Below are 71,447 nucleotides of genomic sequence, written 5' to 3'. Positions count from 1 at the left end.
GGACAGACTTTCAGTTTCTGTTTCTTTGCTGCCATCTAGTTCTTTACCAATCAAGGCAAGTTTATTTGTATAGTACCCTTTAACAACAAGGCATTCAAAGTGCTTAAATGGTAAATGGTCTGTATTTGTATAGCGCCGTTCTAGTCATTTCGACTACTCAAAGCGGGCCTCATTCACTCATTCACACATCATTCATACAGGAGGAATCTAAGTTTGAGGAGACTATTCCTTTACAAACTGAAACTTTGCTTTAGGAGCATGTTGAAGCGGATCTGCTGATTGATTGATTGATCTGAGCCACAGCCGCCCCACTTTACACAAGACATAAACAGGTGTTAAGGTGAAGTACTGTATTAAAGTAACACAGTGTGATATAAAGAGACGTGAATAGCATTTTAAAGTTAAAGATTATAATAGAATAGAAAAAGAAATTGCATAGCAAAAAGAAAGATTTAACATACAGCGGGTAAAATAAGTATTGCACACGTCACCATTTTTCTCAGTAAATATATTTCTAAAGGTGCTATTGACATGACATTTTCACCAGATGCTGGTAACAACCCATTCAATCCACACATGCAAAGAAATCAAACCATAGATGTCCATAAATTAAGTTATGTGTAATAATGTGAAATGAAACAGGGAAAAAGTATTGAACACGCTTATTGAAATTAATTTAATACTTCGTGCGAAAGCCTTTGTTGGTAATGACGGCTTCAACACGCCTCCTGTGTGGAGAAACTAGTCGCATGCATTGCTCAGGTGCTTCTATGAACTCCGATCTTTAGTTCTTTACTTAGATTTTCAATTGGATTCAAGTCAGGTGATCAGGCTGGGCCATTCTAGCAGCTTTATTTTCTTTCTATGAAACCAATTGAGAGTTTCCTTGGCTGTGTGTTTGTGCTCATTGTCTTGTTGAAATGTCCACCCTCGTTTCATCTTCATCATCCTGGTAAATGGCATCCAAAGAGTTCAATTTTGGTCTCATCTGAGCAGACTATGTTCTCCCAGTATTTCACAGGCTTGTCCAAATGTTGTGCAGCAAACTGTAAACGAGCTTCAACGTGCTTTTTCTTCAGCAATGGAGTCTTGCGTGGTGAGCGTGCATACAGGCCACGGCGGTTGAGTGCATTACTTATTGCTTTCTTTGACACAACTGTACTTTGTGCTAACTCCAGGTCTTTCTGAAGCTCTCCACAAGTGGTCCTCAGCTCTTGGACAACTCTTCTCATAATTCTTTTCACTCCTCGGTCAGAAATCATGAGAGGAGCACCTGGTCGCGGCCGGTTTAAGGTGAAATGATGTTCTTTCCACTTCTGGATCACGGCCCCAACAGTGCTCACTGGAACATTCAGAAGTTTAGAAACCCTTCTGTAACCAATGCCATCAGTGTGTTTTGCAACAATAAGGTTGCGAAGGTCTTGAGAGAGCTCTTTGTTTTTACCCTGCTTTTATCATGAGATGTTTCTTGTGTGACACCTTGGTAATGAGACACCTTTTTATAGGCCATCAGTTGGGCCTGAACCAACTGATATCAATTAGCACTGACAAGGGGCAGGATTGCTTTCTAATTACTGACTGATTTCAGCTGGTGTCTTCACTTTCCAGGCCTGGACCTCCCTTTCTTCATGTGTTCAATACTTTTTCCCTGTGTCATTTCACATTATTACACATAACTTAATTTATAGACATCTGTGTTTTTATGTCTTTGTATGTGTGGGTTGCATGGGTTGTTACCAACATCTGGTGGTAATTTCATGTCAATAGCACCTTTAGAAATATATTTACTGAGAAAAATGCTGACGGGTTCAATACTTATTTTACCCGCCGTATGTGCTTCTCTACTCTCAGCTGTAAGAAAGCCTGTCTCAGAGCACCTGAGAGGTCTGTACATGTATTTGGACCCTAAATTATTCTGCTGTGAGAAAAAAAAAGCAATATATATATATATGAAAAGCAGTTCTTTGACCCACAAGAAGGCGGTGCAAATGTCTGAGAAGAGGATTGATGTGATCCACTTTCTTGTTCACAGTGAGGAGCAGCTTTTAGAGAAACCTGTAAAGACACATTCACAGACTCATTACAGTCAAGCCTACAGCTGAGGCCTTTTACTCTTTTATATATTCTTAAGACGACAGCGAGCCAGTTTTGTCTCGGCCTGACTCCACGGCTGCGCCTGGATTTCAAGTGAGGAAGAAAAGTCAAGCTGAGCTCTGACTTTTGATCGTTCTTCTTTGGCTCAACAAACAATTATTTCTGTTTAACTGGGGGGAAATTTTAGATGTCTAGTCACTGATTTGTTCCATGCCCTTACTCGGTGACTGCATGAGACTATAGTCACTTGGAGATGTAAAATTACAAAACGCTGAAAGGGTCAACTGCAGGGTTGAAAGTGTTCCCAGGGTTGCAATGGCTCTTTTGGAATCTGAATTTAATTAACACAGGAAGAGATGTTATCCATCTAATATTCAGGCTTCTGAAACTGTGCCTTTATCCATGTTATTTCAGCGTACTTCACACAGAACACTGTGCGTCACTTCCAGAGAAAATAAAATGCCATAGCGCCGCTGCCACATTTTTAAAATACATTCATTTTCTCCGGGGGTGAAATGATAGCCTGTCAGGAAATTCAGCCACTGCTGCCTTTAAAAAGAGATTCTTTGAAAAGGCACGAAAAGAGCAGGTCTTAATTTTCTAAGCCTAAACACAGCCAAAGTACACACCCTGCGTGTGCTGTAATTCATGCTGTAATCTATTTCTGTCAAAATGTTAAATGATTTTCAAACATTAGAGACAGCGTGTGTGTCTTATGAATAATACATGTGACAGAACGTGATGCATGTCAGGGAAGTGTTAACATAATGGGGTGTTAGCAAAGTCTGACAGGAAACATGATATTTTATCTTCAGATAAAGCGGCTGCAGAGCACAAACAGAACATAAATACCAGCGGTGGAGAGTAACAAGTCTGGTAATTAATTACAGGGGTACAGTACTTGTACTTTAGTTGAATCATTCCATTTTCTGCTGCTTTGAACTTCTACTCCACTAAACATCAGAGGGAAATACATTTATTTTACAGCTTACGAGTTACTTTTCAGATTTATATTTTTCACATGAAATAATCTTCATAAAAAAACAATAAGCTGTTTAAGAATAAAACTAGTGCTTTCCAACTCTTTTGGATACTGATCCTTTACAAGACAGATGTCTGGTCGGGGCCCCTCGTCACATTTCTGGTGTCTATGAGCTGCTAGAACAAACAGACATTTCTCATCTTGACTTCTCTGGTGGTTTCATTTGAATCCCTCATTCAAAGATTTATATTTCATAAAACACAGAGATTATTATTCTTCTTAGAAAAATATCACTGACTTTTGTTGCAGAAGGCCTGGCCCCTAGAATGGGAGCCACTGGACTTAAGTAGTTTAAATTAGCTCCATCTTAACCAGGGTTTTTTTTTCTGGATGGCGGTTGCGCTTGTATTTGCAATTATGTATTTCCATTGTTTGAAAATCTTAAAAAGTGCAGTAAAATCCACAATCTACTGTGTAATATATAGTCATGCGCCAGTCAAGGAGCACTTTTCTGCAGATGCTAACTGCTCGGAGACTCAGTGAGCTGCCATGATAGAGTCCAGACTCTTCCCCGACTAACCAAACCTCCAGAATGAGTGACAGCAGCCACATGGCCAACAACCCAAACAGTCTGCTGAGTAAGATCAACCAGGTAGCAGACGCAGTGCACCTCCAAACATGGACAAAGTCTGAGCTGACAACAGACCTCTGGAGACTTCACTCCCACCGCTGTTACATCCCCGCAAAAAAATATGGAACTGCAAAGCCAGCCAACAAGACCGGATGGGACAGATCCCAAACCAAACCCCCGAGGAATTCACATCTGGGCCAGCGTGTAGCCAGAGTTTGGTCCAGACTTGTTTCTTCTCCATGGGTGCCTGGCACCAGTTGGGAAATCCTGGTTTGGTCTCAGTGAGCACCACTCCACCCACGCCTCATTGGGGTTAAAGACACAACCTCAAGAATTACACCCTATGTGAATGTTTGTCACCCAGTGTCTACTATAAGAACCACCGTGCACCCACTTCACCCTGAGCGAGCGAGAATAGACCCGAGCAGTCAGTCAAGCATTACCGTGGGAAGCCTGTAATGACTACCTCGGGCTCTATTTGGCTTTCTGTGGGGGGAGTGATGGCTCAGAGAGAAACAGAAACAGCAGGTATGAAAACAAGGTCTCCATGACTGCTGTGGGTGGGTTTTTGTTTTGTGTTCTTGATTTTCACTTCTTTTTATTTGCATCCTACAAAGTCAAAGATAGTATGACTTGGTTGTCGGTGCACTAGTTTGTCATCCAACAGCTCACAATAAGGGGTGAGTACAGGCCTAAATCATAGACTGACACACTTGCAAGGCTCGAATTAAAGGACTATACCAACGTAACAACATATTCATGTACCATAAAACAGTGGTGGCTGTTTATCAATTTCAAGCTTTAGAGTTTTAGACTTTTTAATGTATTCTTTTCTATGCACTTTTCATCAGACTTGTGAAATCGAGTTCGAGTGCTTTTATTTTTGTCAATGATTTGGATGTGTTATTTAGATGTAATGTGATTGTAAGTGCAGATCGATTTAAAACATATGCACTTCATACTGCGCAGAAACATCAGGAAAATAAAAACAAGACTAGCATTATCTTATTGGCACAAACCTCATAAAAAGACATAAAATGTTAGTCTGCATCCATGTATCCATGACAACTCAGCGCCAAGCACATTCATTCCTAATGAGCATCTTTACAGGTTACAAATACATACTAGTGATTAAGTCTATTAGATGTGTGTCATTTGAAATCACCTGTAGTCTCTGCTAACCTTTGCAAAGCTAAACTGCAAATTCAGGATAATGGCTTGATAATGGTTTCATTTCATTTCCCTTCTCAGCATCTCAGACACAAACTGATGTGTGGCCCCCCCACCCCGGGCCCCGGCATTCATTGGAGTCAGCTGCTTTAAAAAAAGACATCATCATCAGGTAACCTCATGACGCTCCAAAAGTAAGTGTGTTACATCTAGAGTTAATGCTTAAAATTGTTTTTATTTGTACAAGCAAGCTGTGTTTTTTCATCACAGTTTGTTTTTAGACATTATTCCAGAGAAATTGTATGCAATTTGGTGCCATCCATATTTGCTAATCTATGAATTGCAGAAAAGAAATCACAAAGTCCTTCCTACTACAGACGCTTAGTGGAATAGACGCATACTCTCTCTCTCTCTCTCTCTCTAACTTAGCTCATCTGCTCCATCCTGTGCTTTGATGTGTGTCGTAGAGATTAGGCCGAGCTCTGAAGTTTGACTCTTTGATTGAACAAAATATTTACAGCACACACACAGAGAAAGAGACGTGCCTCGCCCGCCCACACCAAAGCTCGCTTTTGAAGGGGCAGCGAGAGGAAATCCAAGGGCTGCTTGCCACCAACAGATACAGGATGAAGGAGTGGAAGGCTCCCGAGAAGAAGAGGAGGAGGATGTGAGAGTCAGAATTTGCTCAGCGTTTTTGGTAAATCTGCTATCTTTACCGGCATAACTATGAGCAAGCAGCTTTGCGGGTTCTTAAGTGGTGGTGGGCTTTATTTTCCTCCACGTTCTCACATGTCAGGTAAAATCGCTTGATTTCTGTAAATGTTTCAGCCGATGAACGCCCACACGACTGACACCAAAACTCGCTGTCTCTAGGAGATGTTCAGCTGACTAAGTGTTGTGATGCTGAACTGAAAGGTGCTGAAAGGAGGGAGGATAAAAGTTCAATTACAAACCCCAACGGCACAAAACAGACCTACTTTTTTTAAAGAATGAAACCTCTGTGTTCTGGTCCACAGCTGTCTGTGTCTAAATATGCCACAAATGTGAAAAAGAAGTTCAGTCAGCTGTTTTTGGACCCATTTCATTGTTTGCAAGAAATGCCCCTGAAGATATTTGGGGGTCTGACATGACATTACATTTGACAACATGTTTTCTAATGCAGACGGTGCATGACCAAAAACATGAAGTATTATAATAACAAACTTATTATGGCACCAAACTGTAGATACATCAAGACCAAATTAAACACAGTGGCGCTTTAAGCTAAATGTTAAATTTGGCATGCGCACAAAGACATAGCTAACACGTAGGTAGTGCTGATGTTTGCTGCATGTAACGTTTACCCATGTTCGTCATATTAGTTTACGGTGTTAGCATCCATTTGCTAAGTAGCATTAAACACACTGGAGGCTGGAATGTCATTAGTTTTGTAGGTATTTGGTCCATAAGCACAATCGATACCTTGAACTGATGATGGCGCAAGATGAAAAGTTTAGGGAACACCAGAGTTATTATAATAATTTGTCCAAAGGGGAACGTGAATGCATGCACCAAATTTCATGGCAATCCATCCAATGGTTTTTGAGATATTTCTGTCTGGACCAAAGCGGTGGACCGACCAAGGCAAAGTTAGCATTAGAGACACAAGAAACTTTATTTTAATATTTAAAAAAAAGGTTCGTTTTGATGGATTCTTTCAGAACCGTATATTATTCCAGTCAACCTGAACCTCTGTTTTCCCAATATAGTCTTCATGTCCATCCAAACCAAATAGAAACATCTCTCTCAGACTCGTCTGCACTTGCGGCAGCAGCTGCCATCAGGAAAGTACAGTATCTGATTTAATAATGTGTCTCTGCTGTTTATGTCTCTGTGTCTGAGGGAGAATGTGGTGCGAGCTCAAACATCATTAGACACAGAGAGGAGCAGACAGACAGCCGAGTTTTCTCAACTTTTTTCCTGCAGCTTGCAGATATCAGCAGAGCTGCGGCGCTTCTCTCTCTCTCTGCTGACTGAGCTGAGTGGGGACAGCTGCAAGAGCCGTAATCACCACCGGCGGGCAGCGGCTCTTTTCCCAAGCCAACACTCCCACTACCCACAACTGGTCAGTGTGGGATTGGCGCGAGTGTGAGTTTATTCGAGATTTTGCACATTTGCTTCAATCTGTTCTGTTCGGTCTATCTCATTATAGAAGGAAAGGCTCAGTAAAGAGAACAAAAGATATCAGACTGTGCGGCACAATAACATTTTCCTTCACAGACAGGTCCCAGCAACCAGGACATGATTCTGTTTTGGTTTTTTTTTCTGTAACCTAAAAGAATACATTATCTCATGGGCCTAGATCAGAGGACATTTCACTTACTGGTGACCCAAAGTGTTTTACTAATCACATTTACTCTCTAGCAGGAAACGTGCTAAGAAAAGCACAGACGGTGACGTCTCTTTAGATTTTTAGTTATTATAAGAGCAGCAGGCTGCTGAAGAACGAGGAAGAAGTAGAGGTGTGACGCACACTGTTGCAGAGTTGCTTTTTTTCACACACCAGTTCACACACAGGTGGCAGCGATAAATGGGCGCTGTGATAATCAGGCAACGGGAGGAATCAGGTGCGGCAAAAAAAATGACAAGATCAGAATAAATTAAAAAAAACGAGCATGTTTCCGGCATACAGGAGAGAAACCTTACAGATAACAATCCAAATCACACCCACTCCGATTCTACATAATCTTATTTTTGTTTGTTAAACTGACAGAGCATTAAAGACAATTAAACTGCCACTTCTTGAGTCAGCATGGCCAAACGTAGGGGGAACAGTGAGAGGAGAGTGTGGCCGGTTGTTCTCAACCTGGAGTTGACGGACCACTAGGAATCTTTGAAGGGGTTACAGGGGGGCCCTCAGAAAAAAAAGGGAAATATTTTAATTTCTCGAGTACTTCACTGACGCAAAGTTAGCCGAGTGAGAGGATATATAAGAATGACTACTATGTTTCACACCCTTCAGCTCTAACCTGTCTAATCTACAGCATAGACAGTTATCTTATCAGATGGGGATCTGTGAAACGACATCATAAAATATGTATCCATGGCCTGAGGTGTGTCAGGTTGGGGGTCAGTAAATAGATTCAGAACCACTGGTCTAAGGGACCAAAAGGGGGAGGGGGGAGCCGTTTTAATTTCGCCTGAGGACAGGGTACTTTTTTGGGGAGGGCAGGGAAGAGTTTGTCTTGTTGGTCAGTGCACCAGATGTGCCTTGTTGGTTAATTCATTAATTCAGGACCTTTTAAGCATCCCCCCCCCCCCACCCGTCTGTGTGGTCTGACATGCAGCATGCTGGAGAAGGGCTCTGTCTGAGACATCTTTGTACATCAGCGCATTAGTCCGAACACCTCTTCATTACACCTAAAAACACGACGTGAGAGCATTTCTCCTCTGACAGTAATCAGGCTGTGAGGTGGATCTAGTCAAGCTAAAAGAGCTTCTGTGACACAGAAAAAAAAAAACAAGTTTGTGAGTGTTAACGTTGCCTGTTGAACATCATTCCAGTATGAACGCCGTCGGTCCGCACACACACACACACACACACACCCACACATCTAAAACACACACACGCCTCCTTGTTCACCTCGCGGCGGCCTGTTCTGCTGGCGTTGACAGGGGAGACAAGGGCTCCCATTGACGGGGTCGCCCTCCTCCCTGCACGACCAGATGTTCAGAGTTAGCGGGCAGTTTGAAAATGACACACTCAGTCTTGCGCCATTTTGGATTTCCCACTTTGCTCCTGACGGTCTAGTCGAGGAGGTAGAACGAGGAGAGGGAGTTCGGCCGGGTGTGAGTTTGCTTAAGAAGAAGAGTTCAGAAACAGCATAAGAAGGGCTTTGGAAACGAAAATCCTGAAAACTGCTCAAACTTCCTTTTTTTTTTTTTTACCCTCTCTTCCCCTTGAGAGCATTGCTATTTCTAAACACCGAATAAAGCCATGTGTAGGCAAAATATGCAAAGGCCATCACGACCCTGCTGCATCACATCAAATGCAAACACGGCGAAGACCGATTACCGCGTTGTGTGTGAATGTCCCGAGATGTCATCCGAAAAGAGACAAGAAGCAGAGGTGTTTCATTCTCTCCCAGAAACAGGACCCAGAAGGTCCCAAGGAGACACAGAGCAGCTGTAAACAATCTCCTGCTGCACTCTGATGGCTTTCAGATGAATATGAGTAAGAGGGGTTATGCCCTGGGTCTGCACGAGGCTTTAGTAATAACACCCTCTGGTAGGACTCATGCCCACATCATATATCAGACAGTCGATGATAAAACAGAGAAAACGTTTCAGTCTATACTCAAGAACAAGAACAATGAAATAATAACAAGTAGAAGGGACATATGCTTCTTATCTTTCACTGTTACATCAAAATAAAACACTACCCTTATTTGCTTGCATGACGAGCTAGATGAGAAGATTGATGCCGCTTTGATGACAGAAGATTGATGCTCTCCCTCACTGAGCTTTTCCTGAGGTTTTAGATGAATGAAATGATGATGATGAGGAAGACTCCAACCAGCCCCCTCCCCTACTTGCTGGAAGTAGCTTTTTAGATTTAGCGTACAGTCAGGAGAACTGATGCTACAACGCTGAACTAATTGGATCATTTAAGTCAAACTTAGTGATTGCAGTTTATTCTTCAGGTCTGTGTAATGGTGTTTGCTTTTTTTCCAAACTGTACACATTTTCTAAGCTAAGCGCTGAGATAAAGAGCCAGTTTGTCACAGGAGAGTCGTTATTATCTGTATTAGATTTGGTCGGGATCCGGTGTAGGTCTCTGATTGCTCTGCTGTAGGGCACACCATGTGTATTACAGTGCCACAACAAAGTCTGTGCTTCTGCTGGCACCAGTCTTGCAACCACATTTAAAGAAAGTCACTGTCTGTTGCTGAATTAGGTCCTAGTCTTTGATGTGGGAAGGATTTAAGGGCTGGTGGCTTTGTTACCTCGTTTGTTTTATTGTCACAAATGAAGGTTATGATCATGTTAAGAGGCCTTCGCTGGCATAATGGAACATGAGCAACGTCACACAGCGTCACGTTAAAGAGAGCTCGGCAGCATGTGAGTGCAATCAACTGAGCTGCAAAGTAAATGAAAACGAGGATAAGACGAGGACATCTGGAAACGTGAGGTCGCAGAAACAGATACTGTCATTGCATTTTGGCTTTTTCAGATCTTCTGTTTTATCATCTGCTTTAACAACGCTCGAATATGAAGAGCAAGACTTGAAGACAAACAAGCTTAAAACGAGCCCAGAAAGCCCTTTAGCAGATGTTTTCCCTCGCTGCCCATGCACGGACCGTGTGCACATTCTGTTTTGAGGCCTGCTTCGTGGGCCATGACAGCTTGCCAGCAAAAATGAGCTTAGTTCAGCATGTCTGTAAGTGCAAATCATAATGCTGCTAATCTCATCTTGTCTTCTCCTTTATGGGCCTTAAAAGGTATCAGCTGGAAACAAATGCAAATGCTTGTTCAGTGGTCTGTGTCTTGTTCTCTCTGGTTTTAATTTAGGCGATCGTCAATCTGTGCAACGCTCCCGAGCAGGGTATCTTCGTGGTCCCCGGCCAGATTGATGCAAAATGTACTCTCAATATTCCTTGTCCCAGCAGGATGATCCCGAAAGTTTCTGATGAGCCCCAAACTTTCTCTGTAGCATCTCCGTCGGGTCAAAGTTTAACTTTCACAGAGGAAATTCTAAAGAATCTAAAGATTGCTCTTCACTCTGTGCATTCATGCTCCTCAGAGGTCAAACTCTTTACAGTACAGCTAGCCGGTCCTGCATAATCCTGTCAGGGTGTTACACATGGCCATTCATTTGTTCGTGACAGTGACATAGCTGGTTAGCTAGCTATTGTTGTTGTTTAGCATAATTATATTTAAATTACATTTACTCTTTGTTAACCGTCTGCAGTGTTATTTATCTTGAATCTTGCTAGCATGACGTTAGCTGTCAGGCTAACAGCTGTTCCAAAGGGATCTATGAGCTGAGCGTCTCCTGCTGCCAAGTCGTATGAACAATCCATCGTATTTACTGTTTGTATTGTACAACATGTCCATTGTATAAGAAGGTGGTAATGATCTTTCCACGTGTTAGTCAAACCCTCAGGCCTTACCGGGGAAACGGAGTTATGGCTTGTGAAAAACTTTAGATTTTGGTTGCAATACATATGAAAATATAAATGACTGGTCTTCATTTTTTTCCTTCCTTCGGTGTGTCCATAATCAGGAATCAGGAATCAGGAAGCGACCGTCGGCTGTGCAAGTTGTCCATTATTTCCTGATAATGGACACCTTGTGGGGCATTATCCCTTACATTATGCATACTATACGTTATCCCGCTTATTAGACCACTCCGTGCTAAAGAAATCTATACTTTGACAATAAAATACTGATTTTAAAATGACTTTATTGAATTAAAAATGATTTTATTTCTTCCACTATCAGAACTGCATCCATAGCAACCGCCTGTTGTACCGCCTGTAGAATGCTGTAACTGACCAATCAGGATCGAGAGTTCAGCAACACCGTGTTGTAATATAAAACATTAGCTGCTCATTGGGTAAGACTCTAAAATTAGCTAAATGATCACTGCTTTCTTTGGCACATCCAGGACTCTGATTTTGTGGGGTTTAATGTTCATTGCAAACCCAGAGGGCCTTCACAAATTAAATGTTATTGTCAGCGAGAGCAGGCATTCCTCTTGTCTTTGCTTATTTTCTTGATTGGGGCCATAAGAAGTGTAAACACAGAAGAGATTAGACAAAGCCGGACTCTGTATTGTCATTCTGCAGCAGAAGCACATGTCCAGAGGTGGAGCTTCCGCCAGCCGCCAACCGCTCAACTGCGTGTCATCTCATGTTTAAGGCTCAGATCATCTGATTTCATGTGGCCTCTTCACATGCAGCCGTGAGAACATTATATCTGTTGTTCAGCGATGTAAATAGTCACATGTTTCTAGTTTTTTTTTTTTCGTTTTGCTAAGATACAGCATAAACTGGGCTTTGTGTGTTTTTCTGAAGTGTCTCGTCAGGAGAAACCATAAAGCCTCCACATGCTGGACACAGCTGGAGACACATTCACAGGCTGTAGCAGACAGACGCACACACACACACACTACAAAGCAGATGCAGCTGTGCTCTTAGATCAGTTATTTCTAATACATTAAAACCAATTAAATACACAGCTACCAGTACACAAATACAGAGTTAGGACAATACTGTTACATACACACTTCTGGAAAAGTGGATCCCTGTTTGTCTTCGTCATCCACGTCCAGCTGGATAAAGCCTGCTCTTTTCCTGTGAAACTGAATATGTAATGCTCTCTGAGGTAATTAAGCAAGAGCATCGCAGATGTCTGACGTAGTCTTTCATGAACAGTCGCTTGTTTGAGACGCACTTGAATCCAGGATGGACCTCCTCAAGGCCAGCTGGTTGTAGTTTATGGGGACAAAGCATCTGTGGAACTTTGACCCCTGAGACTTTTCCACCCAGCTTGACATGTTGGGAGAGGGAGGGGGGTGAAATGATCCAGCGGAGGGACCCAATTGGGATCAAATCTGCTGTGAGGATCTCAGAAGGGTGGGAAAGGTTACTCAGAACTTTGTTATTCTTCTTTCGAGTGAGTCAGCACAGTGTTTTTGCCTGTGGTAACTACTTATTGACTGAAACTGATCTATAATGAGCAGGTCACAGGTCTGATCCCCTAATATGTCCTCCGGTGCCACAGGGATCCTGGACTGAAGATTTAATTCACTTCAGAGGGAGACACTTCTCTGCTCGGAAATCATCCTGGTAAAATATGAAGTCACAGTATTAATGTTGGTGTGTATGAAGATCCTGCAGGGTTTCATAGTGACCGTTCGTGCAGCACATGCCATCGTCACAGGTTTAATCCAGTATGTCTGTCAGGACTGCGTATGATGATTTTTCCTTCTGTACCCACGTGTATTTTTTTGGCAGGAATGATGGGATTTCTAATAGAATTAATGCCCCACTCAAGAGTGTGTGTGTTCAAAGGCCTGAGGTGAGTCTGGAGGGTGGGGGTGAGCGGGTTGGCAGGGCAGCCAACAGGGTCCTGCGGTGCTGTCAGAGTCAGCAGGAGGTTTCCTGTTCGAGCACATCTACCTCGGCCTGGTCCAAAACCAGACTCACCGCCAGACTGGGGCAGGACAGATGCACAGAGACTCAGTTATTCGATATTCTGTTCATACAGGTCTCACCCTCACAGGCCTGAGACATGGGGAAAAAAAAAAAGAAAAAACACTGAACATGTTCTTTAGCTTGTATTGTCCACATCTGGCAGAGAAACTTGTGGAAGCCAACAAAGAAGAACATTCAGTTTAATATCCCAGCATTAAACGCACAGCTCCTACTGCTGGCTGTGGTTTCATTTTCTAGAGAAAGTGCTCCACCTACTGGCAGTGAAAAGGAAGCGTCGGAATACAAAGATGACAAAGTTGGACGTTTCCATATCAAAGTTTATTGCTGACATGCATGTAGAGATCTGATGAAGTAGAAAAATATGTTTTTTATACAAACGTGTTTTTCATCTGTACAATTACGCAGTTTTCTGTATCTAGATGCCCAAGTGCGACCGAGCAGCTTGCAACACATTATCCCATTGGGTTTAAACGACACCACGTTTCATATCCTACGACAAGTTTCCAGTTGAAACAGTCAGCAATATATCGGTTATATACTGAAGACTTTAGAAGCAGGGTGAAAAAAAAAAAAAAAAGGAAGTTTTGAAAAATTTTAACCACTAAAAAGTTTGTCCAATTAAGGGTTATAAGCATTTTGCCTTGTGGTTTCCTGTGGGAGTAAATCATCTTCAAATTCTCAATCAGTTGGCACACCTCGCAAGTTTAAAATCATGCAACAGTCACATGTTTTACACGGAGTTAAACCTCACACTATTTCCATGCTTTTCAGTCCACATTGTAGTCTACCAATACAACTCTGGAAAACAAACATTGAATGTGGTACAATCCACTAGCTAGAAAGTGAAACACTTTTTGATTGTGGGGGCGGGGGGGTTGGTGGCAGAAAATAACATCTACATCAAGGGTTTATTGAGAGCCTGTGGTTACTAATCTGTAGTTGGGCGACATGGAAGATGACTTAAGACACTTTCCACAGACGATCACTTAATGTCAGCATTCAGCGATGGCTACGGTGTTCACGAAACACCCTTTTCTGATGAACAACCTAGACTACTACAATACTGCTGTTTACCCATGGAGTTCACATTGAGGTGGGAGAAGGCCGACAGCTCTCTTTACATATTATTTTAGCCTCGGATGTGGCGGCCAACGTGGCCTGTGTAATGCACGTCTGTCGGCATGTGTTGAAACAGAGTTGGTATCTCACTGGGTGGAACTACATACAATATGACTGGTGCAGTCATGATGGTACATATTTACATACTGACCAGAGAGTGCAGTCTTGTGTGGGGATTTTTTTTGGGGGGGGGGGTTAATGATAAGAGGAAAAAAGAAAAACACTAAAAAAAAAAAAAAAAAATCAAGATAATGTACGAGTATAATTTTGTTTTCTGTAAAAAATAGAACGATGCAAAAGTCAGTCTCGTTATTAGTGTAGCTTAAGTTGACCACAGATCGTGGCAAAATGGCAAGAAAATTATTCAGGAAAACAAAACAAAAACAGGTGCTACTCTTTCGTCACACTTCTTAAAGCTGAGAGCAGATTTGAGGCCTGTTTCACTGGCATAAGTCGCGCCTCGTCTTAGAAGATATTTCCATTTAAAAAAAGGACACATTTAGACGGACGAGCATCGATGTCCGTGATACAAGCCCCAGTGGTTTGTGGGGTGGGGGGGTTGAGAGGGCTACACAAGTGAATAAATAAATCAACATGAAATAACAAGAAAAAAAAGAGGAAGCAAAGACATTTGAAAATATTCCCGAGCCTATGTTCATGCAATCAGATTGAATATAAATAGGAAGAAGTCTAGATAGCCTAAAGCAGGTACCAATATGCAAAGGCAGGTAGCAGTGTACAGATGCCTAACAGTCACTGGTTAGTAGCTTTGCCATGGTTTGAAGAAACCCTTTGTTAAAACAGAAGAATGCATCAATAGCCAAGAAGACCCAGCAACTAAACTTTAACCCTACGAGTCTGTATTTTCATCTCTCTATGAAATATTACAGTATCGATTACCGGCCACCAGCTCGCCCCTCTGCACCAGCAGCCGACGCGTTTCTTATCTTGAGAGAGCATTCATGGTAATCGGTAAAACATTCAGTCAAGCCCAACCCCAGCAAAGCCTACTCTGGTTTTCACAGTGTCTGCCACAGAGGCAGGCCAGATAACAGAACACAATGATTGGAGGATAGCTTCGAGGGTCTGTGGCTGTCGGAGGTTAACGGCTCCACAGCTCTGCAGACTCTCGTTTTGCCTGGCCCGAAACACGCACGCACACACACTCGTGGATACTGCAGACGCGTCGAAGCATAGAATGACAGTTCACATTCATACTGAAAAAAAAAAACAAAAAAACACACTTGTCCCATGATCTGTAAAGATAAACAGGGAAGTTGGAATACCTGGAAGCCATTTAATTCTGAATGAGGCTGTGGGTACCAGTTTCCTTGGCTAAGAGTACTTTTAAGACATGATTTTTGGCAATAGAAACATGACAGTGCCTGATCTTAACTATAATGGCACTGAGGAAGCGTTACCATCAATATGCCTTGGCAGGGAGGATCCAACAGTCTTTCCCATTCAGTTCTTGGCATTGTGACTTCCAGGTACCTCACACTAGCTGCCTAGATGCTAAAAATAGTAATAATTTCCACAGGGATGAGCAAAAGCAGGAGACAATGCTGCAAATATCAAAGGATGCATGTACACATACTTAGATATTCAGTATCTTCAATCCAAAAGATAGGGATAAAATGCTACTTATTAAGGTTAATATGATAAAAAGCTTATTCAGATTTTTCGAAACCACTGAAAAGGTTTCAAAGCATTATCACTCTGACAGAAAACACTAATGCTTTATGTCACTGGTGGCATCTAGACTCCATTGTTACAATCCCTTGTCTCAGAACAGTGAGCATGGTTTACCAACAGAGAAGAGAGACAGAGAGGTAGATTGATTTGAAGTCAGAGTTACAGACAGGAACTGTCTGGATCATGTTTGATACAGGAAAACAGCAGAGAGGAAGAGGAAGGAGTGAGGAGGAGGAGGGTGGAATGGAGGTATAGAGAAGTGACATCTGTGATCAGGTGATCTGACTTGAGGCAATACCATTAACCACTAGGAGGGGAGGGGGTTGCTACATGATTCTGGTCCTGTGTTGCTCAGGTGATCCAGAGTTGACAGGTAAAGTGTTACAGTAGGGAGATCTCAGAGGTGGTGGTGGTGGTGGAGGAGGAGGAATATGGGGTTAATCGTCTCTTCAGCACTCCAGACAGAGGCTTGTGTTAGCCCCATGAGTGACTGTGCCATCAGGTTGGTTGCACAGTGAGATCTGACTGTGGGTGACCTGAGGGCAAGGAACCTTTGGTCCAGATCTTCCCCCCCGAGCTTTCCATGTTTCACTGGAGGGTCCAGACATGAGGAGTGAAGTTCTAAATTGGCAGTTTGTTCTGGTGCCCTCCTCGCCTGCTCCACTCAGCTTGCCCAAAGCCCACCTACGCACGGGGCCGTCTGTGCCCTGGCTCGGGCTGGGCCTCCTGTATGAGGGTTCAGTTTTGGGGCTGTTCCGCCTCAGTCCTCCGCAGGTCTCTGTAATCCCTGGGGAGATCAGAGAGGCTGAGATGGGTGGTTGGGGACTACTTCCGGAGAAAACGTTGTGCCAGGATGGCAGCGTCGAGTGGGCTGACCGGCTGGGCATCGTGGCCCAGGCGCCTTACAGGTGGGATGCTGCCAAACTGGCGCTTGGTGAGAAAGCTCTTGGCCTCATGGATAGTGTTCTTCTCTTCAGCCAACAGCAGCTGCTGGCGCATGTAGTTCTCAAACTCATACTGTGAAGACTCTTCTATCACCTTGGCCTGAGGGAAGAAAATTATTCTGTTCAATGTGCTGCAGCATCTCAGCTGACTGAAATGCTCTCTTAGTGTATCTGAGAGGTAATGTAAGGTAATGCAAAACCACAGGAAAAGTGAATTGTATCAGCCTATTTCCATTGCTGCACAAAATGCAGCCAAGTTATTCTCCATTTATCCATCAGGCTCCGTAATCAGATCTGTGTTATGTTTCTCCAATAATTTACCTCTTGCAGATGTTCTGGGTGATTGACCTGATCGTCGATATCCGGCACCACCTGCAGAGGGCCACTCAACGATGAAACAGACTGCCTGTGATTAGGAAAACACAATAAGAAGGATGATGATTAACAGCAGCAAGCTTGTCAGTTTGAAATTACCCATGTGGAATCACAATCGAACAGCGGACAACTCATGTGCCAACAAAACCGGATAAATGGGATGTCAGCCAGTGGTGCTAGTAACAGAAGTTTAACACAGATTCATCTGTAATTCAGTTATTTCTAGGCTCTTACAAATAAATTGCAGTTTGATTAGCAACACATTTGGTGTATTTTCCCCAAACATCCAGCAGGGGGCGCAATTACCATGAGGCAATGATGACACTGAGAGACTCCAGCACCTCTCCTGCAGTAAGCCGCTGCTGAGGGTCCAACACCAGCAGCTTTCGGATCAGGCACACCGTGTTCTCAGACACACGGCCGTCCCTGCGAGGAGGTGCAGAGAGCAGGAAGGGATGGTTTTATTTTCAAAATGTGACTATGAGTCATAAGTCCACAAAGCCACTACTGAATTATTACACCATATCTTCAGGCCCAAAGAGAATATGAAAATGGGATTAATTCTCAGCTGTTCTGTGCAAAAAAAATAAAAAAAATCTTAATCCAGGATGAAGTATGCATGAATCTTGGGTAAAAACATACAATGATTCATTTTGTTTAAAATCTGGCAAAGTTGATGTCAGTATAACCACAGTCAAAGTTAATTTCAGTCTGTGTTGCAGAATTATTAAAGAATGAGTAGAAAATAAGCAGTCCATGCTATATTTTATATATGCTGTGACTGTTGCAGTTCAATTCTATTGCTTTAGATGAATGCCACATGGACAGGACAAGTACTCACTCTGGGATGGAGTACTCAGCAGCCTTGATTTTACGGAAGAGCTCTTGAGGTATGCTGTCATAAAAGGGGAACTGGCCATACAGCATGGTGAACAGGACCACGCCAAGAGCCCACATGTCACTGGGCTTACCACGGTACGGCCGACCTGGAGACAGGAGGGAGAGGGGATCAGTGTTTCAGATCAGCTAACGTGCTGTCTGAGATGGTGACAGCTAAGTGCTTTGCTATGCTCCAAAATCAGATAAGCCGTAGAGCTCGAGATCAGAACATTTGTTTAGCGCAATGACAGTTTTTTTTTTTTTTTTGCCATGTGTGACTCAGGGGTGATCAACCCTTTAACAGGTTCAATCCGTGTCAAGTCGCCAGGTCTAATGATTAATGAGATGAGCAAACACAAGCAATGACTCGACAGCCATTGTATTTCCAAGAAATTTCCAGCATGCCGCTGACTTTCAAAATGGAAGAGCTGTTTTTATAATTAACCCTGAGCCATTAAATCAGCCGTGGATCTGCCATGAATAAACTGGAGCTGCTGAGGGTGGAGCATCATGGCTGTGCATGACCATAGGCAGTGTTGTTACCGTCAGGCAGGCGGCAGCAACAGCAGCAGGCAATTATGTTAAAGCTTGTGACACACACGCACACACACACACACACGTGGGGGATGGGGATGGGGGGTTGATGGGAGTAGTTTCCCTCCAGTGAGTCATCAGTGTGTGAGTCACTGGAGCTCTCTTTAATTGTGTGCCTGTCACGTTATGTTGATCTACACGCCCGGGTTTTATCTACAGTTTGAGTGGTTGGAGGTGAACGATTCTTTTTAATGTTGTAAACTGTCCAGGACGATGTTCTGGAGATCACTGTTTAAATGGAAGTGGGGTTTACCGTGGGGGCACATGCTCAAACATCAGCCTGTTGGGTGTGTGGCCCTCAGGTCTGCACATTGGGCATTGTGAAGCTAAACAATAAAAATGGATTTCTGCTTCTTTTTCTATTTTCCAGACAAAGAAAATGTTTCGCACAAAGAGGAAAGCAGCTTCCTCTGCAAACACATACCATGACAAAATGCAACATCAGTGCGATTACACAAAGACAGAAAAAAAGCTATTCCTAGCTGTTACCAATCTGAGATTGCAACATAAGCTCTTTCTTGTTGCCTAATAATCGGAAAATCAAACACAAGACTGACTGCTTAATGTTATGCAATGCAAGGATCAGGAATTCAAGGATCCCATCTGGACCTGAAAGAACAAGGGTCACTCTTCTAACCAGAACTCTGTGGTCTGGCTTTTTTTTTTTATGTTAGACAATTGTGCTCCATTTGCAGGTTATAGACTGAACAACCCTATTTCAAGAGGACAGTGAGGAGCTTTTCCAACCTGTGCATGAGGTCTTTCTCTACAAAAGAAACTGCGACTGTTGGATTCTTGGATTTGAAAGTGACAAAAACTGGGCGATGCCGACCCCCATGACGTTAGCCAAAGAAAGTACAGAAAATATCCTTCTGTCTGAAAAGCCCGTTGTTTGGTGTACACATTGTCCTTTGAAAAAGAAGACGCATGCAACATATTTGCTGCTCACTCACCACTTAATACATCGGGGCTGATGTAGGCCGGACTTCCTCTCTGGTCTTTCAGCAGGTCGTCCTCGCTCACCAGGTGCTTTCCCAGGCAGAAGTTGGTGATGGTGATTCTGTGAGTCCTGTAAGCACACAAACATAGCTAATAAATACCTTTTACACTTCGGATTTTGAATCAAATTATGACCCAAGTTATCCACCTGCTAATTAGCATCCTCCCTCAGCATTCTCCACTTTAAACTTACTGAAGCCACAGCAAATACTCAGTAGTAAACTAGTGGCAACACAGTCTCTCATTAAAACAAATGCAAGTTTAAAATTTAAAAAGCTGCACTCTCACAGCTCAAAGCATGAAGTAAATGTGGGCTGACAGAGACAGGGAGAACTTGCTAGCATGCCTTGTTGTTTTAATAATCTCACGGTTCACTGGGCCTTAAAAATACATCAGTATCTGAAGACTGCCAGATGCAAAACAGAGTATGAACACCCAGTCTCATTAGAAGAGAGTCTCCCATCTCCTCTCGTTGTGCTTGCATGCGTTTTCTTAGTCTCAAAGAATTCAACACAAGATTCTTCATCTCACATTCTTACAAGGATCATAAACTGTCTGGAGGTCTCCCTCTCCGCACAGTGTTTCCACAATTTCATCAGAAACGTCTTTGATTTAGTTGATCCTTTGTACGTTATCATATGCACCATTCCTCTGTAGCAGCTCATGCAGTCAATATTGTTAAGCATGCATATTTGACTCCAGGGGGGAGAAAAAACGTGATTTACAAATTTATAACAGAAAATCTAAGGGCTATGTTTTGAACATTAAATCCATACCAATTAATAAACTCTATGTAAGACAACCTTGTGGTTGATGCAAAAGTAATTGCAACTTGTTATCAAGAAGATGTCTTACATATTCCATATATGTTCATATTATGACATCTGCAAGTGCAGACATGATTACAATGCGAACAATCGTTATTTTATATAGACTTCTCATGCAGCCTGACATTCAAGGGGCAGAGCTCTTCCAACTGTCCATTACGGTCAACCACAGATGACCGTTTTTATCATGAACTCTAGAGCACCCTGCATTAGGGGCTTATTGTAGATAATTCTCTCTTTAATATGACGTTTTCCCTTGAATGCACTTCAACTTCTTATCTCTTCCCGGTGGTCTTGTTTTTGGCCCTCCCTGTTCAGCTTCATGCAAACTTTAATGCTCTACATAAAGTAAGTTTATCATCATCGACATCACTGTTGTGTATGTAGCCGGTGGCTACAACAAGCCCGAGACATTTTGAGAACAAGACCACTGCAGACACACTGGCGCTTCATAGTCTGAGGAGACCCACTGCTGTTACCAGCAATGTTTGATTAATTTGGTTTCTGTGGAAACAATGTGGCACTGTACGATTTTTCTCTGAGTCATCAAGGTAAATTTAGTTTGCTTGTGGTGGAGTGAAACCTAACAATATTAAAGCTGAGGGACTATGGACTGTTCTATATCTCTCTGTGTTCTTTTAGCAGAGAGAGAGAGAGAGAGAAAATAAAAAAGCCGCACTTTGACAAACATATGAGTCAACCTGTGGCTGGGGATAATTGTCTCGATGACTAAGCATGCATGGTGATGGGCTGGCAAACGAATATATAAAGCTCACGAACATTTAAAATATGTACACAAACGGCAACTTCAAAGTACACCTACACAATCACTCCCCTGGTGAACATGCACGCGCAAAATGCATTGTGAGGCATATAAGCACACACAAAAGCAGCCACCGACTACAGCCTGGGTCCTCTCTGGATCACGCTCCTCACCCACATCCGCTTTCTAAAAAGCCTGAGGTCAACAGCTTCCCCTTTTCTCTCTCACTTTCACACCCTGCTCCATCACACACACACACCAATTACAGCGTCTGGAGCCAATTCCTGTCAAACACTTAGTTTTTAACCAAATGCTCCAAAAATCTCCGTTCTCCACGAGAACATTCAGTTCACATAATTTGCAGCTACTTATGTGATCCAACCCTTCAACAGTTTCTGTGATCCACGTCTCTATAACCATACCATAGCCTTGTGATCTGCACAAGGATGGACCAGCGGAACAGAGTGCAACGCTTCAAGGACCCTCGACATGAAAGCTTCCTTTATGGAGGCGTCTGTTCTTTTGTCTGTGTGCATCACGACACAGGCTTCTATTCTTGCACCGGAGATTGGGTAAATGAAATTGCATGTTTGCCTCATGAGGCAAGGGTCCCTGAGGACTGAAAGAGAGACCACAGCATCTCTGCTTCCTGGTCATGTGACCCAGAGTAAGTCCGGAAACCAGAAACCCAAACAGCCCCCGTGACTTCTCCTCCCTGCCCGCAACATTTTGCTGAAATTACACCAGCTGACGAGAAAGGAGGTTAAATGTAGGGCAACTTCTACAGTTAACATCAGATTTCGTTTCTCAGTTAGGTACCAATGATTTGGTTACTACTATATTAGGGTCCAGGTTTTATAGCAGCAAATGTTTATGTTCATTTCTGATGTTGGCATTTTTGAATTATAGTTACTGATTGTCTTATATCGTGGCATGTTCCAAAATCAGAAATGTCATATAAAAATGTTCACGGATAATTCCAATATGAATTATTTTTTGCCATTTGGCCAGATACTCCCCAAACTTTGAATTCAATCAGGAAGGGCAACTCATCCCTGAGACAATACAGCAAATGTGGTGATGTAAACTAACAGGAGCTGTCTGGAAGAAATAAAAACAAGACAAAAATAGAAAAAAAACACCTTGCTGTGGTGCGTCTGTGAATGTCCCCTTAGAAATCCAACAAAAACTTAGGGAGTCAAAAGAGCTCTGACATGCATCGTCAACGACTCTGCAGATTGATTTATGACATCCTGCTTTCATAACAGCTGGCTCTGCGAGAGGAAATCACATCATTCTTGCATAAACTGCTGAGCTTGTTGATGGCATTGATGCATTTCCCGGAGTGACGACAAGCAGCAGCGGAGGAGAGGGGGATTTTGGGATCGATCTGCATCTAAATTGACCATCTCCTTCCTCTACTGAGTGTACATTCATGCACAACCAGGGTGGAGTGACAGAGGAAACATGCAGGCAAGCAAAGTATGATTCATAAAGAAAAAAGGTATATGACAAGAGGGGATAAAACAGCAAGACAATGAAAGCAGGAAAGGGATTAGGGTGTAAAAGATAATAGAGAAAAAGCAGAGTAGAGGGTAAATAAATGATGACTACGTGTGTGCACGAGTATGAATGTGTGTGCGTCTGACGTGCATTGCGGTGAGTCAGCTCTGAGCTATGGGGCCTTTGGCAGGCCTCTCCTTTGTCTCCAGCTGGGACAGAGTGTTCTGCTCGTCTGCTCCTCGCCCCGCCACCCTCCTCCCCTGGCCAAAACACTCTCCTGTTTCATCACCACCGCTGCTGCTGCTGCGGCTGGTGTTAGGGTGGGCTATGATGCCCAAGATGCAAAGTGTATTTGGTAAAAAGACAAGCCAGGAACATGCCAACTCCATGCACATACTCAGACATGCAGATCATGCATGAGAAAAGACAGAGTAGATTGTGAGACAGCTCAATGACCACACTCACTCGTGCGTGATGCAAGCATAGATGTAAAGGTGTGTGTAAGCAAGCGTAGGAACAGAGTGTGTGTGCTGGTGTTAGTCATGTCCTTCCAAATGTGACGATTGGCTTTGTGGGATGCTTATCAGAGTCTCCAAGAATGGGCGTGCAGACCTGTACTGTTCAGAGGCAAACTTCTGTGGGTCCATTGCAAAAATCTGGCTGAATCATCTTAACTTGGACAAATTCATATTAAAAAAAAATTTTTAAAAACCACGTAGCAGCTGAAATAGCATGATTCAAAGTGTGAGAGTGTGGCTTTTATCCTTTGAATAAACACACCATCTCTGTCGTGCACTGCGTGCATATGGGGTTTGGAGAGCGCTTTAGAGATGAGTATTTTCCATTCTGCAGGGCCTATCTGAACTGCAGCACTCTGTGACCTGAGGTGCACCCACCAGGGTCCTTATGTGCTATATAAAATTGCTCACGCCCCACCCACTGAGAACAAAGCAGAGGCATTTTCTTTGCTCTGTACTGCACCAGAGTCGAGTTCAGCCTCAGTTTCCAAAAATCCAACCATGGGGAATGAATCATCAGCATTTAGTCAACACACAGACTCAGAGGCAGGCACGAGAGAGCAAGGCCTTTGGTTCCTACACCTGATCTCCCCCTTAGTCTGAGAATGTGACCCCTGCTTGGGTTTAAAGCCAAAATGCACACTGGATACAGGCGGCTGGGGCCGGCTGAGGCCTCTCGCACACAAGAGCCCAGACAGAATGACTTACTGGCAGGCTAAAATGCCTGAACCAGTATAATGGCAGAAATTATTGGCCAGTTGCCTGATTGACAAGGCTGAATGAGTTTCATCTTACCGTTTGTTCAGCACCATGTTTCCCAGCTTGAGGTCTCTGTGCACAATGTTTTTCTGCAAGGAGGAAAGAAAGACAGGAAAAATGTTTGGTCAAAATCTGCTTCATGACTCATTGGCATCAAAACAATCAGTTTGTTTTGGAGAGTGGCACATGAACATGGGAGATGAGTATTCAAATGGGATGTGCAAATAACTAGCTAATCGTAACAATGCAATTTTTGCTATAGTTGACAAAAATGTTGTAGTATTGAAACTAATTTTTCATATTTTCCTTAAATGCACACAGTCGGGTAGTATGATGGATAAAATTCCACCCACCTTATGAAGGGCTTCCACCACACGCACCACATCGTAGAAGATGACGATGGCCTCGCGCTCGCTCAGTCGCTTCTCCTTTATGACGTAATGCTGGAGGTTTATTAGATCTGCCGTCTTGTCGCTAAAGTCATGAGCACACAGGCAGTCCAGCACGAGGCAGATCCGCTTCTTCATCTTGCGGACTTTGTTGGCCTCCATGTCCTCCACTATTTCGTAGGCTCGATCCTGGGGGGGGGGGGGATAACAAAGACGTGTGAGCAGCTTATCTTCAGGAAGGTGCTTATTTTGTAAGAGCAGAGTTGTTGATGTATTTTAGAGGCACTTTCCAACAGGGTCCCATCAATGTAAGGTGAGGCATTCCTGAATGCATCAAATCTGAATGGATTGCTGTACGATATCAGCTGATCAAGCCGATTCATTTAACTTAGAATGGCAAAGATTCAAGCAGGGTAGAGGCCATCAATCAGCCAGCCTGCATGTAGCTGATGTGAATAAGACACATCTACCCCTCCACAAGGGGTGGTGGAGGACGAATAACAAAGGTCATTCCTCTTCTTCCAACTCCAGTCTTAGCGGAGTCACCACTTCTTATCGATTTCTGTATCAGGTTGTCCGTTTTTTTTTTTTTTTTTTTTAGATGCAGTCAGCACCTCTGAAAGCGTACATTATTAACTGGTTCTCTCACAGTGGAGATGCACTATAATAATCCAATCAATATTGTGGGCCTAAATGAATCAGAGTGCACGGCTCAATGCTGCTATTCTGAGAACACCGGCAGAGTGGAAAAGAGAGGATGTGAAAGAGAGACATAGGAGAAAAACACACACAGAGACAGTGAGAGAGAGAAGATGGAACAATAACAAAGTTAAAGTAAGGGGTGGGGGTGGGGTGGGGGCTCATTGTGAATGGATTGGGCTGTGAATAGAGAATGACTGCGGATGAATATGGCTTTTAATGGTACTCCCACTTCTCTATTGAAACAACCCTGATAAGGAAAACGCAAGCGGCTGGCTGGGCTAACGACAAGCTTAGCTCTCCCATTACTGAGCTGATCTGAGCATGCTGTTACTTGTACTTACATGGTCACGCCATATTCCGAGCTGAATAGAGAGTGACACAAACTTCTCCATGGTAATGTTGGAGCATTTATCGTGTTCAATTACACAAAACACCCACCCACACAGAGCTGAGTAATACACCATAAACTAGAAAAGGGTTCTTATTTTTTTTTGCACAGAATTATAACTTTTGCCAAATGTGTGCATGTGTGTCTTCACAGTCTACCTGGAACAGGCCATGGTGGTGGACCACCCCATCCTGGTTGTGCAGCAGCGAGAGGAGGGAGTACTCTGTGTGCAGCAGCATCTTCCCCTGCCTCTCCTCTTGAGTCTCCCCTACAGAGTCCACTCGCTCCTCCAGCGTCAGGATCTGCCGTAACCACACGAGAACAGAGCAAACATTAGAGGTCATAAGACAAGAGCTAATAAAAGGATCAGACTGTGGAAAGAGAGCTTTAACCATTGAGTATGAAGCTAATCTCCAGGCCTGACACTAAACCTTTTAAATGGCTGAAGACATGCCTTTGTTACATCTGCTTCAGCATTTAACTAAATGTTACAATCTGTGCTGTGGAGATGGTATATCCTGTAAAACGGGGGCCCATACAGCATACTAATGTGAAGTAAACAAGCTGTGCAGCAGACACTGAGGCGCAGTAGTCATGGGTATGAGGGGAGGGTCATGCACCGACTCACTACATGGTCGTGGGGGCGAAAAGTCGACATTCCAGGTGGGGCGCTACCTTCCTCCTTTCCTTCCCCCCTTCTATAGCCCTCTCCCTTGTGTAACAGACATTGGATAGCCCCAATAAACAGATTGCCCGGCTGAGGTTTTGTTGTTAGCTCCAGACTGAAACGGGGGCAATAAAATGAACACCAACAAAGGAAGGTCAAAGGTTGAGATGCCTACTGGGATATCATAGCATTGTTTAGAATGATACGCTCAACTTTGTATTGACCCGTGCGCTTAACTTATTGCATTTGTGAGAGGAAAAAAAAAAAACCCACAAAAAAAAAAAAAATTGCCAACCTTACTTACTTTGAGCTGATAGAAGTCATCGGTGCCGTCCTTTCTGGCCAGACACTGCACTATGCTGGGTACTGGTGAGTTGCCCAGGCGAGGCCCTGCAAGGTTAAGAAAAGGAACAGCTGCATGACCAAAAGGCAGGCTGCATGTTGGAGTGTGTGCTCTCGCTGCAACTCATTAAAAGCTGCATGAGCACGTACCCATTAACACCTCTAGTGTAATGTTTTCTTTGGCACTCTGCATTGCAAATAGTGGAGGAGTTGTTTAGTAGAAAACATACAAGTTTGAGAGTATGGGAGAGAAATACACTTTCCAGAGGAAGGAAATAACCTCGCGCCAACACAGGCTCAGACCTTTCTGGCCGATGTCATGGGGATAAGCGAAATTCTTCACATTCTTGTCTCAGGCGTGCATATGCACAGAGACACCCCACAACATTCATACACAAACACACATACCTTTCCTGATTTCATACACATTATACATGTTCACAAAAAAAGAAAAAATGCACACTAGAGGCAATCTCAGCCACACAGACATTTCTGACAACCATTTCCATATGCTTGGGGCTTGTGCAAACACTAGTAGCTTCCTCACCAAGGATGAACGGTCCGGCTCTCTTGGCATTATTGCCGGATATCCCAGGACATTGCAGCTTGCTGGCCCTGCCTGATGTCTCTCCAGCCCCCCTCTCCGACGAGCGCCGCTTGGACATACTGGAGCTCTACAGGGAAATGTATCAGATTAGTACATGGCATAAAGAGTCAAGTTAAAGGGTAAATGCGTATATGTGACCAAAGAGACAAAAACCTTTGGGGGAAAAATAGCTTCAGTATTCTGTAACCAAACAATGGTTTTATATACAAGTAGTAGCAGCAGTCCTGCAGGCTGGTCTAGAGTACACTGATTAGTGATGAGAGTGAAAAGAGGTAAACTCCAGGGCAGCTCCTCCCAGCCTATTTTAAATATCCCTCCCACACATTTACCAACACCTCAGTGTGAATGTGAGGCCATTACAGCTCCATTCAGAATGATGGCTGCTGGCGTCAAGGGTAACACCTCAGATTCAATCTCCCCAACAGGCGATCCCAATGTGCCACGATGTGCAATTTAAATGGCAAATGCTCTCATGTAAATTAATTGCACTAGCAGAGAATTCTTTAGACGGACGAGGTTTTTATTTGTGCCTCAGCACTGAGCCACATATCCATGTTAAGCTTTTCCTGCTGCAGTGGACATGGGTTTAGAAAAATCCTTCCTCTTTTAATCTGAGAGTTTTATCTCAAAATCTGTAGAGCCGGCTTATCTGCGCAGACCATCCTCAGAGAGGACATGCATGTTTGAACATGGCTGAAACAAAACAAAAAAAGCCAAACCCATACACTATAAGGAACAAGATTTGCATGTCAGAAGAACCAGTGACACAGTGTGACACATCGTCATTACACAAACTACTTGAACTGCCAGAGAGCAAGAGGTATGCTTTGTTTACTGATACCGAGTTCCAATGTGATGAAACCCCATCTGTTTCCTGTAACAGGGAAGTAGTGCCTTGAACCGAGAGGAATGATTCACCCTGCTGTCGTCCCGACTTTCCATTGGACAGAGATGCTTAAATGTCTAGGTGATGACACTAACAAGAGCGTGAAACGTGCCCCCAAGCCCCTGACATGCGCACCATATCAACTGGGGAAGAAAAAAAAAAAAAAACATCTCACAGAATTTAGACTCACAAGAGAGGCAACGCAAAGCAGAGGCATGCATATTTTGGCTAACAACACAAGAGAGGTGATTCAGACTAATAAAATCCAAAGTGCCTCAAATGAAGTAGACACTCAATGAGAGCTGACAAACACCAAGAAAAAGAATTTGTAACCAGTATTGCAAGAGGAACGAACAAGAGAAAATTTATAATTTTAATGAATTAGGCCATCTTCCTTTTTCAAAACTAATCGTGCACCACTCGCCAGTTGGTGTTTTTGGGCAGAGAGGAGGCAGGACAGTTGGCAGTCAGTATGGGCTGGTATGAATTCTCACTTCCATGAGGCTTTTTGTGATCCCAGACAGCAGACAGTGTCATCATCATGTCTCTCGCCCATCTGTCTCCATCTCCACTAGTCATCACCCACTGAGTCTGATGAGCTGAGGTTTTCTGACAGCATTTATGGCACAAGCCAGAGTGACACCAAGTCACGCTGCCAATAGTAAGAGAGCATCTTACTCTAGAGCACGCAAGGCAAAGCAATGGATAATCTAGCGGCCAAAGCGGTTGGCAGAATTGATGATGTGCATACTGCTTCCAGTGCAGCCAGATAAATACATTTTAAACTGTTGGCTGAGTGCTAGAGAGGCTGATAGATTGAGTAAAATAAGCAGACAGAGCCAAAATGAACAGGCATTTCATTTGTGGCTAATTCCCACATTTCTAACAAGGTTATATGTGATTATTTCTCTACAGCTACATAATCAGAAGAAAAACATTACCATGTACCTTGGACTTGTAACACTAAACTGACTCATGGACATAAACCGCTACACAACACACAGCAAATGTACCCAAGGCTATTCATCTACCTACTAAACACCAGCTGTAGTGCTGTCGAGCCAACCCCTGACACATCTAAAAAGCAAAGGTCAATGCAACCAACTAATGCACAGTGACCTAAATGACATCAGTGCGATGACAGCACACAGCTATCCTTTTCTGACACTGCTGTGCCTCTCTGCACAGCCAGTGATCTGGCAAGCAAGACTGCCTCTGCCTCTGACTGTACCAGAGGGAGGACAAGAACAGATACAGCCTCTGAATCATATCACACAAAAGGAGGAGAGACACGCTGCCGGTGCCCACGAGAAATGTGGGCTCCTTAAATAGTATCAGAACAAAACAACCGCGTAGGTGTCTCAAGATCCACCCACCCAGACTCCATGCCACTTGTCTGGCTCTGCTGGAACAGCCTGATTGCAAAATCCAGGTAGTATCAGGATGCTTAAAGACACTTGAGCAGGTAGTAAACATGCAAGTAGACAACACGTCGTAAAGCAAGTGACATAATACGATGTAAATCGATGGATCCACGTTTGGCTCGAGCACAAAACTCTGGAGAAAGGAGGTAAAGCAGCACGAAGGTCACACGGGCTTCAATCTTGCAGCTTGAATGAAATGTCAATCAATCAATCACAGCTCATGCACACATCTACTGCCATCGAGTGTACCTCCTGATGCAGTTGTTGACTGCATTATTGCTAAAGCACCATCCACAAGAGATCAGTGTGCACAAGGTCACAGAATAACTCACCAGACGAAAATAATTACAAATGCACACAGACTGTCACACATTGTTTGGTGCCATTTTGCGACCACAAGGTCTGGACACCGCTCAGTTCTGGCAACGATCAGTGTAAACGAGACGAGCCGTGGAGTAAAACGCTGACGTGATGCCTTACAACTCGTGCAAAACCACTCAACAGACAGCTAATAACTCCAGTAGTCAGGCGCTTGTGTGTTGTTACCCACAACAATTACGATTGGACCACCTTGAGACGTTTAAAAAGCAGACACACACACACACACACACACACACACACACACACACACACCCGCATTACAGGTCTGACCGAGGCGGTTTGTTAAATAAACACGAAACGTACACATTATTTTACGGTGGAGGTTTAGGCAACGTTGGGGTAGCATTAAACTAAGCTTGGGTGCACGTAATATAAACTTAGTAGCACTACAAAGCTGACTGAATTCCTCGGCTAAAGACGCTACCACAGCTTCAGGCACACCGGCCACACAAAGGGGCACGCAACACAACAAGGAGTTGGGCTTTCGGTGCAAACTACACGGAGCAGCAGCTAGCTAGGTTTCGACTAATTTAGCACCAATTCTCATACGCTAAACAGTTTTCTGTACGAGTGCTAGCGAGCGACGTTAGCTAAATGCCAAGCCGGAGGCTAGAGAGCAGCCGGGAGGCCATTTAAACAAAGTAGGTAACATTACAGCTGGCTAGCCTTGCCACAGAGCTAGATAGCACTGTAGTCGCCACCTCGCTTACCTCGAGCCAAAACCGCCGGGTAAAGTCTGCGTTGTCTGCTTACAACATGGACATTTCTTGGGTAAACGCTGCGGTGGATACGCGGAGCTCCTCGCTTAAACAGGAGAGACCACAGAGGGTAGGTTTCGGCTTGTTTAGCCTCTGTTACCGAAATGAGCAATTAAGGAAAAGCCTCCGCTCTTCGCTGATCGCATCTTTCCACAGCGACAGCGCCACCTGACAACGGAAATGACGCACACACTTATCTGATTGACAGCCGCGATCGACCAATGGCAGCGCCCGTCTGTTTTTTTTTTTTTCCTGGCAAATGGTTGCGCACTGATGATGAAATTCTTTGCATAATAAAAGTTGCTAAATGAAACACATTACGTCATAGTTGTCTGATACAATTACAATCATAAAACGCCACCGATTGCAAATACTAGTGTGGACATACAATATTATAGTTAATTCACTGTGTCATATAAGTAAATGCTCAGCGCACATGGACTTCTGTAAGACACTAAAATACCATTGTAGTAGTGAAACATTGGTTAGACATAATATAACTTCTTCTGTCCTTAGCTCTACATATAAAAACTGCCACAGAAAGGTTTTAGACAAACCCAACAAGTAGAAGTCCTCAGAAATGAAGGAACATTTAATTAAAAAAAAAAAGTGTAGCCATTAAATTGTAATAACCTGTCATGGACAATACAATTCAAAATAAACTTCATTGTCAGTTCCACCCATACCACAAAAAACAGCATTTTTTTTTTATTTTTTATTTTTTTATTTTATCTTTTTATTTTATCAGTTTTTCATGCATATTGCTTATAATTTTGCAAGATGGTGAATTTTTCAGAGTTCTCAATTTTTTTCATGTATTTTTTGTGTATTTTAGACCATAAAATGATGCGCATCATGACAAAAACATGGCAATTTAAGGGTTAATTTTTTTAAAAAACTAATTAAAATTTGATATGTATGATTAGGGCTGATGCTGGTCTAAAAAACTATTTAAAAAAAATTTTTAAAAAAGAAAGATTTTTAACATTTTTATGGCTTGTTTTTATGCATACACATTTATGTGTGTAAGGATCTTTAACGTGATTATTTCTGAGGACCTTCAAGGGGTTAATACACAACTACAACTTCAGTTCACTCAAAAGTCAAGTTCTTAGTCATTTACTCAGCAATACTTTTGAATGACAGTGACATTTGGTAAAGCCCACCTATGCTCCCAATTTATCTGTTTAACTTTAAATTCCATCCACAAGTACCAGTTTCAAACCAGTGGGCAGGTGTGACAGACACAGAGAAGGCAACCTAAATGGCAGACACTTGAGTTACACTAATCTTCCTGCATTGACTCAGCAGAGCATGCCCCCCCGCCCCATCCCCCTGGCCACAGGAGGCATTTGTCAGCGTGTGGCTTTACAGTGTCCCACCCACAGCCTTTAAAGAGGAAACTGAATCATAACTCAAAGTGCGGGGTATGTGAGAGTAACATCTTTTGGCAGGTTAATGGAAACCAAAGTTGAATGGACTTTTTATTTGTAGGTGCATATTTTCGTAATATTACTTGTGGCTCTAATGGAACAAGTAGTGCAAGTCTTCCCTTTGAAGCACTATTCATTGTCTTAAAAATGACATTTTCATAGTTTTTTTTCCCAAATATGTCACTTAAATAGAACACTCACAGTTATGAAATATATAGGCACTTTTGTAATTCATTAGGTGAAATATTGTTTTCTAGTGAGGCAGGTTGACTCCGGTGAACAGGATGACTGGCACGAGCTCTGGCTTCTGTTTGTTTTGCGGGTAGGTTGTATCTTCGGGACAAGTAGTGTTTCACATCTCTCCCTTGCCAAGATTATTGGGAAAACCTCACCAGAGTCCTCCTCCCTCAGATCAATTCAGAGAAATGCCTCAGCATGTTTTGCCTGCACGGTATGCACCATGTTCGTGTGTCTGAGTGTGGTTCACTGGGGGAGTGTAGACTATCAGCCTCACTTTGACCTGTCTGCAGGCAGACTGCACACAGATATCTTGGGCACAGATAGCTGTTGCTATAGCAATTCTTGTTGTAGGTCTGTGCTGGAGTACAGGAATCTAAGTGTGGATTACATTTAGACATGTTGGTATTAACGCTCTGGTTTGGTGGTTAAACATGTATAAATAAATATAATCAATCACACATTTGTTGTTTTATGTCTCAGCAAATCCTACACTCCTGAGGCAAGTGGATTAGTGAAAAAACAAACAAACCTTGGTTTGAATATGCCTATCAACTTCTGGTGCAGGTTTAAAAAAAAAAAAAAAAAAAAAAAAAAGACACTGGATGACTGCATAATAAAATGCACTGTAGCAATGTGTGGCAGTCGGCTTGGACAGACCACACACAGTACATGATAGGAAAGGTCAGACAGCTCCCCCTCCTGTCACATCTTTTCAAGTGCAACAAGCCATTACAAGACTCGTGCCATTGTTGACACATTATTGCATCAGTACCCAAGCCGCAGACACATTTTACACGCTAATAAGTGCAAGAACCCACATTTTTTTTCAACTATTTATTAAAAATCCTGCATTGCACATGCAACACTTTCACAGCTGCAGCAATATGCACTTCTCTATACACAAAAATGATACATTCAAATAAATAAAGTAATCAAATAAACATATTTACATATTAGACAATTACTTATATTGCATTACTCTATATTATAAAAACATACTCATTAGTGAGTACATTTCTGGGCCATTGCTCAACACTGAGGGAGATCACAGGGTAGTGACAAATATGTCTTACAAGTTGCTCCTCATACTGCTTTAAGGTCGCACAGCGTGATGCAAGATAAATATATTTCTTACCAAAATAAAGGTTCGGGGGAATTTGAATCACACCAGAAAGAGCACTTGGGTTTCCTCTGATTTGCCCCACAATATCATTTAATCATTTGTTCATTCTAATACCAAAGAAGTAAACAAACTCCCTCTTGATAATGTGCGTTAAACAAATGTGAAGTTATGGACTACAAGCCTTAAAATCATCTAAAACCATGATGTATTATTAACATTTAAAATAAATGACTGTGTGAAATGAAAGGAATGTGGATTTTGCGTACAGCAGCACAATCTGACTGAGATTTTGAAAATGCAACATCTTGACTTAATACAAGAATGTTCTGCTATTACCACATACACACGCTCTACACACCGATGTAGGCCTACTGTATCTTATGATGCCCTGAAACTCCTTTCAGTTTACAGCAAACATATTATTACAGTGTATTACAGCTCAAAGCTTGGCTCACCACATTCGTAGTTCTTATCTATGCAAATTTACAGTTTGCGGTTCCTCATTTGACAACTACTGGAGACACACCTGCTCACATCTGCATTTTAAAAGCACCCACAGGAGAAGGTTTTCTGGCTGCATGTGAGGTTGCTGCAGTGTACTTGCAGGGACAGATAGCAGACTGGTCTACAGCGGAACAGACTGTTGACGATGCATTGTGTCCCACTGCCCCCTCCCCGAGGGCATTTCTGTCTGGGTGGCCATGTCACAGGCCGTCCATCATGGCCAGGAGGTCGTCTCCTTTGCTACTGGCACTGGGAGATTGATCTCCAGACTCTGTGAACTCTCCCATGATCTTGGCCAGCTCTGCGTTGGCCTGCTGGTCCTGAAAGACAGACAATGCAATCCACCAATCACAGTGGTTATCATGGGGACCTATATATCTCATTATAGGAAATCTGTTAAACTGGCAGACGCTCACTTCTCTGATCACTGACTGTATACCCTTACACCTATCACTGAGATAAGCAACATTTGGCACAGGAGGTGCTTATCTAGGGTAAAGGACAACCAGTGCAGACGGGTCCTGACCATGTTTTGAGTTGTGCAGATGCTGCGTTAGAATTTAAACGTGTATGATTTTATCATAGCCAGAGTGCAAGAGGAAAAAGTGGACAGTTGAAAACAAAACAAACATCATGGCTACATAGGAGGCGAATTGGGGACTTGTATTTTGTGGACTGAGTGGTCATCAGAGACGGAGGGAATTCTAGCCCTTGTTGAAATCAATACACCTGCTATGAGATCAATCACAGTTTGTCTACCCTTACGTCTACATGATAAGAGTAGGGGGTGAAGTGTTGTAGTCTGCACTTGTCGTCAGCTGACAGAAGTTTTGTCAGACTTTTCCACTGAAATAAACGGTTTGCGAGCACAGATAGCTGAGCTTTACCTTTGTTGCTTGAATTTTTATGACTCCATATGCAAGCTCATCTGGTCTTGATATTAATGCCTCTCTGTGAAGGAAGAGTCACAGTGTTAGTTTTGAATGATCACAACAAGGCAAATACTTTTTCACACAGGGAAAGTAGCAGTTTCACTTGGCCAAGTGCCAAATACCACAATACTGATGCAGCACTGACAGTACGTGAAACATAAGGGGACTCACTCTTCTTCCTCATCGGTGGCAAAGAGGTTGACTCGAAATCTGCTGTCAGCATTTCCTGGTTTCTGAACTTCTAACCCTCCCATTAATTTGGCCAATAGATTCAGCTCCTCTTTGGCCAGGGGGTTGGGAGCCGTGTTGACCTGTCGACACACAACCGCTTGTTTACGTCAGTGTATCCGTGCTGTACCTGCTGTTTACCACATTGTGCTACTGACTGTTCATGCACCAGGAGGTACTGTATTGTTCTGGACCAGGTTCAATTCACCAAATTCCTGTGCATGTCATATACCATGGACACCGTGAAGAGTTAATACATGGCAGCGCCAGTGTTTAACTTGTGTGCATGAAATAAAACCACAAAGGTTTATAGTGCTGACAGTGAAGCTGTCTCACCTTAGTGTGCTGGGCAGAACTTTTAGATGTTCCTGACATGTGGGTTTCCACTGGGCGGCTTACGCTGTACCTGAGTGGAGAGAGATAACATTACGAATGCTTCATTTACAGTGTATGGTTCTTTGCACTGTGTGAGACACACTGACACTAAATTACGATGAGTAAATCAAAAGCTAATGGACCCTCTGGTTTAGTCTATCTGCTAATCTATCTGCTCATGCAGTAGCTTTTATACTTCGGCCGCATGCATTTAATCCTCTATAGTTTTTTCACGCTATTACGTAATGTAATCATGTGACCACATTAGTTTAAAAGCCGAGGACTTCAACAGTCACAGTCAGTAGAGCTGATCACACCTCTTGGACAAGTAGTGAAGTGTCTACGCCATGAAGTCCAATTGCCTTTCATGTACTACTTCTAAATATCTAATGACCTGGATAACAGAGAATCATCATCAGCGTACTGCCATCGCGTTTTCACAATACCACCAAGTCATGGATGCGTACATGCGCTCCGCAGTGTCTTACATGTTTGTGCCTAGTTTGGTGACCCTGTCTCCAAATATCTCAAAAGATCCCTCCCGGACAGCAGAGGTGTAGTTCCCTCCATTACTGAACTGCAGCCTGGTGACTTCTTCACCGGTACAGCTAAACATCCTGGAATTACCAGATACAAAGACACAAGATATTACGGACAAACATGCTTTGAATAGTTTTTCTAAGCACACAAATTTCTTTTTCCTGTGATGAAAGTAATTCCCTTAAGTGGAACCCTTCAGGCCTCTTCTGCTTTGAATACTTGAGCACTGCTGAGGCTCAGGTGGTCGACATATGAGCTCCTGTTTTTCGGTGTATTCAATGTTTCACTGTGCACATACAATCCTTACAATCCTTCTAAAATTAGAATGTAAGTGCTTGTTCAGCAAGACCTCTTTAATGCAATTAGCTGCAGACAAGCCGACTTAAAGTGTAAGATTAAAGTGTTTGGGTACGATCAGAAAACACAGGAAAGACAAGAAAGCAAACATTAATGATCATCAGCAGGACGAAAGGTAAATTTTACTATCAAAGTCGCTTGTTTTAATCTCAGTCATGTCATATCCATTGTTGTTTAGAGAGAAAACAGCTGTATACTGTGGCACCTTATCAAGCCAGGGACTTGTGTTCCGTGAGGCACAGGACCACTGGTGGGAAGCACAAAGCGGCCATTGGAGTTCTGCACTTTGTCCTTGAGGAAAATAGACACCTGGCATAGGAGAAAACACAGAGATAGACTTGTGAGGAAAATGGAATACAAAATAAAAGAGAATATAACATAATTCAGCTAATTCTTTCCTCAGGACTCAAATTTTCCAAAATAACAAACTTACTCGTATATGCATGTCTTGGAAGAAGATGAGGAGAGTTTGTCTGATGAGCTGGAATTCCCCACTAGACAAGGGTGTATACATCTAAAAAAAGAATTGAAAAATGAACTAAACCAGCAATGAAAAATATAACTACACAGCAAATAATAAAATGGAAACAGGAGTTTAATGTAAAACAACTGATCATCATTATTATGTATGTATTTTACTTCCTGTATTGGTGTTCTTCTTCTAGTGTTATCTCATTTAAGCTGGTATAACCACTCAGCTTTAGAATTGATTTTAAGATCGTACTGATCCCTTTTAATGCACTGCATGGCTAAGCCCCTAGCTGCATTGTTGAATTACTGCTCCCTTATGAGCAGAACACAGACTTAGATCCTCAGGCAGGCTGGCTCAGGACTAAAGGTGACCGGACTTTTGCAGTGACGGCCCCTCAGCTCTGCAACTCCCTGCCCTGCAGGATCTGGGGCATGCAGAATCGATTGCATCTTTTAAATCCCTTCTTATTTCTAATGGGCTGTATTGGTTTATCATTACTCTTGCTGTTCTTATTTTCACTGTAGTATATTTTATTCTTTATTTTTGTTCTTATCTTAAGGGTCCGATTTGAGTCTGTATAAATTGTGCTGTATAAATGTAGTTTATAATTATTATTATATAACAAGTGAATGTTGCTGCTGAAACTCGACATGTGCAGTCATACTATAGCTCATACTATTCATACCGGCTCATACTATAGCTCAATGCCTGTGATTATAATCCAAATGGTTTGACATAAAGACAGCATAACGTTTTACCTGCATCACTGACCATATTTATATCAGGAAAGTAGATGAAACACACTGTAAGTATTAACAACTGTATATTGACTTAAAACACTGCTTATGCTAATGTTTTTAATAAGTCACCGTCACTTAAACTGCTTCTATTAAATGCTTCTATTGGGTTCAGTTTAGATGTTGTTGACATGCATGGTTTTCTCTTGCTTATTTTGACTGGCCTGACATGTGGGCTCTCATACTATTTTTGGTCATAACACTAAAACACCTCTAGCATTGACACGTTTCACTCCTCTCCATATCAAAGGTGAAGAGAATTAAGTCATACCTCTATGAGCTGTTGGAACGTCTCATCAACCTGGCTGAGAATGCTAGGAGTGTCTTTGACAAAGTCTTTGATTGCATCCAGGTGGTTGAAGGAGACGAGGAGGATGTCCTTAGGTCGGGGACAGAGAAGCACCTGGTACTTGAAAGCCATGGTCATCAAGTCATAGAGCTGTGAAGGGGGACACACATGCGTGACTTCACCGACTCATTTATGAAAATAATCTCTAATGCTCCTGATGTATAATAAACAGCAGAGGGAGCCACATGTATGCATCTAAGCTACTCAAAGTTGTAAGGCTGTAAGACAACCTGGCTTCTCCGCGCAGTTGATGAGAGAATGTGATTAATATGCTTGTGTGCTGAAGTGAAAATTCAAAATTAGAAGAAAAGAAACAACAGAAAGAGAACAACTCAACATGTGCAGGATACAACATAATGCACAGCGGTATATATGATGACTTACCTTGTCCATACTGGCTTGATTGAGTCTCATTATGGAGGCATGGGCCAGCCTGTCGAACACAGTCCGCAGGGCCTTTTTGGAGTAAAGCTCCTGTGGCTTGAAAAGCTCTTCTAGGAACTTTTTGTTGAACATGGTGGTGATGATGTCATTCATAACTAGTCAGGCACACAGTACAACAGAAATATCCACAAAGAGTTAAGTGAGAATAGAAAAATGCACTTTCCAATCTGCAGGCTTAGAAGCAAGTAGATGAGCATACTACGTGTTGGCCAAAACCATTTCATCCAAAGCCTATCCCCATTGGTTCTAATAAAGCAGCAGCGAGGAAAGCCATCAGCATATATCCTACTTGGTAGCAGGGCAAGCCAGGTAGGAACGTGTTTGTGTTTGGACTCTCCTCACAAGGTTTTCATTTGCTATGATTATTGTATAGTATATTTATTGAACAGTGACTGTCAGAAGTGAAACCTATCAGGTAACTATAAGGTAATATTTCAAAAGCTTTTTATTGGCTCAAGGGTGAGGCAAATAAACCAGCTTAACACAGTTGGGCTAGGTAGGATATTCTGCTACTTACCCATAAGGAAGCCAAAGATCAACTACAGAAAAAGGAGCTGTAAAAACACTGCTCTCAGAGCTGAGATGAGTTTCTTGACATATGCATAAAAACAAGTCCAGTGCACTTGTTTTTTTTTCTTTTTTTACATAAGTCAAGAACATTTTATGTGATTATCTAATGGTACATAGTGTACGTTGTGTCATATGGTCTTGGGAGCTTGAAATTTGGAAATATTGATCAGTTTTTAAAACAACTCCCTTCATTGCTAATGTGCCTACACAATGAAGCCCCCAACAAGGGCCTGAGCGTTTACGTGTATGATGCACCTGGGTGCAGAGACAGATGCAGTGCGTTGGTTGTGAGCAGATCTGTGCATATGATGTCTCATCTGTTTACCAAGTCCTATTGTTTACTCAGTGCGTTGTTTCAGTCTAGGCCAAAGCAGTGCGGAGAGCCACTAATGCATCAGTGCATGATGATACTGAAGCTCTGTTATACCTCTCTTTCTGTCCTCGTCTATCCAGCCAGCTATTGCGAAAACTTTATGAATTAAAAGGAGATAAATAAATGAAACGTTCTGAAAACCAGATTGATGAGTGATACCTCAAGATTCAGTCAGTCAATGTCATCATATGTTAAAATTGAATGCATACTGAAATTATATCTATCTATCTATCTATCTATCTATCTATCTAATGTCATTTTGTGGAATCTTTTTCAGCCCTTTATGGTAGAAGAGATAAGGCAGTTTCCCATGTACTGACAAATTAAAAGAATTACAAATTGCTCTGGATTCCTAATTACAGTGTCTGATACAACAGAAACTGTTGACTGTGTGAGTTATGATTTTATCAAAATATATGGATTTACAAAAGACAAGCACATGACTCATGGACGCTAATGCTGATTAATGTTGGCTTTCTATGAATCACCGAAAGTTATCATCAATTCACCTCAACCGGCAAACGGACTGGACCTGAATGTGCAGAATCCTTTTCCTGCAGGGTGACATTTGTGTTGTTATCTCGATAGCTGCTAAGCTAGCTACCTAGCTACCTTTTTTAGCTTTGTCAGCAGGGATATTCTGAGCCCGAAGCCGCTGGTCCAAGATGTACAGCATTTCTCCGCCGAGGTTGATGAACAGCAGAGGCAGAGTTCTTGAAGACATGGTGGTGTTTGGACGGTTGAATGTCTCCAGGAAAACAGCTAGCTAGCGATTGTAGCTAGCACGAGTGCTTGCTGGTGAGGAGTCCGTCTGTTTGGTAAAGCCTCCTCTGGTTGCCAGGCCACGAAGCAAACAGCCAATCAGAGCGCTGTGCGTTATGACGCACAGGAAGAGGAGGGCTCAGGTGGGTAGCAGGGTCCAGTTATATCTCAATGTTACAAATGAGACTCAATTCATTTATGTACTGTGTTTTCATCGTGTGTTTCCAACCTTCACCAGAGATACTTCTGCTAAACTATATGTATGTTTTTTTTTCTGATTTTGCCTTTGTTCCTGTGAGGGACTGAATATGTATGTACCTCTAACACTTTCACTATCACAAGCCTCTTAAAATCTGCCCAATGAAAAAAAGAAATACTCTTTGGTTTAAATGCTCACATGCTGCAATACCTGCCATATACATTATATAAGGTTTTATACACACTATTTTAAGGGTCAAAAAGTTTGGAACCAATTGTTACCATCTACATAGTTTCCTACTTTAAAAAGGTACATGAAATACAATTAAACAATCATATTTTTTATTGACAATGTTGTATAAAATACTTCATGCTTGAATGTAAAAAATCATGTGATTGATAGAACAATACAATGTATGTACAGTAATGCAAATTAAAGCTAGCACTTTGTCACACTGTTGCACATATGAGGCTACAGGTAAGAATTGCATAATTCATTAGCTGCTCCTTAAAAGCTAGGTCTTCTACAGAAATAGAGTCATTACTTTTCCAATTGCTGAACATCATTGACAGAAGAATACCTCAGAATATTTCAGAAAAATACTGTATCCAGTGGACCACAATCCTTTACGTTGTGTTACTATTGAATTTCTCCATTCCTGATTCGGATTTCTCGCGCCATCCTGCACATCTCACACAGTCCGCAGAAAAAACTCATCAAGGCGTCATTGGTAACTGTTCCCTGTGGTTAAAAGGTTGAAACAAAAGCACAAAATGGGACAGTTAGCCCTCTAATGAGGAAATGTGCTGCAGATCACATTTCTCAATTGTGGGGCACACCCAACATTTCCCATCTTCACGAAAACTGTCACAAGAGCCAAGGTCAGCCTTCCTGTATGAGACTTACAGCACCACCCAAAACACGAGCAATAATCAACATATAATAGTATAGTAACTCACCTGAATGCCATAGGTCAGTCTCATATGAGTCCTCAATGCTGTTAAACCTCCTGGCAAACAGCCCAAGCAGCAGTTCTCTCCATACTTACTGGCTGTGTAGCAGCTCAGTGCGAGTGGACAGAGGCAGCCAACAGCACCTGCATAAAAGAAGTGGACTTGATTGTGAATTTTTGATGGAGAAAAAGCACAAACATGTGCGTCATTGTGTCTTTGGTGTATGGACAAAAACGGAATGATGTCATATTTGAGCATCTCGAATGGCACTCACAGACTAACAGGTCACTGCAGCAGGAGCACAGGCCCGTGCTCCACTCTCCTGTTTGGACATTCGTCCCATAGCCTCCTGCTCCTGGCTGATTGGTGACCACTGGGTTCGACATGTTGGATTACTGGATCTGCTTGTTGTTTTGGATTTAGCTGTCTAGTTAAGAACACATTCAGCTGTTAGCAAAAGACGGAAAAGATGTAGGAGAAATGACCTGAATCATTCTTTCCATGTCCCACAATTGTTTTCACTTTTTGTAACATGGACTAATATGTGATACTATCAATTTCCCGAATAGGAAACGGCAGTTTGTGACTTTTCATAGAATGATTCAGAGGCATAAGTAAAGATATTCTATAGCTCCATGTTGGAGAATAACTCTAAAAAAGAAATCACGTGATAATCATTCTGCAAAGACGTGATGTGATGTATCAACAAACACTTCATTTAACACAAAATGAAACAAGTTTATGGACTTTGAGAGCTTTTTCTATTTACATATGAATTAAATATGAATTGTTTTGTATGGCTCTTATTCCGAAACACAGTATTTTAATGAAATCCTTCTTAACACGATCAATGTGTAAAAAGTCAGCTTCCCACCCATTAATAGTGCCTACAAGTTACTTAAAATATGTAAAGAATGACATTAGTTGGATTTTTTTTGGATTTTTCTTTTTTGCTGTGTAAAGTTTTGGGAGTTAGTTGCAGCGCTAGTTCATAACACTGGTATATAAAAGTGAGTTACTGTGGCACAGATTGGTAAATGTCACGTATGACTATGTACGTGACCTAAACATAGAAACACAAGGCTTTGAAAATGAATATGACAGTTTTATGTAACCCTGAGGTACAAAAGAACATGTGAGGGTCAATGTTATCTTGTATCAATGCCATCAAAAAGTTGATTCTGATTGCACGTTTAACTTAAAAAATATGATTTGTAAGAACAGTTTATGAACAATATCCGATTAACTAAATTAATAGTGAATTCTGAAGTTGGTCTACTGCGAGAGCAAAAGAAAAAAGGTGTCACTTACCAGAAGAGTCCTCCTGATCTGTGCACTCCTGCTGATCAAACTCACAAGATGCACACCACACAGGAAGCTGTGACGAGCTCGAGCTGTGAAATGCTGGTTTGCCAACAAACTGCTGTTTCTGAGTATGACAATGATCTGTGGTCCTTCACTGACAAACTCGGACCACTGAGGAGGACTGCTGCTCTGCTTTGAGGCTGATTGTGGGCACTATCTCAAACAACGCTGGCACTCGTGTCTGTGAGGAGGTGAAAGTTTCCATTTAAATGCTTCTCTTCTCCAATCTCATGTTAGATCAGTGCAGCTCACAACATCCACAATTGCCAGAATCTTTTAGACTGTGCTTTCACAAAACACCCACAAATGTGTCACATCCCTTTTGTCAGACAGCTTGAGGCTTTGAGCATTCTTTGTCACCACCGCAGTTTGTATAAAGGATAGATTTACTCAAGATTTGAAGAAGTACAAAACTACCTGCAGCTGCAAGACTTGTGTTCTAAATTGACTAAAACCATTATATTCACAGTAGTCTGGACCTGCTGGTATCCAAGATGTAGATGTCAAATAACATGAAATATTAATGGTAGAGATGCTGATATCTCTGCAATTTACTGTTTTGTTATTCAGCTAATTGGATAGAAAATTTAACTATGACTACCACTGATTGAGATGATTAACAACTACAGAAAAAAAAAACTATTATAAGCCTTTAAAATGTCGTATTCATTGCTGCAGTTTTGTTGTGGCTTCACCATATTGGACAGGTGTTTGTGTGTGTTACTCCTGTGTTATGGCCATTTAAAAACCTTTTCTCCACTAACACTTGACCTCAAGACAACCGAACAGTAATGCTGTAAAACCACCAAATGCTCTTCAAGATGGTGTTGAGTATTGGCAGAATGTGAACACACAGGTTCTGTACAAGGCCTGATAGTGAGAGTGCTAAATATTTAACATTACAGATAACATAGAACAGCTGGAATTTTGCCTGTGACAGCTGATGGAAAAATACCTGCTCTGACATCACGGCCAGATGAGCAACCCGCAGAGATCAGTGCAGCAGCAGTTTTCTGCCACGAGTCCCTAAATGATTTGGCTGTTACGTGGTGCCAAACTGCTATTCTGTCCTAACTATATGGCCGTTTGACTTCCCTACCTCAGTTAATAACTTGCACAAGTGAGATCAATGATTTGTTTTGTGCTGTCTAATCTTGAACACACCTTTCTGTCAGCCAAGCACATTTGGACACAATTTTCTGGGAAATTTTATTTGCATTAGACTCTGACATCAATCTGAAAGCAAAAGCAAATCATTTTGGTATGATTGTGACACGTGATAAGCGGAGGCATTTACCTACAAGCCAAATAACCACATGTGTGTGTGCAAGCAGAGAGGATGCTTGAGGGAAACATTTAGAATTAGTTGTCGTAATATAAAGTATATTGTCTTTTAATGGGTCTCTACAGCTTTTGTCGTGGCTGCCGCTGCGCCCGTGGAGGCTGAGCTCTTCTTCATCTTCAGCCTCTGCTCTGCTCTCTGCTTCTGCAGTGCCTTGAAGAGCTGAGAAGAAACACACATTTAGAAGTGTGGGTGGAGGTGTAAAGTAACAGTTGTTAGTCCGTTAGATGAGAGCACGTCAACCTATACAAAGACTGGGCAGTGCTCTCAGACACTGTGAAAGGTTTAAGGTCTATTTAAGGTCATTAATCTCCAACTGATACTGTTATAATATGGACGTGAACAGAATAATGGCATCTTCTGTTTGCTACCTTAATGCAGAAGGCCTTCTTGGCCTGCCAGCGGCGAGAGGCCCGTCTGTAGTACTCTGGGGGGAAGGTGTACGTGATGCCCAGCTGCTCGCACACTTTCTCGAAGGAATCATAACGAACCAACCTCAGCTGCTTCAAAAGCTTTTTCCTTCGGTCAATGGCCATGAGCATCCGCCTTTTGTTAGCTTTGTCCTGGAATGAAACAGCACATAAAAGAAATGAAGCTGGGCTGCAAATGTAATCAAACGGGCTCAGGTGGGAGGAAATGAGGATGCTGGCTGATTGTCAGCTTATACAATAATGAGCTTATGGGGAGATACTTAATTACTAGTGTAACAGTCCAACAGTCACAACCACTATTCCCCATCTGTGTCAATTTCGACAAAAAAAAGTTAAACGTGTGATGTAACGTGGAAATTTCCGACCATGACTGTGCTACGCATGTTCGCATTTAGTGTGGGGGAGTGCACAGGATATCCTGTAGAGCACACATGCCTCAGACCAGAGGAAGGCAGAGAGGAAATGTGGAGAGACGCTTTCATACATGAACGTTCAAGTGGTGCAAGTCAACATGCACGGTGACATGATGCGTCACCTTTACAAAACCTGCCAAACGAATGAGCCTTCCAGGCAGACACATGATGCTGAAACGACGGCCGCTCCACGCGTTGCTCACCTTGTGATGTTTTTGCAAGTGCTCCTGATAGTTGCGGATTCTTGCAGTCAAAACAGCCACTGAGGGAAAAGATGTTAAAAGAGCAGATGAGGCGACGCGAGGTTAAAATGCTACATCCGTCTGCAAAAACTCTACGTACGCTGATGAAAGACTCACCCCGGACTTCCACTGAGTCGCGGTCGTTCTCGTCCCTCCGGACTTTTGCGACCAGCTGCTCCTTTTTCACCTTCAGCTTTTCACTCTGTAGATGTGACAACAAACTATTAAACCACCTATTCATGACTATTCATGACAAACTGAGTAGAGCATCACAAGGCAATCTGTGGGGACATGAGAGCTCACCTGACTTGCCAATTCCAACGAAAGAAGTCTTTTGACAATATCATCAGTCCTATTGATACAAATACACGAGTGTCAGAAAAGTAACTGGTTATTCTAATAAATATGGGTATGCAATTGTGACCATTTAAATTTTAGTAGCAGCGGTATTAGTAAAGGTGTGGTATATAGGTGTGTGTTTACGTTTGAGCGATGGGTACAGCAGTATAATCCATCTTCAGCATTGTCGGAGAAAGATCGCTGAGCTGGCTCTCTGGGCCTGCAGGAAACAAAATGTCTGGATGAAAAGAAAGTGCTTCCAAAAATGGCAAAAATCTGGTTTGGCGACAACGCTGCCTCATGACATCACATACCTGTCCTCCTGGCAGCCCGTGCATAATGTCTCACTGGTGGTGGAACAGCAAAGCCCCCTGCAACTGAGGAAAGAAAGAGGGGGAAACAATGAGAAATGTGTAGTGAGGGGAGGGAAAGATGGAGACATCAAAGGAAAAACCGGACGAACAACCTGGTGCCCGCTGATACGCCAGGTGGACCAAAGACAAAAACTGCGATGTGCTGTGATGATATAAGATGAGGGAAAACATGATATAGGCTACCAGTCAAAGCTGACTGTGAACTACGTGGAAACTTCACATAATGCTCAAGTTACTACAGAGCTGAATCGACACATCTGTGACACAGTTTCAACAAAAATGCGTGTTCAGAACGTCACAAATCTTCAAGACTTCACAGAGTATATCATAAAGTAACATGTTTAGATGATACATCTTTAAACCATACGGCTTTATATTCAAAGTAATCCACAGATGAATCACTTTTATATGTTGTTGAACAAAGTGTGTGATCTGTGATCACCGTCACTGCCATTTTCTTATTAACTCCAATGAATATAACAGCGAACACAATGGGCCAACAAATAGGTCATTTAAACATGCTACTTTCAAAGCTGATTCTGACCTTTTCCACCTCCCACATCTTAAAAGAATTTGAGGCTATCCTAAATTTGACACCATCGTAGTGGTTCTAAAGGACTGCTCTTTCTTGAGAACTTGACTCTGACATCATAACGTATGACACTGCCTGACGAAGGCAGCAAGAGTTGTAACATAAACTGCAAAGCAAATGTGCGTACAAGCCCTCCAAGTTAGACTACAGGGCTCTGATGTTTATTTGCACTATGGCGCTTAGCGTGGATACGATGCTGTCTCCTCTCCATCACTGCATGTCAAACATTTCAATTTTGTTCTGTGGGAATAAAAGTTAAAGGCTGAAGCATGACTTCAAGAGCACAACCAAGATAATCTATGTAACATGGCTGTCCCTCACCCCAGATAAGACACAACTACGGTCATATCAGATGGTCAGAGGACAGTGGTTTTCAATATCAATATCATCAAAACAATCAAATGATACTGCTTCCTAAGAGCACTAGTGCTTCACCTCTCTCTTTAGAACAACTTGCTTTTCTTGTAAGAAAACAGAAAGTTACATTTCATTTCTTAAGTTATTTTCAGTGACTTGATTTCTGTCAGACACAGCTGTTAATGTATTTGAGTTTACTCAGACTGGGAAATGACAACCAAATTCATTCTGAAGTCGGGTGAAGAAACTATTTATTGATTCGTGATTTGCCTGCATTTGTCAGCGAGTTGAGGAGAGAAGTGGTCTGCAAGAAGCAGCCAAATGCTTCCTGGGCGGGCCTGTAAATGAAGGTTTGGTGCATCTGTGACTCTCAGCGGGTCGAAAAAAGGATGCAACTGTGTGAAAACAAGCTATCGCATTCTGGTGGACCTGAGGGGGAAATGAAAGTATAGCTGCTAGATCCTCTTGATATGATCTTAATGAAGTGAGATGGTGTTTCTGATTGAGCAGACAAGGACGCACGCACACATAAACGCTAAAATATCTGCAAGCCTGCAACAGAGACATTGGGTTATATAATATTTATTAGTGTACAGTAAATGGAAAATATATGTAAATATAAGCCTGTTTTTTTTTTGGCCACAGATGGCTTTATTAAGAATAGTGGATATTTTTGGAAACGGCAGAGTGAGAGAGGGGATGACATGCAGCAAAGGACCACAGGAATCAAACCCAGGTCCCTGTGGTTAGGCCATAAGCTTTAATGCTATGCGCTCCAACAGCTGAGCCGCTGCTCAAGACAGTCAAAGACTTTTTTTCCCCCGTTGATGAGATCTGATTAAATCTGTGACAGGCATCTTTTATCTAATCTACCCTCCAAACACTCTTGTTGAAGCAATACTTATTTAAGCTGTTACGAATTGGTTGATTTGGAAATTGTTCATTTAGCTTTTCCGTGATTGGTTTACTGCAAGCCATCATACTAGCTGTCTGGGGCTACTAGATTAATTATGCGGATGTTCACTAGATTAATTAACTGATGATCTTTAATTGAGGATACTCTGTTTCCTTTCTTGCATGAGGGACAATAGAACTAGTTAGCTACTGTGGTAATCGACACCTTTGGTCTGACGGCTTGTTATGGTATCTCATGTTTTTTCTGATTTGTAAAATCACTACTGACTCAATTTTACTTAATATTGTTGTAACACTTTCTCCATTTGCTGTCAATAAAAACTTCATAGGCCAACTCCTTTTCTTTAGCCTTTAATTGAAGTGTGTTTAGTAGTAAAGGTAGAATATGATGCATGATCTATACATAAAGTTAGACTGAATATTAGACCAACTTTAGACCAGGTGTACAAAATAAACAGGCAACTAAGTGTAAATGTAAGTACTCAGATTACAGGCCATTTTCCTCGTCTCTTCCCGAGCAGCACTATAGTGTCATTTTGTATCTTGCATATCATATTAATTACTTTTGTCTCATAATAGTGAGCTGTACAAACCCACAATAGCCACAATTAATGATTTTATGAGCCTAACTTGTGTGCTAACGTTACTCCATAACAATGTTAGCTACCATTCTCCTCCCACCGCTGCAGCTCTCCGTCAACAGTGCCCACTGCTGTTGGATTTCTTTTTTTTTTTTTTAGCTAACTAGCTAACTTGGCTCCAACAGCCAGGTGTAATAAAACGCGTTGGACAAGCTAGTTTCTAAACACCTCTGCTCCTCTTCCTCGGGCTCCTCATGTCGCCGACACTTACCACCGCTGGCTCTCGGTGCTGACACTAATAACGCCGGGCTGCCCGTCCAGGACGTCGCTGACAGAGCGGAGCACAGAGCGCCGTTTTCTCGTAAAACACCAGCCGACGACTTCAGGACGGTTCGTAGAGCGATGTTCGCTAACATGGCCATGAGGTTAGCTAACCAGGTAGACAATAAGCTCCACAAAAAATATGGAAATGTCACAGGTATTCACACGCGACTATATAGATTATAGATACATAAATATGCAGTCGACCCCTACACGCGGGCCGCCATTTTGAGTAGACCAAACTAGCCGAGTGAGGATGGTGAGAATGGGGGAATATTTTTTCTAGGCTATGCTGACAAACCCAGAACACATCGATGGGACAAATGTGGGAAGCTTAATTCTGGTTTTTGTCATGAAAAAACAACAGTAAACCGTGTTTGGGAGCCTTTGTCGCTTTACTTGATCTTATTTTAAGGTAGTTTGTTAAATGACTCAATCATCGAACACTGTATCTTTGAGGGTTTTTGCAGAAATGTAAGGGACAATGGTGTTTCAGGTTGAGTTGGTTGTGTTTTCAGTATTTGTGTCCATGTATTGTATTGTTATAATGACTTGATGCCCCATGTTGTTACTGGGCCTGTGTGTTGCCTCATCTGGGCCAGATGTTCTGATAGATCCAGCCCACTCTTTCTTCGCTACCAGGGATGGGAAATGACAAAGGAAAAGGGGAGAGAAGAGAGAAGGGGAGAGAAATGGAATAAATCTACAATTTAACGAAAATCAGAGCAGCATGAAGAGGATATGGTCTTTTAATCAAACAAAAATGGCCTGCTTCTAATTCAGACAGAAACAAATAGCCCACAATAAGATTTTTCTCCTCAGTAAAAAAGTTGTAAAAGTATTGTAAAAAAGGTGACATATGTACAAAGTGTGGTACAGACAAAGCATGGAAATTATAGTCAATAAGCGATTATTGATTATTGATTAAATGTGTCATACATTTACAGCAGGGTGTGATGCTGGATCAATTTCTTTACGCTTGGCTCACTGCACAAACTCAGATCTACATGCTCGTTGTTTTTGCAAAGCGGTTACTCTTTCAATCAGCAAAGCACTTTTAGTCATTTTGAGTTTCATTCATGGCTAATGCCCGTAGAAAAGGAAAGTCGTCCCACAGAATGTCTGGGTCTTCCCCTTCTTCGGTTACACCATCGTGGCACGGCCCAAAAAAACATTGCTCCCTCGGCATCCCATCGGTTGCCATATTCTGGTAGCACTTTGGACTGAAGGATTCCTCGGCCTCCAAGAGAGGCTGTGTGGACTCAGAACGCAGGTAGACGTGAGCTCCTTGAGGTGCAGGGCTGTTGCATGGACCAGGGAAGATTACGGTGGCGTAAGGAACAGAGTCGCTGTTGGAACCGGAGTATCCAGGGATGAATGGTGAACCACAGATGGACTCTCCCAGGTCGCTGGTGTCCTCTGCACTGTTTAACCAGGGGTCATCGTCCTCTTTGCTTAGTTTCATATGGAGGTCCAGGAAGCTGAGGTGGGACAGATGTATTGGATTGGGCTCCTCGTTGTCCGAGGCAAAATGGGAATCCTGCGAAGACAGGAAAATAATTCATTCATCAATGTCTGTAATTAGTAAATAACAAAGTATAGGAACTGCGCTTGTATATATGCTAGTTGAAGTGGCATTAACAGCTTTTTTTTTGTCTGCTTGGGGGCTGTGGAACGAACTGTAAACACGACATTGACATACAATATAAAGTGATGGTGAATGTGTTAGCACACAGTTGTTTGTTTACACACGCTACAGACATGAAGCAACGTTATCCTATATCCAAGTCCGTTATTCTCTCTCTTTATAGCTCTGTTTTGGTCTCCGACTCCAACTACAAGAAATATCGGACTCGTTCGCTCCTGAATGCTCCATTATGTTCACCAGCTAGCCACTAACTTTGCTGCCTGGCTGGAATTTCGGTTGAGGAGAGCACTGAGACTAAATCAAAACAGAAAAATTGTGGGTTGTAGAACCGAAACAACGAGCCGAAAGATGCTAAAACACGTCGTAGAGCAGAGAGGAACTGTGGAGTTGGTGATAATTCTCTCTGGGCTCATCATTCTGAGTGATCCCTCTCACATTACAAGTAGTCATTTGATCCATTGTTAGTATGAAAATATAGATTACTGCAGCTTTAACCTGAAGGGGGTTATCGCTTAAAAGCATTTTATGTTGCGCAGATTCATTTTTGGTACCTGTGTTGAGTCTGATGTCCATCTCTTGATGCTGCTGTTAGCTGGATCTGGAACAACTGGCCAGAAATGTCCCTTCAACCTGCAAGAAAAAAAAAGAATATTTTGAGAAGAAATGACATCACAGTTTCACAGCTTAAGACAAGCGTGGCAATGATCGCACCTTTTGTGGTTGGAGGAGCAAATCAAGACTGCGAAGATAATCAACAATGACAGTCCAACACCAGCCGCAGTTGCAATCATCACAACAACAACCGCATCTGAGAGGAGAGAAATACGTAATCGTAAATGAAATAGCTGCATCTCCGTGTCATGTTTCTAGAGGGCCAATCTGCCAAATAATGGTACCAACCAAAGGGCTCGATTTCAAAATGAATTGTTGACCCATTCAGGCTCCCACCAAACGTGCTAACCATCATGAAAGCCTCATACAGAGACACGGTGTTGAGGTTTGTCAGGACCACCCTCCTCTCATTTGGGTCAGCATTCACAACTGAAAGAAAAGTCAGACATCAGATATGATTCAAGACCGTAAAAAGAAGGTTTCAGAATAGAAAAGAAAATTGAGGTCCTTAACCTACCATTAATGACTCCCTTTTCATCCCAGTAGAAGACTTTGCAGCTCTTGATTATTCCGTTCCTTTGGTCTAATGGTATTTCATCCCAGGTGAGCTCAATATGCGACTGCCAGATCTTTTTCATTCTTAATTTTGGAACCATGGATGGAGCTTTAAAAAGAAATATGACTTGTTATCCTCATGAATCGAGGCTCTTAGGGTTGAGAGATTGTGAAGGCTCCTTGAGGCAAATTTGTGATTTTTGATATTGGGCTATGTAGATAAAACTGATTTGGCTTGACATGAATTGAAACCTTCTGGCCAGCAAAAATAATTATTCATTTCTATCCACAAGAGGGCGTTATTCCATCATATATCAACTGTTTCTGATCGATTGCACAATATATATGTTTTTGTTACTCATGTGGCAAACTCTTTCCTCACTTCTTCAAAGTTAATGCAGCCCGACTCTCACACCCCTGCCTGCTCTTTGTGTGATCCTCTTCGTGTCTTTGGTGACTTACCCTTTTGTCTCGAGTAGGCATTAACAGTCTGAGAATGGCCTATCCCATCCTTAAACCTAGGATAGACAGAGATCCCGTAGGGCTTGTAGGGCTCAAAGCTGCCTATTGATGGGAGTGAAGAGGTTAGAGTGTATCAGTTCCCATAAGCTCCTAACAGTATGTACAGGCGGGGCACGCACAGGAAAAAGAAGATGTTGCATGAGAGGGAATTCTCGTGGTAAAGGATGAAGACCAGATTAAGAAAACCAAATAAAAGGTCTGTAAAGTAAGCAGGACACCTAAAACCTGTGCTACAAATACTATAAAACATACCTGTTACAACAAGGCTGGTCTGGTTTCTGTCAGTTATTTCAAACTGGATGAGAGAGGGGTTTGCTGTTAACGAAGGTCTCCATTCCACCACAAAACCGGTGAGACTGGAAGAAACCAGGCCTCTCCACCGGACCAGCAGGGCTCTGTCATCAAGAGGAGTGACTGAGACGTTTGATATCGCCGTATGAGCTATAGAAACAAAACACAGCATACACATTGTGAGAAAAACCGTATCACACCTGAACCATTTTCTGAGCCAGCTTAAGCAGGTTTATGGATACAAATATTACCTTTAAGCATGTAAATCCGAATTTCAGTAGGTGGGGACTTTCCTGCTGCATTTACAGCACTCAAATACACTTTCTTCGTTGTCCTGGGAAGCTGGAATGTACAATAATTCTCCATTGTAAAGCAAACCTTTCCCGTTTCACCTGGAAACTTTTGCACGGAGACAATGTATGAGACGTTTTGGCTGTTGCCACGGAACTGTTTTGATGGCTGAAAAAAAAAAAAAAAAAAGGCGAGAAGATATTTTAGAGGAAGACCTCACACCCTCAGCCAGAGAGATAACAAACAATACATCAGTTCGTGACAGGTGTCAAACAACATGTGTGAGGTGTGTACCTTCCAAAACAAGTGTATGTTGCGCATGTGATCCCCTGATACCTTCATCCACCAGTCTAGGCGTCCAGTGGGAGCTGAAAAGAAAGAGATGGCTGTCAGATAACCGGCTTGTCAAAAGCCTCCACTTCTCTTCTCACTCTCTCAAAAATAAAACTTTTCTCATACGAGACAGGTCTATGGATTCACTGCCAGAGTGCGCAGCAGAGCTCAATACGTCAATTCAGCCTGAGCTACGGAGCAGAGCAATGTGAGATGTAGAACATGACATTAGCATATATTGAAAAGGCCGCGAAATGGAAGAAAAGGCAATAGATTGGAAGGTGAGTGATTGTGCCTCTCGAATTGATCTAAAGCCCTACCACTCTCCAAGGTGACTCCAGACTGGCTGCTGCTCCATTCACTCCAGGGGCTCTGCTGGTATCTGACTCGAACCTGGACGAGATACTGAGTCCCATGGAGGAGACGACACTGGTCCACAGGTCTGGTTGGCCTGACCCGGCTCACTGGGATCTAAGAGCACATACAGATATGACTCCAGGCATGCATATGATTGAATGTCAAGCAGATTACTGTATAGTACTATTTGCTTGTAGCTACTGTATCAAAAATTAACCGACAAAGTTTTCAGTTTATATTGATATCAGAGTGGATTTTACTGACTGGTTCACTCCATTGGCCGCTGTTAGAAGTCTTAAGTTGGATTTCCAGGTTCAGGCGGTCAAGCATCCAGGCCTGGTGCTGAGATAAACTCCAGCTCAGCTTCAGGCAGCCGTACCTTTTAGGCACCGCTTGGACCTTCAGAATGGTTGGTGGGTCAAACTTAGCTGGAGTTAAACAAAGCAAAAGCCCCGATGTAAATTAGATGTTTTTGTTTTTTCATTACAATTCTGGTGTTTGTTTTTTTTTACAACTCGGTTTTCTAATGTGTGCAGAAAATGTTCACATTAGATTTAACCCCAGTTTGTGCCTCTCTTATCTCACCATCACATTGGAGTCACAAAGCTAAGCGGCAGTTTTTCTGAAAAATAAATATCTGGGAATCTTTGAAAACTCCAGGAGATAATTTAACAACACTTGTCTGAAGCTCACCTGAATGCTTTACAACTAACCATCTGGAAAAAAAACAAAACTGTCCTCTACAAAATAAGAAAAAAGAAAAGCTGCAACACCAGTTTTGGAAATGTTTTTCTAATCCAAATGAACATGTTGGCTGGAGTAGACATATTTCCTCATTTAAATTGTACAACATGAAACAAAATCAAAGAGCTTTATCATCAGTTGTATTTGTCAGTATTGGTGTTACATTGTGTTATTTTATATTTTCATCCAAAACAACATGTTATGTTCTTCATTGTAGTACAAAAGAGTAAAAATATATGTCACAAGTTGGGAAATGGGATAAAAATCTTTTTCATCTGGCAGTATGTGTAATATTTTGTCATGTGTATGGTTTGAACGCAGAGGATTCTGTAAATAACTTATGAGTTTTTGAAAGGTGGTCAGTATTTGGTGACTTGACTCAAATGTGAATATATGAAAGGCACAAACTGTGGCCTCAGTACATTGTAAGAAAAAAAAAATAGATGTGCAGAATTAAAATAATACTGCACCAATTTATCATCGCACCCTTATAACACTGTCACGCTCACAGTAGTTCTAAAAAATAAGTAAATAAATAAACTGTAAAATAAGTGCAATTGCCCTTTAAGGTTTGTTCATGACAACAGAGACATGATTTATCAAAAAAAAAAGGGAGAACGGCAGGTAAATGACATTTTGATGGAGGTTACTGCTTGCCCATAACAGAAACTATTAGAGAAAAAATTCAATAAATGCATATTGTCGGTATTCTTCACCTGCACTGACGGGCTCCAGAGTGATCGGCACTGAGGATGCTTCTCCAAGTTCATTCACCGCCTTCACATATATTTCCATTTTTGAGAATAGGACAAAGCCAGAGCGAGGGATGGTATAGCGGTGGACTCGTGGTTGCAGCTCATACGCGTGGTTCTCGTTTGTATCCCTGAAATGAGGAAATCATGATATGGGAAACCCAATTGCACAACTTGCAGACATGTTGTGTAAATGACACAAACATTCCTGACAAGCAAAAAGATTTTTTGCTTTCTGGTAAATGCGTCAGTGTATTCCTGGTAGATGAAATTGAATATTACCGTATCTCTGTGTGGAGGGTGTACTTTGTGATTAGGTGGGTCTCCTGCTGTCCAGGGTCCCAGCTGCAGGTCAGGGTGCTGGGGGTGGTGAGGTTTGTCTGACAGCGGAGGTTTTGTGGTGCCTCTGGTGGATCTATAGGTGAAAAAACAAGTTGCTTTTTATGGATTTTTTCACGGAAAGTGCTCTTTACTTACTTTCCATACCCACATTTACCCAGCTGGCCTGTGGATTTCATCCACTGGCACCTGTGGGACTAGTGGACTAGTGCACTAGATGGGAATCAAGTATTTATAACGCACAGGGTGAAATGATATGTATGTATGAATGTTTCTAGTATTTAATCAGTAGTAGTGTTTCCTCTGCAGATGGAGACTAGCTTGCAGATATATCTGTTAAAAAGCATTTTGTCATCAGTGTTTTGTAGCCTACTTGGTCCCTGACAAACATAATAGAAATAAAAGCCAAATTTCTGCTAATTTTATGCACTTTTTGTCATTTTTTGAGTAGAATTTGTTGTTTTGCGGTTTCTTTAATGTTTTCTTGGGCAAAGGAATGTTATAATTATAAAGTGCACCTTCTTTTTGATGCGATGCATTAACCTTTGACATCAATCTTCTCTGCTTTAGCTGTAAACCTCTAAAACACCAATACCAAAATGTGCCAGATCTCTTTGATGGCTTTAGAAAAAAAGAAATGTTAGTTTTATTTTCTATGTTTTATTTCCTCTTACTTCGAGGTAAAAAAAAGGTAATTTACCAAACATTCCCGGTTTTGGTCTCCACTGGTGGGACATGAGTTCTTCTGATTATTAATGAACAAACATGCACAAGAAGTTAAAAATCTTTCTCACATCCAGCTCTGATCTCCACTCCTCCTACTACTTGAACAGGAGATGCCTGGACACAGCAGGTGAGGAACGCCCTGGTGTGATTGAAGCTCGGTATAACAACCTCGGAAACCGTGATGCTCTCATTGGCCACGGGGCTGCTGGGGAGAAAGCGATCGCCGAGGAGCCACTCTATGCGAACAGCTTTTCCAACGAGCAGAGGGCAGTCATCTCTGATGACACACATGGCTGTGACAGGTGAACCCAGAGGCACCACTGAACTGGACGTTTCCACTTTGGCACACGGCTGCATGTCATCCTCTGACAATGAGAAAATGAATTCAAGTGTGGCATGTTGAAAAGAATCTTAATTGGAAAAAGCCCACTCTTTCATAAACGATTACTTATGTTAATTAAGCCAAAGCGTTATATCTAGTTTGGACAGAATCCCCAAGGCGAAGGAAGGGAAGGCGTGTTTGTAACTGCTAGTTAGGTTTTGCCATTTAGATTTGCTATTTCATTGTGAGAACAACACTCACCATTTCTGGCTCCATTCACAAATGCCACCAGCATGACAATCACTGACATCCATGTGGATATCATGATGATAAAAACCTGTTAGGCAGCCAAAAAGAAATACATTATTCTTAAATTACAAACTTTCATTCCCTATCAAAACAATATCTGAATTGCTATTCCTTCCCAGTGACATGCCGCATTGTGTGAGGTGGTAGCTACTGAGGGTGATAACACCCGTCGCTCCAAAAGAAATCATCACGGTGGTATTTTAAGTGTTTGGTATGGCAGGTTGATGCGAGCAAGGGTGTGATCTCCATAATGCATGATATTTGAATATCAAGAAACGGTTAGAGAAGGCATCCACTAGCACAATAGCAGAGAAAATAAAAACTCCCACTGCTGCCTGGGTATGGTGTTTGCAGAGCGTATTTTCAGGACCCTACGCTGGCACATGTCACGCTGATGAACATTGAAATCAACATTCGCGACAGCTTGGGTCCACATTTACGCACCACGAACACACAGAGTATTTGACATTTAATGCTGTGCTTGCTGTTACAAAATGAAATCTAAATTCTCTGTGGGCAGAATAAACAAACGTGCTGTCGGCACACACTGTATCTCTCCTCTTACGCCATTCTATTAGAGGAATAAAACTCCTACAAGCAGACAGGAAGATTGTAATTGCCACTTGTTCCATGGTAACCAGCCTTGTTGGGCATTCGCATCCATGATTGGTCGTGTCTAATGAGCAGAGGAGCTTGTAAACTAAGCAGGTAGATAATAGCACTTCTCCAGCATATTGTGCTTCTGCTATAAAGCCAACATCCTGCCTGTTAAATTTGAGAATCAGCGGGAGAGCTCGCGTTACAAGCACAAGATGATGCGAAGCTGAAGTTCATTTTGAGGACTGCGGTTTTTAAAATACTCACCATTACACAACCGTGAAAGATTAAGATTCGCTGAATCTCAGTTGCTGGCTCACACACCGACACCAACAAGGCACAGACATGCCCTCACAGACATGCCCTGTGTCTCTGTGCTGTATGGGAGGAAAGAGCAAACGGTTATCAGTCTGGAATAATGCTGAAACAGTTGAACATTTTAACTAATGAGATAGCTGATTGACAGAAATCAGGAAATCGGGTTTTCCCTAATAATGATGATAAATAGAAATAAAGAAGTGAATTTGCTAATAAAAACTAACATCCAGAAATTATGTTTCACATGTGATATCATAACACCATTCAATGAGGAGGACATGTATTCAATGAACCACACACACACACACACACACACACACACACACACATGTGGTTTATGGGCATTTCACAATATATTTCACCACCATATACTTTATCTATGAAGACAAGCTTCATTTGTGGTAGTATTAATGACAAAAATGCTGCTAATAATTGTAATTATTAAATCCTACAGGCTCGGTCTACAATCTAAGAGCTCAGCTCATGTGTCATCTGACCATGCGGCAGATGACACATACTGATTTCTCCATCAGAGATGAATTTCACACAGACGTGTTCACACACACACACACACACACACACACACACACACACACACACGCATGCATGTTAACAGAATGACACACGTAGATAAACAGAGCCCCTAACTGAGACCACGGCATTGAGAAACTTCCGTTGCTCTTGTAACACTCGGCCTCGGTCTCCCTGACTGATTCAGGCGAGAGACTTTATAGAGTTCAATAAAAGCAAAAGTTTTAAAATTGAGGGGATTTCTTATTAGATTCAGACGAGTCCTGCTTCCACATATTTGCGGCCTAAAACAACTCTGTGCCTTTGGGCAGAAATGTTGTGCCTTGATTTTCAAATTAAAAGCGACCTCACGAGAGCGGGGGGCGGGGGTAGGGGTACTTTAATGATGTGTAACCATCACTCAAGCTCACAGTGAGATCGCTGCCCTCAGCCCACAATAAGCTTCCATTTGGTGATGTTTGCGTTAAAGCGGCGTGAGAAAAATGGAATTTCTCCCCATTCCTTATCAGCTGTGTGCATAAAGGCCTCCATTTCCCCCTCCTTTCCTTTTTAGAATTTCTGCTCACCACTAAAAGGTAATTGCCTGTGGCTCTGACAAAAGGCAATCGAGAGAAAGAGAGAAAGAGAAGGAGAGAGGGAGATATGATATTAGACATAGAGTGTACTTTGTCAACAAACACAATTTGATACACTTAAAATAAAGACAGAATAAAATAAAACTGGCTATTTTTCAGTGTATTGGCCAATTGTGTTACCTAATGCATTGATGCAAATATGTTGTCTGGATTCATTTGTGTCTCGGTGAGTCATGTCACCATGTAGAGAGAAACACTTTGGCCACTGTATGTTTCCTTTCCCATTGCTGTCGGGGTTTACAAAACACCCACTTTCAGGATTTGGCAATATCCTTGACACAGAGTGCAATGACAGCCTTGCCACGATTTCCCCTTTTTTGGTCTTTATTCTCACACTAAGCACTGTGTGTTAAATAAGAAATTCAATAAGCGTAAAATAACGTTAATTTTTCTTTTTGGATTTGGACACTATTAACAGTCATCATATAACTGTTCATTTGAGCTTAGAAGTTGTGTCCCGCTGTGTCAGCAGTTATGAAAGTCCAAAAAGCTAAAAAGGAGGAAAGCAATCTGTTTCACATCCTTTTTTTAAATGGATGACCAGCGTATAAACATGTTATCTGTAATTTACACCCTAACAGTACATCATAGTGACACTGTTGCAATATGGAAGAATGTCACAATGACAAAACAGCTAATAAAAGTAACAAAATAAAGCTATCAAAGTCTTTTAGGAAACTCTTTAATAGGTTTTGATTTTACACATTTTGGGCGTTAAACGTCTTTAAGGTCTGAAAGGAATTTCTTCTCTTTCGAATTCCTCTTTAAACTCAAAATATTTGAAGATTCTTAGCATGTGTAGTATTTCATGTTTGTTAAAAAAAAAAAATTGCTGGCATTATTAGACAGGAAACTACAAAGGATGATAAATGGCACAAGTACAATACAGAGCAGCCAAAAAAAAAAAAAAATCGGATTAAGCAAGTGTTTTGGATCAAATTAAGTTGAGCTGCCCATGAGTTGGATCAGGATGCGACTCTTCAGCCTGAACCTGTGTCATTCAGAAACAAGTTTTATGAAGTTTCCCTTTTCAATCTGGCACGAGTATCAAAATGAAAGGACCAGCAAATCGCTTGATGTGAAGATAAAGCGGAGCCATCAGAGAGGCTTGCCACTCACCGCGCAGCAGCTGCAGCAGACCCAGAAAGACGAGAGGCTCTCATCAGCCCTGATAGCACCAGATGAAACGGTGTGGCTCAAAGCAGCTCAGATTGGAGGACATATGTGTGTGTGAGCCAAGCAGCAGCCGCAGCGACAGCAGCAACGTCCTTGTTTTGAATTTGTGAAACTTCACTATTTTTCAGGAGGAAGCACATGACTGATGGGGCCCAGTTATGGGAAGAAATGTGTTGGGTGTTTGAATTTAGGGCTGTTTCGAAAGAGCTCAACAAAAAAATTATGAAATCTGGAAGAAAATTCAATGATTCTTTCCAGATGATTTTGGATGCTTGTTTACACAGTATATTGCCTCTGTGTTTCCTCTTTGATGCACTAATAAGAACGGTTATTACATCTCAACTTGAAGCAATTAAATGTCAGTCTCTGATCAGGGGAGCTGTCCGGCCTTTGCTTTGGTATGAGAGTGCTGAGGTGTTTAAACCGAATCTGATGGTCTTTCCCCACGAGGCGCTAACATGGCAGCTGTCAAATACCCAACAATATGACACCGGGGAGCCGTCTCGAAGACGGCAGCAGCTCTGGTTCAGGCTGACCCCTCTGTGTTGAGCGTGACCTCTGAGGGAGCCGATCTGCTGTATCGCAGAGGCTGCCTTTAAACGCAGTCGTCTCCCTCTCTGAGCCTGCCGGCCTTTGTCAGCGCGGTAATAGAACAAGCTCTTAAATGGGATTGTAAACTGTGCCTTGACCCCCCAAGGGCACTTGAAACTACTTGCCATATCACGTTTATTAGCTTATTAAATTGTAAAATGATTCTCTGGCTGAGGCCTCATTTCGAATGGTGCACGTGGCGAGCCAGTGAGCTCACCCACTCAACTTTTAATCTAACGGCTGTTTCCCCGCTCGGTCACTCCGCCATCCTCAAAAACATAATGGAAGCTAACTGTTAATCAAGCGGCCGCTGGAGGAGGAATTAAACGTGCGCAGTGGCGGGTTTCTGAATAGGAATCAACATGAGAGAAGAAAAGCAGGCAATAATTAAAAATACATTAACTGGTTATCATGCGTTGACATATTTTGCTTGATCTTTTTTTCCTAATCAGCAGTAATGAACGAAGTGTTCTCCATCCACTGGGTATTACACGATACGTCTCAGTGAGCAGTAAAATTAGTCGAGGACCCCGAAGCTAAGTTGAGCTGATGAAGCTTTGCTAGGTTTGATTATGGTTCTTGTACTGTACTTAATAGAATGCTGTCTCCTCTTTAGATTCTTATTCACATTAGAGATGTGACTAACCCCACATTAGCCACTGCTGGAAATATCCTCTCATATCTGTCTATTATACTATAGGGAGAATTACAGCAGTTAACTGCAATCACAACTGCTGTAATCACGGCTTCTGCTCATCACGGATGCTTACATTCAAATCTGAAGATATTCAAGGCCTCGTGTTGAAACAATGCCATCCCACGATTTCACTTAACCCTGTAAGTCATAATGGTTATACTGTACTCAGGGTTTAACAGTAAAGCAAATTACAGATTGCATCTATTGTTTTTCTTCATATCCGCCCTACAAACTCAAAACTATGCGTCATACTCAGCAGTTACTTGTGTTTTTTTAAAGGGAACATTTGCCACCATTTATGGAAGTCCAATCAGTGTTATTGGTAGCTGTTGTCAGTAAAAAAAAAACAACAAAAACACTGATTAAGAAAACTGAGTTCTTACGCTGTGAAATCTGTTGTACTTCCTGGTCACCAGCGCTGTCATTTGAGTCGCTGTCGACCAGTTTCCCTGTAAGTTTGAATGTACGGTATAGTTTAGTATGTTGTAAGGTGAATGACCTATGTTCAGGAAATTGGGGCATCGCATCAACAAATTTTGATAAGAAAGAAAAAAAATCCAAATTGTACAGCAGCCTCTTGAAAATGGGTCATATATTCTCATGAGTGAATGTGAAGGAAAAAAGTAAATGTATCATCACAAGTGTGCTGAGCAAACTAACTTACATTTAACAAAGAATGTGGAAATTAATTTGGTTTAGTTTTCCTTTATTTCATTACTCGGTAATGAAATATTCAGACGCGGCCTGAATGAAGTAAACACTGTGTGTGAAAGTGCATTAGTGATTAGTGATACTTATTATTAGCAGACTTATTAGCTTTTTCTGAAATTGCACATTGTGGACATCTTCACTACATTTCAAAGAAAACATGTCCACATTATCAAAACTCCCAGAAGATCCATATGTCCTCAAAAGTGCCAATGTGCTTTATCATCATAACACGTGAAGAGGTGCTGGGTGGACTGCCATTACTGCGTTTAATTAAAACAAATTTAGTGTCTCTATTGTGATGCGTCTACATCAAATGTACAAGTTAATATTCCTTGTGCATTCACGATATTTGGTATATAAGATTGATTCAGTTATAATGACAATCATTTGTCATATTTAGCATTTATGCTAAATGAGGATTAATGCGATAACACACCCCTGAGATGTTGTACAACACGATGCGTGGCCTCTTGCCCTTCACTGCTGCTTCAACCATGAGGTTTGGTCGACCAAAACGGTGGGACACTGACAGAGAGAGAGAGAGAGAGAGAGAGAGAGAAAGAGGGGGAGAGAGAGAGGGAGAGAGAAAGAGGGGGAGAGGGGAGGGGGGACTGACAAGCTCCCACTCATGATCCTGCTCCTGCTCCTGCTCCTTGCATGCACCCAATCCACTCCTATCTAGTACCTGTCACACGCTGGCTGCAAAATGGAATTGACTATTGATTTCCCCCTTACCACAGGTCAGATGTGCTGGCAGGCTATAGTGGGCTCACTGAGAGCCTCGTGTGGCACAGAAAGAGGAGAAGAGAGGAACACGAGTAGGGAGCACACACACTACAAACTGCACGCAAACACACGAGCACAAATACACACTCTTATTAACCACTGTTCTCCGAGATTGTGTAAAGGAAGACAATGAAAGTTGCTTTAAAAGAGGTGTGTGTTAGAACACGTGTAGCGCAACACTCTCGGGACATGGCAGAGCTCTGATAAAACCGTGCCACAGGAAGTTAAATCAGCACATGCGTAAGGTGTGACCTAGGCTAGATTTTGCAACTCTAAAATGAAGCAGTGATCGTCAACTTTTTTTGGAATATTTGTTCTACGTTCTTCACAGGTTATTGTGATTGTGGACAGTTTGGCAGAATTAGATCTCGATGCATTTCTTTTATTCAAATGATCTTCAGTTGTTCCAAAGCAGTGGAAGTGCGCAATGCTTCACAACAAGAAAGTAAAATAGTAAAAAAGAAACAGAAATAAAATGAACCGAACATATATAACGCATATTTTAATCGTTTGGTGACCAGCCATGTCTATCTCTGGAGCCTTTAGAGGAATAGATGATAAAAATAAGCTGTTTTGTATTTACTCTGTTGATGTTAATTGGGGTACTGTTTTTTAATGTCAAAAAACAGGATGTGGGCTTCACTACAGTGTGGCAAATAAGTTTGCCCCTGATAAATACTGACGTATTTTGACATCAACAGATGGGGAGAATTACCATTCATATTTGTCAAAGGATCGTGAGCCCAAAACACTCCAACGTGAAGCAGGTGATGCTGTATGGATCAGAGATGTGGAGAACATCTTAACACACAGAAAACAGGCTGCAAACATTCATTAACACATGCCTCAAGAGAATACTAAACATCTGGTGGAGAGACAAAGAAAGCAGTGTGGACCTGTGGAAAAGAACAAGCCATTGACTTGAAAGGAGAAAGTGGAGTTGGAGTGGAAACACCCTCAGAAAACTTGCCACAGGCATCACCCGACAAGCCCTGAAAGGGAAACCCCCCCCTCCAAGGAGCAAGGAGGACAGGCCGACCCGGGAACAGCTGGAGAAAAGGTGCCCAGGGAGGAATGTCTGGGAATGGACTCTCGAAAGAGCCGCCATAAAACCGAGTAAGGTGGAGGACATTTGTCAAAAAAAGGAGTAAAGCTACTAAAGATTTGTAAAGTGACAAAAGCACTTTCCTACCTCTCAGAACAAGTTAGTCTGGCTAATTTATTGGTGGCACGTCCTTGATGTTTTTGTAGTTGTGTGTGATTTCATGTTTTCCTTCTAATAATGTCAACTTCACAAAAAACCTCCAACCAGTACCTGAAAGCACCACAGATAGGTGTGCAGTCCCATGCATTGGTAAAATCATATGCATGGGTTGTCTGTGTGTACGTTTATGATTCTCATATCCAATGTTAGACTTTTTAAAAGCGTTCAGGCGATTTTTAAGAAAACACTAAAACTTTGTAGCCTAGAGCTGACAATATGAGCAATACAAGCTCCACCGACTGCTAAGTTGAGTGGCACGACTTTCTCTGTAGCTGCTCTATAAACTTTTACTGTGTTGGTCTGTGGATATCAAAACCAAACTGATTCATGGAGCGTTTTGTTGAATTCTGTTGGGGATGCCAGCGCACAGGGAGTGCCAGCATGTGAAAGGACTTTATTTAGTGATACACTGAAACAACCAACAGGAACCTGAGGGCTGTGACTCTTGGTTTGCCTTGCGTTGGTGCGGTCTGCAGTGCTACTCATTATTTACTGCTACTGCTGCTATTGGTACATGTGCCCAGTATAGCTGCTAACATGTCTACGGAGCTATTTTGAGCTATTTTTTCTCCATTTGCCTTTTTCAAACTGCACAAAAGTAAACATTGTTCAGGGTTATGAAGGAATAAGCAGTGCCACAATGTTTGCACAGTTTTCTGGCAAGCAGAAATGCTTTCTGTACGCAGATATGACAAAGATCTTGTGCACAATCGACAGCAGTATGCCCACTTGTAGGTGGCAGTTTACTGGAATAAGGAACAATATATAGTATTGTTCAGCCTCAAAAATGACCATGAAGTAAAATTTGAACCGCTTAATACCTCAATAAAAATCCTTGAAGATGTCATATTAACTGGTTTGTATTATATGTTCCAGGTATAAATGTTCTGTCCAACCCCATGCAGATAATTCACTCCTCTTGTTTTTTTTTTCTCCAAGTGAACCGCTACTAAAATGGAAAAACTGTCATTTACTCTGTTCATATAAATGAATCCTATCCGTCCGCTGCCCTCCTTGTGAGTGTTGCTGTTGGCCATCTTCTCTCACTCGGTGTTAAAGCCGAGCTAATCTGAAATGCGAGAGAGAGGTTGTGATACAAAGAGATGTCAGACTTATTTGTCATTCACCTCATGCTAATAAATCTCCTGTCTTGCACGTAGTCATATCAAGCTAGCGAGCTGCGGGCAATATGTGCAGTCTAGATTCATCCTAGGTTAATACGCCCACATGTTGTTTATACACAGCTACCTGCTCTGACTTTTGCCCTCCCCTTTTAAAACTGCACGAGGGGTCATTAAGTTATCGATCGAAGGTAAGGAGGCGAACGGCTGCAGGGTGTCGTGGCGGAATCAAACTTATATGCCAGGAGTGCACAAGAAATCTAACTTGTTTAACTGAGGCAGACGCATTACAATAGAGACAACTAACTTGGATGAATGCAACACATATGCAAACAGCATCCATTCATAGATCAGCATAAATTACAGCATATGCAACTTCCACATATGATCCCTCCACAACGTGTCAGTGAGGACATACTGTGCTCTACTTCTAGGTTTTGAATTTCGCCTGTCATCACCAAATGTGGGGATTACAGGTGGTTTTGGTTGTCTGTTACTGCTGCTGAAAGTCCTCTTTTTCTGCCTGTCTTGACTGTCTTCTCTCCCTCTCCCCATAAACAGCTGATTGCTTTATTTCGTTCCAGTGCTCATTTCCTCATTCCCGTACGGGATGAGTGCTCATAACCTACTCACCTCCGGCTCCTGATTGACTGATTTATGGATCAATCAATGGATAACCCGACCCGCCCACCACTCACACACTCAAATGCCTTTCAGCGAGGAATCAAAGCCAAGGGGCTGACATATGGAGCTTTTCTTCAATTAGTCTTGAAAATCCACATATGTTTCTACTTCATGCTCCTGGTAATTAGTTTGAAGATAAAAATTCAAAACATTTTGTGTGAACAGTTTTAAATCGGTTTAACAGATATTCTCAATCACAAATGCCAGACCACTAGTGACACATGCCATCATTGAAAGACCAAGGTTATTTGGACAAATTAGCATAACCACTAGTAGTACTTATAAACAACAGATTGTAAACAGATTATAGAATTTGTCAAAGGCTGACCTTCTGTTAAGCAGCACCTGTGTGCAACAATGTGAGCCAAAAGGAGATCTACCCATTAGAACCAACAGATGGCACTCTGGTAACATCCAGACCGCAGTGAGACACTTCTGATGAGGAGGTGGAAAAGGAGAGAGGAACTGAGAATTATAGCCATATGTAATTTTATGTTTATTGTAGGATGTGACTTAATGTTAGCGTGGTAGAGAAACAGTTGAGGAAGCATTAGTGCATGAACTTGTACACAGATAAGTTGGACATTGCCTCTTTCAGTCAAAAAGGTCACAGAAAACCAAATAAATACATCCTGAAATCATTGTTTTTTTCCCTCCCCATCACAAAATGCTTGCCTGTTGAATTTAAGAATTACTCCACAGGGACGCTATCCGAGTAGACAGGCAAGCTGCGTCAGACCCTTTAGTTCACCAGCTTATTTTGAATAGATCCGATTTTGGTTTTTAGTCAGGTGTCTAAGAACAGGGTTACCTTGAACAAACTGTTTGACATTGAGGCCTCTGTGCAGGGGCTGAGCAAGATGGCCAGGGAACCTAATCCTCTGCAGTCTACTAACAGCAGGGCCTCGGTTAGTCATTGCTCTGACGTGGACTTTGTCGGTGAAGCGAGATGAACCAAGGACAGGAACTTCTCTTCCCAGGCCATATCCAGTTAGGCCCCTCTGGTAAGTGCCATGACCCCTGCTTTGGGGCTGGGGGAGCCCACTCAGAGACATGCCACGTCTATCTGGGACAGACTCATCAAAAACAAGGTCATGCTCATTGTAGACAAATGAGAGCGGCTTGTTGCGACCTTGAGGATCCCAATTCACAAGGTCAGGCTGCCCTGGAGCCTCAGCCAGAGTTGGAAAGGCAACATGCTTGACCTCCTCAAAATTGGACTTGTGGTTAATAACCAACTGTCCTCTGGGAAGGCTAAGCATTTGGTCGGTGGCGTATTCACTTGGAACTGGATTGTAAGTGCCATGGATCAGTAGAAATGTTGATTCAGTACCACTGGGGTGAGCTTGCTTATGCATGCTGTTGTCAAAGGATATCACTCCTGGTTGATTTTGTCTGTAGGAGGCCATATTAGGTCCAGTCTCAGCCAATTCACGATCATCATTATTGTAAGGTTGAGGTCCGAATGGCATTGTTCTGGGGTACAACCCGTGATGAGCTGGTCCATTAAGATCCGGGGCTCCATGGACTCCAGGATAATCCAAACCCAGGGCAGCTGCACGGGCTACAGCAGAACAACATGCAGAGGAATTAACAAACCATATTGTATTCATTCTGTGTGCTGTTGCGGTGTTTTGAAATGCCAAATATAGCCGCTAATTGGTAATTAAAAGAAAGTAGTAACATCAGTCAAAGTGCACTACATACCTCTCGCTGTTCTAGCACAATATGCACCTCCAGCTGACGCAGAGTGAAGCACAATGGCACTGCAAAAGACAGCAAACACTACTGTAAGCCAAACAGCACAGCACTGAGCAGCTATGATTGTTTTTTAACCACAGGAAGCATTCAGGTTTAAAATACCTGAGAAAAAGCACCAGAGGCACGCACATCCCCGCAGTTATGTCAGCATAAACACCACAGCACAATACTGAAAACACTTGCCACTCTTGACTTCTTTTGCAGCCACTCTGACTGCCCCAAACCTCACCCTGGCTTGATTTAGTAATTACAGACAGCTGGTCGTCATAGAGACCAAACCTCAACCACTGAATCCAGTCAGCCACTGGCAAATTGCTTCATTACAGGCAATTAGTTGAAATGCTTGCTAGCAGCAGAATTCGACAAAACAAGACATTTATGTTCTCTTGCATTTTAGTGAAGTGAAACACGCGTGTAGAGCATGGCCGGGGATGAGAGCCATGCAAATATTTATATTTCATTGCAATTTTGAGCAAATTCATAACTCTTGTAATCTTATAATTATTATATGCCTGCTTTAATTGTATAAATAGGTGTGAGTAGAATCCCTTGCTGGCATTTGAACATTATCTATTTTGCAATCCTAGCAAAATTAATAACATCACCTCAGAACTTTAAATTAACTGAACAGGTAGCTAATTAAAACTTCTAATTGATTAGACCTAAAATGCTGATAATGATATACAATTTCCGCATGATTACCACAACTACAAATTTAAAATGATCTCATTAAGTTTGACCTCTTTTATTATACGGTTCAGGGGACATAGAAAACATTTGGAAGCGTACGTATAAGCAGTGCCAGCAGGTAATGTTTCTTTTGTTTATCATAAACATGTACTGTTCAAGACTAATTGGAAAAAATGCACAATTAATTGTTTCTTTGAGAAAGAAAGGAGCAGAGCTCGGATGCTTGCAGCCGGGTATGTCTGAGCTGACAATGAAGCAGCTGAGAGCAGTGGAAGCATTTAATAATTCACTCAAATTATTTCTGTCAGGACTGACAAGCTAAACGGGGGCTTGATTTAATTCTGTAATTGCACGTTCACCTTTACCCTGAACCCATACTTTGGTAATTAATAGGCCTGAGCTTTACTTGAAGTGTGGCATGCCAAGTAATGGAATTTAAATTGCAGGTGATGTGAAACCAAAGATGTGAATGCCCGCTTGGCCACGCAGTTCATGTTATTTTCCCAGCACAGTGTCTCACGGAGGAGGGTGAAGCCAAAAAGTGGCACCACCCCTGAATCAACCTACAGACCTAATCCTTTGCTCCTGCACTTCGAAGACCATCTGTCTGTTGTTAAGGATGAAATGGACTTCCTGAACTTTGCTGTTTGACTTGTGGGTTTCTATACAGTGCCGACTCCTGATAAACACACAGACCCACACATTCTAACTCACACTGGTGGTGGCGTGTCCACCAGCAAAGTGACTGTTCTTCGCCTTGTGCTGGCTGACGTTTCTGGGGACTCTAAACCTATATCCCACGTGGATGAGGTTAAATCGCTTGACACACACCCTCTGGAGGCAGGTTATGGTATATGAGGTCAGCAACGGAGGATCAGCGCTCAACCTCTTAACCTCAGGGTGGCGATGAACCCACCCGCTCAACTCCCACCATCCCCTCTGGGCCTCATTTGTGACGAGTGGGAGGTCTGCGGTGTCATTTCCACAAGATGTTGACACAGACGGAGCGGCCTCACCAGAGCTGCCCAAACGACCAGCGAACTTTGACATCGCATCGACACAGTGTTCCAGTAATGGCTGTTTCAGGCGAAAGGCTGGCGTGTGATGCGTCGCTATTAGATTCATGATGAAACCACTCACATTTGTTTTGGACTAATTTTCCAAACTCGTGTAGATATGTATCAGAATCAATTAGGCCTAATAATATACAGTCCTTAGAGGTTTCACATCAAAGCACATAAGCACACAATCCAATTAAGAGTGTTTACTCTTTAGATTGAAATGCTCAGCGTTCCGCTCTTAAACCCAATCCGCATATCAGTAAACAGTATTTGCCAGTATCTTTTCCAGTGGTTGTGTATGGGTGTATGCGTGTGTGTGTGTGTGTGTGTGTGTGTGTGTGTGTGTGTTTGTTTGTATGTACGGGTTGAGAGAGAGAGAGAGAGATAAAGAGTGAGAGTATATGCGGCTTTGCAATGTTTTTGTGCATTTGTTTTACCAGTTAGCGTATCTCCAGCGCTCTATTTCCGAGACTGAACTTGCAGACGACAAGAGAATTGAAACAGAAATTACAGAAACATTTTATTTGCTATTTTAAAATGCTTAGTGCTACAGTGGAATTTCATGTAGACAAAAACAGCTAAAGGCAAAGTGAATGTATTAGCACCGAAGCATGTTTGTCATCTCTGATACAAGAGCACATAAACTATAAATCTACATCCATATATGCTGATTATTTATATTCATTATAATACATGCATGCAGGATATGATAGGATAGGATAGGATTGCAGGTGTTTACCCAGTAGTACAGTGATCCAATGCACCACTGTGGTACTCAATCTCTGTAGGATCACGAGCCTGAATAACAGAGACAAAGCTCACTATTGGGGCTGTAAGGTGACACAGAAATAGTGACACATAATACTGTAAGCTAAGATTGTATGTAATAAAGAAACAGTGTTATCAAGTCGTTTTATTTCTTGCAACCTCATGTTTCAGATGGTCAAGCACACAGGATAATCTCATGGAAATGATTGATAATTAGATGAATACGCTGGCGTTGCTGTACTGAATTTTTTCGGCTTCTCTTCCTTCACATTTCTACTCTTTTATTGCTGCTTCCTGATTCTTCCTCTCAACACTGTAGACAATAGATACTGAACTCTTTGAGCTCTAGGGCTCAGGCTGCTTCCAAAGCACGAATAGCAATCAGCAGAGGGAGCAGGAGAAAGGAGAGGAGGAACACACCCACACACACACGCACACGCACACACGTACACACACACACACTTGGATCACTTTTAAGGACATTACATAGAGTTACATTAATTTCCTAGAGACTTACCCTAACCATAACCAGTACATACTTAAACCTAACCCTTAACCTAATCCTAAACTGACTATCTATACTATTTTTCACCAAATGGAAATATGGCTTTCATCCCCAGTTGGATGAGCCATCCTCAATTAACTGGCCTTTAGTCTGAAATGTGTCCCTGGTAGCCAGAGTCACACCTCACACACACACACACACACACGCACACACACGCACACACACACACACACACGTACGAAAGAAGTGCTAAAAATACACAATGAGTGCGATATCCACAAAACATGACAGAATGATTGTGTCCAAAAGGAGGCAAACCATTTGTTCGCACATTATCAAATAAGAATGCCTTCCAATTCATCTCCTATTCATGCAACTTTCATTATAGAGGCTTGCCTGCACCAGGCATGCTGAGCCTGCAATTTGAGACAACAATTAATTTTGGCTTTTTTTGGGGCCTGCCTTCTAATCTTTTAACTAACTGAACATACACTGTTGCTTGCAATCTGTCCCTCTCTCCAGGCTTTCCATAACAAAGAAAAAGTGACAACAAGATGCTGTAGGTCCTAAAATATAATTAACGATGACACCACCAGGATGGGTCCTTTAAATTCCATACCAATTAGGAAAAGGAGCAGTCAGCAAATAATGTTTGTGATATCCTAAACAAATGCCCCTTGTGGCTGGTTCCAGCATGCACGCAGTGGTTGCACTGGGGACACATTCACCTGTCAGGCCTCATTTGGACGGGGTTGGATTCCACTTTGCATGGTGCTGTCCCAAACCACCTCCCCCCCACGCTCGGCTCAGTGTCCGGGATTAATTAGCCTTGTCTGGTTCTACAGAGGCCGAGAAACCCCAAGCAAGCTAGTCAGGAGAGAGACGGGAAAAGAGTAATTATGAATCAGCAGTGGTGTCTTCCTCGCAGTGTTTTTGCTACCCAAAGCAAAGGCATCACCCTAATTCCCATGATGCACAGCAGCAAATTCTGACAAGTTGAACTGTGGCAGCAAATCAGCGTGTGCCAAATCCACGCAAAACTGTGTGGTTTGAGTCTGGTGGGTTAATTATGCAAGTCAATTTATAGTTTTACAAAGTCTCCACTCTATTCTGTCTTTATTTCATATTATTAGTGAATTTTTCCTGCAGCTTATTACCTGCACATACTGCATGCCTGGACTTTTTCCTACTTCACATACTGTGTGTATTCAAGGTTTACTGTCTACATCA

General features: G+C 42.3%; 4 protein-coding genes across 6 annotated transcripts; all 4 read right to left on the bottom strand.

The window, feature by feature from the left end:
* Positions 1-13,374: 13,374 nt before the first annotated feature.
* On the bottom strand, positions 13,375-30,743 carry stk40 (serine/threonine kinase 40). 2 transcript variants are annotated; one of them, XM_070835556.1, is made up of 11 exons: positions 30,550-30,743; positions 27,089-27,215; positions 26,504-26,589; positions 25,691-25,834; positions 24,407-24,631; positions 24,090-24,142; positions 19,638-19,753; positions 18,053-18,197; positions 17,518-17,637; positions 17,158-17,242; positions 13,375-16,936 (listed from the first exon to the last, which is right to left on the bottom strand). In XM_070835556.1, the coding sequence occupies exons 2-11, from the start codon at positions 27,204-27,206 to the stop codon at positions 16,718-16,720; spliced, it is 1,311 nt and encodes a 436-aa protein (XP_070691657.1). In that variant the 5' UTR covers positions 27,207-27,215; positions 30,550-30,743; the 3' UTR covers positions 13,375-16,717. The 2 variants fall into 2 exon arrangements, with proteins under 2 accessions (XP_070691657.1, XP_070691658.1); XM_070835557.1 differs by lacking the exon at positions 30,550-30,743 and adding an exon at positions 29,853-29,939.
* Positions 30,744-33,151: 2,408 nt separating this feature from the next.
* On the bottom strand, positions 33,152-40,122 carry oscp1b (organic solute carrier partner 1b). 2 transcript variants are annotated; one of them, XM_070835521.1, is made up of 11 exons: positions 39,947-40,122; positions 39,389-39,430; positions 38,332-38,486; positions 37,870-38,037; positions 36,763-36,843; positions 36,535-36,638; positions 35,921-36,049; positions 35,394-35,463; positions 35,001-35,140; positions 34,785-34,848; positions 33,152-34,217 (listed from the first exon to the last, which is right to left on the bottom strand). In XM_070835521.1, exons 1-11 carry the CDS (start codon positions 40,056-40,058, stop codon positions 34,098-34,100), a joined length of 1,185 nt encoding a protein of 394 aa, XP_070691622.1. In that variant the 5' UTR covers positions 40,059-40,122; the 3' UTR covers positions 33,152-34,097. The 2 variants fall into 2 exon arrangements, with proteins under 2 accessions (XP_070691622.1, XP_070691623.1); XM_070835522.1 differs by lacking the exon at positions 39,389-39,430.
* A 3,686-nt stretch (positions 40,123-43,808) lies between these two features.
* mrps15 (mitochondrial ribosomal protein S15) lies at positions 43,809-48,739 on the bottom strand. Its single transcript, XM_070835633.1, has 8 exons — positions 48,471-48,739; positions 45,695-45,757; positions 45,525-45,600; positions 45,345-45,393; positions 45,159-45,243; positions 45,003-45,061; positions 44,327-44,518; positions 43,809-44,117 (listed from the first exon to the last, which is right to left on the bottom strand). The coding sequence occupies exons 1-8, from the start codon at positions 48,619-48,621 to the stop codon at positions 44,007-44,009; spliced, it is 786 nt and encodes a 261-aa protein (XP_070691734.1). The 5' UTR covers positions 48,622-48,739; the 3' UTR covers positions 43,809-44,006.
* Positions 48,740-49,273: 534 nt separating this feature from the next.
* csf3r (colony stimulating factor 3 receptor) lies at positions 49,274-59,641 on the bottom strand. Its single transcript, XM_070836077.1, has 17 exons — positions 59,522-59,641; positions 57,186-57,295; positions 56,274-56,349; positions 55,759-56,055; positions 54,908-55,040; positions 54,590-54,756; positions 53,394-53,557; positions 53,093-53,243; positions 52,734-52,807; positions 52,400-52,607; positions 52,110-52,298; positions 51,798-51,899; positions 51,298-51,444; positions 51,069-51,209; positions 50,880-50,976; positions 50,720-50,798; positions 49,274-50,060 (listed from the first exon to the last, which is right to left on the bottom strand). Exons 2-17 carry the CDS (start codon positions 57,186-57,188, stop codon positions 49,578-49,580), a joined length of 2,511 nt encoding a protein of 836 aa, XP_070692178.1. The 5' UTR covers positions 57,189-57,295; positions 59,522-59,641; the 3' UTR covers positions 49,274-49,577.
* Between the last annotated feature and the right edge of the window lie 11,806 nt (positions 59,642-71,447).

Source organism: Pempheris klunzingeri, chromosome 8, assembly GCF_042242105.1.
Source record: "Pempheris klunzingeri isolate RE-2024b chromosome 8, fPemKlu1.hap1, whole genome shotgun sequence".
Lineage (NCBI taxonomy): Eukaryota > Metazoa > Chordata > Actinopteri > Acropomatiformes > Pempheridae > Pempheris > Pempheris klunzingeri.
Note: the sequence above shows the minus strand (reverse complement) of the source record. Positions and strands in the feature narration are given on the sequence as shown.

Bases quoted from the DNA above. Each gene is read 5' to 3' on its own strand.
- stk40 (XM_070835556.1), bottom strand. From the start codon at position 27,206: ATGTCCAAGCGGCGCTCGTCGGAGAGGGGGGCTGGAGAGACATCAGGC. The intron at 24,632-25,690 runs GTAGACTGTGAA...CCCCCCCCCCAG, and splicing joins ACCACCATGGCCTGTTCCAG to GATCGAGCCTACGAAATAGT. The intron at 19,754-24,089 runs GTAAGATGAAAC...GTGTGCTTACAG, and splicing joins AACATGGTGCTGAACAAACG to GACTCACAGAATCACCATCA.
- oscp1b (XM_070835521.1), bottom strand. From the start codon at position 40,058: ATGTCTTCAAGAACTCTGCCTCTGCTGTTCATCAACCTCGGCGGAGAA. The intron at 36,050-36,534 runs GTGCCACAGTAT...TGGTAATTCCAG, and splicing joins CAAGTCCCTGGCTTGATAAG to GATGTTTAGCTGTACCGGTG. The intron at 34,849-35,000 runs GTGAGTCCCCTT...CTTCCTTCACAG, and splicing joins GCCACCGATGAGGAAGAAGA to AGAGGCATTAATATCAAGAC.
- mrps15 (XM_070835633.1), bottom strand. From the start codon at position 48,621: ATGGCCATGTTAGCGAACATCGCTCTACGAACCGTCCTGAAGTCGTCG. The intron at 45,758-48,470 runs GTAAGTGTCGGC...TTCTTTCCTCAG, and splicing joins AGCACCGAGAGCCAGCGGTG to TTGCAGGGGGCTTTGCTGTT. The intron at 45,394-45,524 runs GTAAACACACAC...TTGTATCAATAG, and splicing joins GCTGTACCCATCGCTCAAAC to GACTGATGATATTGTCAAAA.
- csf3r (XM_070836077.1), bottom strand. The intron at 52,299-52,399 runs GTAATATTTGTA...TTGTTTCTATAG, and splicing joins TCGGATTTACATGCTTAAAG to CTCATACGGCGATATCAAAC. The intron at 51,900-52,109 runs GTATGTTTTATA...TCCCATCAATAG, and splicing joins GACCAGCCTTGTTGTAACAG to GCAGCTTTGAGCCCTACAAG.